The sequence below is a fragment of the Pseudochaenichthys georgianus genome, chromosome 6 (assembly GCF_902827115.2).
Source record: "Pseudochaenichthys georgianus chromosome 6, fPseGeo1.2, whole genome shotgun sequence".
In the NCBI taxonomy this organism is placed as follows: Eukaryota; Metazoa; Chordata; class Actinopteri; order Perciformes; family Channichthyidae; genus Pseudochaenichthys; species Pseudochaenichthys georgianus.
This window is the reverse complement of record NC_047508.1, coordinates 12604492-12669344: the sequence shown is the minus strand read 5'-3', so window position 1 is coordinate 12669344 and position 64853 is coordinate 12604492. Positions and strand designations below refer to the sequence as shown.

Sequence of the window (64853 nt, the reverse complement as noted above, 5' to 3'; positions counted from 1 at the left end):
TTCACTCAGAGGTCAAGGGATAGACGATAGGGTTAGAACTTAGGAGCTGATTTTTAAACTATCCGACTGCAGCCCAGGGGTAGGGTGTAGGGGGCGGTTTGGGAATGGGCCATAAACAAACAACAAATAGCGTGTGCGTTCCATTTCCCTCTCGTCCATCGAAAACATGTTTCGTGCGGCACTGGAGCTATCAGCTATAAGAGGGGTTAGCGATAAGAAACAATAACAATGTGCCTGTGTGTGTTTATATATGTTTATAAATGAATACATGTGTGTATATATATATATATATAAAATAGTATCATTAAATACATATATATATAAAATAGTATTATTAAATAATGCTGTCAGATAAATGAAGTACACAGTAATAGTCAAGGTTATATTCAATATGCTGCACTTACACCAGCTGATAAGATATTTAAAACGTCTTTTGTTTGTCCTGAAAACGACATTTGAGAATACACACAGGCTATTTATAGATGATAAAACACCAGTAATACAATCTCAGGACTCTTCGATATGGCTTTGATTACAGGATCGTTTACTTTCAGTCAACAAATCCTTTGGAAAGACAAAAAACAACTATTCAATATCCTGCTTTACCGCGACCGCTATAACTGCCGAAGATGAAGTCTATGACGCTATCGCGTAGAGCTCTTTATATATACGGGCCCTTTCTCATTTCATCAAATCCCCCTCCTCGACTCCTCAACGCCTCTGTCCTCCGGTAGTGACCCGGAAATGAATTTTAGCGCGCCATGTTGAAGGACATCTCATTTCTCTAAATGCACGTCGAGGACCGAGCATCGAGCATCGAGGAGCCTCTCTGAAGGAGCTATAACCGAGGATACACTGATGGGTCCTCCACGGTCCTCCACGGCTCCTTCGCGGATGCATTTCCGGGAACAGAGATGTTTCAAAGAGTCGTGACGCACGGCCGGACTTACAATGACAGCTCTGCATGCATCCCCTGGATATTATTTTAGAAAATGCTTTCATCGCGACGCGATGTTTACAGAGAGAACAGCTGTGAGGTCCGTGCAGAAAGCAGAGCAGTGTGTAAAATATATATCACTCAGTATAACAGGCCTACACTACTCTCTTTATTTGCTTTAGTTTAGTAGATATCTACAAACAAAGAGTCGATATTTTTCTAAAACCATTCAGTGCTTCACATAATAAAATACACAACAGCTGTAGCCTGATTATGTGTGTGCGTGTGTGTGGTACAGTGTGTGTGTAGATGCAGCGGACAGACAGGTCTCAGTTGGTTTGGTGTCCTCTGCTTACTTGTAATACTTGTAAATAAAACTTTTGGCCCGTAATTTATTATCCTCATTGCAGCGACCAGAGAGGGGGGGGGGGATATATCCAGTCTCTGATAGTGTTACGTTATTATGAATGCTCTGTTTGATTCTGAAATTGTATATATTTATATAAATATATACATATATATGTGTGTGTCCGCATCTGTAGCCATTATTGTCTCATTATACCGCACTGTGAATGAATCAAAGTAAATATATAAGTCATCATGAACACATCTGTCCATCAGACAGAGAGCTGCTGTGCCTCCTGTCATCATTAACGGACATCTCTTTAAAATGACCGCTCAGAGGAGAGGAGTTCTCATTTCTCTAACCGCCTGCTGCTTCCCCTCCTCTCTCCTCGGTTCCCCTCCTCGGCTCCTCCGCTCGCATCTCCTGTGGGCGGGACTAAGTCTCGAGGATAGGAGTCGAGGAGGGGAGTTAGAGAAATGAGAAAGGGCCACAGTCTATGGTAGAGCTACGTTCTTGCGTAATGCGGAAGTGGGCGTGGTTAAATCTAAACTGGGTTGGAAAAACGATAGACGCCACCTGGCACACGCAATACCTGTTCAGTGTCTTTTCTTTGTATATTTACTGCAGTTTTTCATGTATACCACTCTGATACAATATTTACAGTTTGAAAGGGTGTTAAATGAAATGTGGTGATGATTAATGTTTTTTGTGTTAATGTAATAGCAGTTAAAACAGGACCGGTCAAATTTGACCACGAACACCAAAGTAAGGGGGGGGAAACGAAGGAGGGTTAATCATTGAATTCAGGTGTGTCGTTCAGTCCCATTGCTGTATACAATCAAGCCCCTAGCTATGCAGTCTGCCTTTACAAACATGTGTGAAAGAATGGGTCGTTCTAAAGAGCTCACTGAATTCGAACATGGTACTGTAATAGGATGCCACTGTTGCAACAAGTCAGTTCGTGGAATGTCTTCTCTCCTAGATATTCCACGGTAAACTGTAAGTGGTATTACTGAAAAGTGGAAACGTTTAGGAGCTGACAGACAACGTAAAGTTACAGAGCGGGGGGGGGGGGGGGGGGGGGGGGAGCATAGTGCGTAAAGCTCTGCTGACTCAATAACTGCAGAGTTCCAGCTCTGGCATTAATATCAGCACCAAAACTGAGCTTCAGGGCATTTTGGAAAATTCTATGCTTCCAACTTCCAAGGCCCTTTTCTGTTCCAGCATGACTGAGCCCCACAAAGCAAGGTCCATCAAGGCCTGGTTGGGTGAGTTTGGTGTGGAAGAACTTGACCGCAACCTCATTGAATACCTTTGGGATGAACTAGAATGGAGAGCGAGGCCCTCTCGTCCAACATTAGTGTCTGACCTCACACATGCTCTTCTGGATGAATGGGCAAAGATTCCCACAGACAGACTCCAAAATCTTGTAGAAAGCCTTCCCAGAAGAGTGGAAGCTGTTATAGCTGCAAAGGGGGACCAACTTCCTATTAATGCCTAAGAATTTGGATGTCATAAAAGCTCCTGTATAGGTGTAATGTGTCGGTGGCCCAATACTTTTGTCAATATAGTGAATGAAGAGGCGCATGGAGGGCATGCCCCACCTCAAAAATCACATTACAAGGGCAATGGAAAGATGTGGGCTAAAAAGACCAAACACACACACCACCAGTGTAAACAGCATTCCACTAATAATGTGTTGTGATGAAAAACAAGATATTTAATGAATACTTGGAATATTAAATGGTTACATTTAGGGATGTCCCGATCACCTTTTTTTGCTCCCGATCCGATTCCGATCATTTGATTTTGACAATCTGCCGATACCCATTTTTCCCGATCCGATCTTTATGCAATGAGAAAAAAAAGGTAACAGATAACGGCTGGTCATCCAACGCGATGAATTCAGCTATCTTGGCTGTTGTTTTTTTGGCCTTTTCACTGTTCTGGGGCAGTTTCTCTTTCCTTTTAAAAGTCTCTGAAAGTGTTGGTTGTGTCAGTGCCGTTCCCTGAGTGGCCGCTGTGTACTCGTCGTGTTGTTGTTGGTGTTTGTTTCTCAGGCGGCGTATTAGATTGGTCGTGTTGAACGTAGCTCTGTTCTTTCCACCACGCGGAACCTCTGCCTTGCAAACATTGCATCTGGCTGTTACACTGCCTTCGCTTTAAATTTTATAATACTTCCAAACTCCTGACATTTTCTCTGTCCCGACTCCCGAGTCACCAGCTGAACGTAGCCTCTCGTTAGCTTACTGCTACTATTAGACACTGCGCCCACTCTGTTGCCAGATTTGAGAGAAATAAGCAACCAGGTCTGAAAACAAGCCCAAAGAAAGCAACACATACATGATGTTGTGTCATTTTAAACCAAAACTAAGTCCTCAGGATGACTTTAAGACGTGAACATGGTCATTTTAGTTTCGTAACATTACATTTAAAAAAAAAATCCCGATCCCCGATTTTTGGAAAGTCACGTGATCGGCTCCGATCCCCGATCACGTGATCGGGACATCTCTAGTTAAATTAATTAATTTCCAAAAATATAGCTAAGAAACACTCAGCCATGCATCAAATAACATTGTAGGTCAATACGGGTAATTTTACCATGTTGTCCCTTAGAAGGGCAGTGATACAAAAAAGATTTTTAATCAAAAAGTAAGAAAGGAAAAATGAAAGTAAGAATTTGTGATGATCAAAAACAAGTTAATTGAGGAATACCTGGAATTCTGAATTATTAAAGTCATTTGTTGCAAAGATATTTACAATTAAAACTCACTCGGGTCACTTTTGACCCATGTTGTGTATCAAAGGGTTAAGATGATTAAACCCACATTTTTAAACAGATAATATATTTTACTCACCGCCGATTTTATTTTATGCATAAGGGATTTATTTAAGTGAAGCTTAGCTTTATGTCTCAGTTATAGCGGTCAGAGGATAACGTGATTCCCTACTGTGATTAGTTGGACTTGTTAGCAAAGTGTGAAATAAATTATATTCAAACTTTTATGACACATTTTATTGAATGTGTAAAACAGTTTTTGCCAAGAGACTCTATAGGCTTGTAAAATATTTTTGATGTAATAATTATACATCTCGTTTTTAATATAGGCCTAGTACATTATCCAAATATTATTCATCAAAGATAAATTGTAGCCCCTCTTTTTTTATCTCCGATCCTTCTCGAATAATTTTGGTACAGTCCCTTACCTTAAGAATGTGGGACAGAGATCACCGTTTCACTTTTAACAGAAATATGGCTCAACATTTCCCTAATCATTTTATGTAAAAAGATTATGCTTTGATGGATAAACGTTCACTGTGCTCCAAGACGCTGTATTTCTGACCTTTCACTTCTGGGGCTGATACATTTACTTTTAAATAATATATATTAATCTGTCAGGAATTTTTATAAATCAAAAATGGTTTGGCTTCAATTTAGTTTATCACAAAGAAAGATAGGCTTGAATTAAGAGTCCTTTTTGAAATGTATTTCTCCTTATAAAATGAAGTTGTTTTTTTTCCTATCAATGGAACTAATCTTTTCAGCTGTAATCAATTCAAAATCAAACAGTGTTGAGGTGTTTATCTGACCTAGGTAAAAAAGTGTGTGGTTCAAAAGGAACAGCCTTGAAATATGGACACACACACACGGGAAAGAAAAAAAACATTGCTTTGGATTAATCCTGTCATGTAGGTCCCACTCGCTGAAATGTGCCATCTCCCTAAAGTGTATTATTGTATTGTGCATTATCTTAACCTTTCACAGACTTCTATACAATCCTCTTACATAGTCCAAAGTAGGGACATGTAGGTGTCATAGCAGCAACACACATTTACAGGAACTTCTGCATGGCCTTAACTTTTCAGAACTGGAGTTTGTTGCATAGAATTGTATTTTTTTTATTTAACCTAGATTTTTTTTTCTTGTTACCTTAACCAGCCGTAGAATGTGAACCGCTATACGACAAAAAAAAAAATGCAGCCATACATATGAACTGAGGCCTGCGATAAAAAGAAAATAAAGAAAGGCACCAGGTATGAAAAAGATAGATTTATTTAATGACAAATTAAAACAGAAAAAAGTCAGGGAGTTGATGGGGAGCAGCGACATTACTGAGACTCCACATGAGGAGAAAGGGAGATGATTGGCTTGACTTCCCTCCCTCAGACATAACAAGAAGAAAAAGAAAAGACTTACCACACAAACAAGAGGACGGAGAGACAAATAGATGAGGAAAAACAATCCAACTCTGAGGCGGGGGTGTGGTGGGGGGGGGGGGGGCACAAACCGTCAGAAGAACGACACAACTTGCGTTTTAACTACAAACACTGAAGTTTAGCCACAAGTTTTACAACTGCCTTTTAATTTTTCTTTTTAAAAGTCGTTACAAAAAATGATAATAATGATCATCCCCACTTAATAATAACAATAGCAACATTGTAACGGTAGAAACTGTCCCTCGTTCCTGGTTGGGTGTTCAGTCATCAGTGGTTGAGGCAGAGGAGAAATGAAAGAGCGAGAAGGGAGAGTGAACACACACACACACACACACACACACACACACACACACACACACACACACACACACACACCACACACACACACACACACACACACACACACACACACACACACACACACACACACACACACACACACACACACACACACACACACACACACACACACACACACACACACACACACACACACACACACACACACACACACACACACACACACACACACACACACACACACACACACACACACACACACACACACACACACACACACACACACCTTCTCTCCTCTTTTACAAAAAAAAGACAACTAAAATAATTAAAAAGAAACAGAAAACAAAAAGAAACCCCAAAAGAAAACTGACTCAACTGAAATGTTTTTCTTTCCTTGTTCTGAAAAAAAAGGACCCCTCCAATCCTCGGTCAAAATGCTCCAACACGCGATCAACTCATCCACAGCAGCCTGTAATGCAGGGTGTGTTTTCCTCTTTTACCCGTCCGCTCCCATGGAAGTATTATTCTCTTTTATAATCCAGGGCCGGTGTAGCTGCGGGGCTTTCCTAAATCCATACCATGTGAGAGCGGGAGGAATAACTAGTAACGACGACGGTCTACTATTTAAAGAGCGTCACAATCTTCAGCCTCGGGTGGAGCGGGTGACAGATGATCTGTGGAGCGTCTGCAGTCCGGCACATAACTGGGTGGCTATGGGTGCTACAGCCGTCCAATCACAGGTGGAGATAAACATCCCAAATCTGCGATATCCCGGGCGCTAATAGATGAAGACACGGGTGTGGAGCGTTAAATCCAAGAGGGAGTTTGAATACAAACAGCAGGGAATGGGGGGGGGGGGGTGTTAGACCGTACTGACCGGGAGTCCGTGTTGTGATATAGCTTGAGCCTTCCTCAGTGTGAATCCGCCATGGCACGTTCCGGAACGTCTCTGAGAGAAGGGCGGGGCTGTAGTGTGTAAAATGTCAGAGGATAACGGAGGGGAAGTAGACGGCGACTAACGCGGTGTTTGACTGAACAGCTCGTCAGTTTGTGTGAGGTGACCGAGGGCGGGACCTGCATGTGCGTGCATGCGTCTCACATATATATGTTTAGAAGTCCATCACTACACAGTTTTTTTTCCTCCATCCATTCATCCATCCCCACCCCTTGGCTGCCCGATCAGACAGTCCAGTTCCACGTCTCAAGGGGTGAGAGAGAGAAAGGGGGTGGGAGGAGACGCTGTGAAGTCACAACGAATTTGACCCCCCTTAAAAAAATGCCCCCCGGACAATCTGTAACTTTTTGACCCTCTTTTTTCTTCAAAGTTTTTCTTAGCACATGGAGATGGTGACGTTGATCCCCAGGTTGCCGTTCTCTGCGAACAGCTGTGCGATGGATGTGTCGAACACTAGGCAGTCGCTGTTCATGATGGCCGTGGCGATGCCCTCGTGGATGGAGCGCGGCGTGGCCTCCCAGGTGAGGCGGCGCCGGTGCCCGTTGAGCTCCAGCCGGTAGGCGAAGTTCTCCGCCTGCTTGCGCGTCCCGATGAGCTGCACGATGGCGAAGAACTGCTGGTGGCCGTCATACTTCTCCTGCTTCTCCAGCACCAGCATGAAGTGGAAGCCGAAGCAGGACTGCATCATCACCCAGTCCACGGCGCCCGGCAGGTTGATGTCTGTGGCCAGGAACACTATGTCCTCCCCCTGAAGGACACACGCAAAAACAGGGTTCAGTCATGGTGTCCCAACGTTACAATACTGTCTCTAAACCTCAGAGCTGTTTGAGAAGAACGCTCTGTAAACCATTGTTAGGAAAAGTGCTGTATGAAAAAGTGTATCATCCTCATCTACTTTCACATGGGAACCAACAATGCTTATTTTTTACATTAGACTGATTATTTTCCGGAAGTCATTGGAACAATATTAAATAAGAGGAGACATTAAAGTAGTTCTTTACCACACTTTTCATGTATTATCCCAGTGTGCTGGTAGATTTAGTGATGTCATAGGGGTGAGTGTGATGGAAAAGGCCAACTGGTTTGGTGTCTTTTATTTAAAAAAGGGGAACAAATTAATGACGTGTTTGAAACACATTGCGAAATAAAAAAGAGGTCAACATCAAAGCAGCAGGGGGGAGTCACTCCGTGTGAGATCCTACATTTCTAACAATGCTCTAGCTTGGAGGAATACCAAAGGAGGGATGACATCATCAGTCATTTTCTCTCCAGACCGAGAGAAGACTGTCAACTAAACTGACTTTGATATCAATTACGAGCAGTGTTGTGCTAGTTACTGAAAACCAGTAACTAGTTACCATTACTAGTTACTTCATTTCAAAAGTAACTCAGTTACTTTGCTGATTACTTACACCAAAAAGTAATGCGTTACTGTGAAAAGTAACGTTTTAGTTACTTAAAAAAGGGCTCCCATTATATTAATGCCCTGGCTTATAGCCTTCATTTCAGTACTGTTATTGCATTGGAGAATAATACAATCTGTTGATCAACTTGACATGCATTATATGCAATCTGGATAGCATCGATATTAGCTGGCTTTACATTGTTGTATATTCTTTCTCCAGGTAGTTGGAAAAAGTTTTCCGTCCCATATGCCGTGTGCCGCCCGGACATGCTATCATGCTAACTAGCTCCCTGAAAGCGGATGACTCCACTGTAGCAATAGCCTGCATGAGTTCTACAACATACCGTGCAATGGCTTTATCGACTTTTCCGTGGCTAGCAGTCCCTTGGTTAAAATCCAGCCGCTGTTGCTGAGGTGCAGGTGGAGGTGGAGTGAGTTACTGAATTTAAAAAGTAATGCGTGAGAGTACTAGTTACTGCCAAAAATAACGGCGTTACAGTAACGCGTTACTTGTAACGCGTTAGTCCCAACACTGATTAAGAGTGCCCTTTTAATTTGAAATTAAATTCACACTGATGCTTCCTCATTTTTGGAAGTCGGTGCCAGATTGAAATAAAGGAACAGACTGAGCTCTTACAACTAAGAAATTGCAAACAATATTAGAAGATTTTTGTAGAGCCAGAGTTTGGCTAGTGATAAAAGCTAGAAATGATAGCTATAATGATCAAATCCTCCACAGTTTCATTTGGACACCTGTATTGCTGATTGACATTTACTAAGGAGTATCCTCGAACAAGTCACCCTTCCATTGTGTTGTGAAGCAAATATCCCCTTTGACTCATTTGTTAAAGTTGTCACCTTTGCTTTGACAAACCTCACTGTGCACCTTCATGACTCAGTGAGTAAAGGAAGCTGAATGAGATGTCTGACCTGCAGCGTGGTGATGGACTTGTGCTGGTGCATCAGGTGGGGCATGACGGCGTCCAGGGAGCCCTGCCACTTGCAGGAGGCCCCGGGGCAGGGGCAGGAGTACGGCCGGAACTCGCAGAGCTCTTCGTGCTCCGTCTTGTCCGTGTGGGGCAGGGTGACCTCGCAGCCCGACGAGGCGTACTTGCAGGGGAAGAGGACCGAGTTGGCCACCTTCTCCATGGCCAGGTTCCTGATGGAGCCCAGGGGCCCCCGGCAGGTGGGGCAGCAGGTGAGCTTGGGCCGGCAGTTCGAGCATACCTGGGAAGCAAAACGTAAATCAAGTCAGCTTCTTCAGCCACAAGTTAGGAGTGGAGTGTAAAATGTCAAGCAGCCAAGATTTGTTTGCATAGTCTCGCTCATTTTTTATGTACTCGGGCTGGCTAAATATACAATTCTTAATTTGCTATACCTTTTGAAGTACTGACCTTTAAGCCTGTGTCATAGAACACGTTCTTTTAAATGACACTCGAGGTGAAGAGTCTGGGAAGTCTGCTGAATCAATCCACACATTTGGCAGCCATGATGAACTGTTAATATTCACAGCCAGATTTCAAGCCTCTTTAAGGATGACTATTTGTATTCTATTTTGAGATTTGGAACTGCTTCCTCTACTCGTGTTCAAAAGTGATTCAATATGTGATGCCATCAACTATAAAGCATGAGACTGCTGCAACATGATTGCAGCGTCCAGGCAGCTCCCGTTCGACACACACACACACACACACACACACACACACACACACACACACACACACACACACACACACACACACACACACACACACACACACACACACACACACACACACACACACACACACACACACACACACCACACACACACACACACACACACACACACACACACACACACACACACACACACACACACACACACACACACACACACACACACACACACACACACACACACACACACACACACACACACACACACACACACACACACACACACACACACACACACACACACACACACACACACACACACACACACACACACACACACACACACACACACACACACACCACACACACACACACACCACACACACACACACACACACACACACACACACACACACACACACACACACACACACACACACACACACACACACACACACACAAATGATAATAAACATTAGCATAAAGCATATTTGTCCACTCATATGTTGATAAGAGTATTACAAACTTGAAAAATATTCCTCTAAGGTACATTTAGAACCGATCAAAAATGTGCGATTAAACGCGATTAACTATGGACAATCGTGCGATTAATCGCAATTAAATATTTTAATCGACTGACAGCCCTAATATATATATTTAAAAAGTAAAACATGTAGGAATTCTTTATTTAGATAGAGGTTGCATAACACACGTGTCATCCAGTTGCACAATTTTAATCTTTGAAAAAAGGTGTTATTAATAAGAGCTATTTGTGTCTCAAATAATGAATTATCTTATTTTAACATTATAGCCTTCCACTTTGTATATTACTATTGGATATTTTATATTCCTTTTAACTTTTATCGTTCGAACAATTTAATAAAATAATTTGTATTGCCCTTTCAATCCATCCAACCAAATCCATTTCAAGAATTTTTTTTATCATGTATGCATTTATGAATACATTCAGTAAGTTGTTATTTAACTCCAATGGGACAGACTTCTACTGGCTTTGGTCCTGCTGTATAACTGAACCCCAGATCTTATCAAAATGTTAATTGTCGCAATTAATGGGCATAGCACAAACACACAGGTAGCTGTAGTAAAAGCAGTAGCAAGTTCTCAATGACTTTAAATGCAGTCAACAAATGTAGTCCTAAAAAACCATGGTGACCTATAATGTGATTATGGCCATTAAATGAGCACAAATAAAGCCTCACTTGTTTGACAGTGAAAAGCAATACAACGACTCAATCCATGAGGACATTTTGTTTCGTTAACACATTTAACTTTATGCAGTAGTTCTACTAAACCCACACACCCATGGGTACCTTTCTAAAATGTGGTGCATAGAACAAGAAGCTCATTTATTGGCTATTGTCTTTTGTCCATGTCTGAGCTCCTTAAAAAATACAATTGGTAAAGTTCATCCACTGCGATCCAAACTGTAGAACACACTACCCAGAAAACTGAGAGGCAAACTCAGTGGACATTCTTAAACAAAAGCTGAAAACATACTTGAGTACAATGCTTTTAATTAGCAACATCCCTCTTCTACTGATTTTTATTTTTGAATTCATTTGTGTATGTATTTATTTATTATTGGCATCTTATTTCTGTCTTTTTTACTATTGGATTTAGTGTTGCACTTGTATGTATCACGTAAACATGCTGCATGTGTGCTAAGAGGTTTAACATTTTACTTGAATTGAACGCTTGAAGCTGCATCCTGTGTATGAAAAGTGTTGTGAAAATACAGCTTTACTAATTATTTGTATAAGTAGCAGTACATACCAGGTGTCCGGACTGGCACTGCAGGATGGGGGGGAGCACATAGTCGAAGCAGACGGGGCACTCGAACAGGCTGGCCAGGTCGCTGTTGGAGGCCGTGGTGCCTGACAGGGTGGGGACGCGCTGGGAGGGGGGGCACTTGGAGGTTCCAGTGGGCAGCGCGGTGGCAGTCTGGCGACTCATTTCTGAAGCAGGGAGAGAGAGAGAGGGTCTGATGAGGATTTGAGCAGATTATGAAGCACTATATCAGAGGTACAAAACTCTGTGTCGTTACTTACTGCACATCTGTGAGTTCTGACCTCTAAGTCCCTGGCTGTTTACCTCAGACACATCTACATCAAAACTGATGGAATCGGCTAAAAAGGAGAGAGTGTTAAAGAGAAGGATGGGAGGCGGGAGGACCACATGGTGAACTTCAACATTGCTTTTATCTTGATGGAAGTATAAATACAATTTGTTGTTCTGTTTTTCATTGATAAATAATACTGTAATGTAGATCTCTCACCCAAGATATTGCAGTTATTACTTTTTTGTAGAACTCTGTAAGCAAGACTGTTTCAAATCTAAGACTTCAAAAGTTATCATCCTCATCATTTCAGGTGAAAGTATACAGTTTAGGGGTGTAACGGTTCACAGAAGTCACGGTTCGGTTCGTACCTCGGTTTGGGGGTCACGGTTCGGTACGGGTTCGGTACAACAAGAAAAAGCAAAAAAAAGTCCCAAATGCATAATTCCAGGTTTGTTGTTATTTATGTTTGAACAGTAGTGCAAGTTTCAGTATAAAAATAAGGAACTCTAACATTTTGAATAATTAACTGTATTAAACAGTTAAAAACAAACCATACACACTACAGTACACTCAGATGGCCAGATTATCTATAATGGCTGATGTCAAACAAAAAGGTTTCATCAAACTGTAAAACTAAAAAGAATATCTTGAAAATATTACATCATAAATAATAAGAAATTGTTTCAAGAGTGCAAAGTCGTTGAAAAAAATATGCCAAAAGCTTCCGTTATTTATTTTGGTCTCTCGGCTCTCATGTCTATTGGCTTCTTAAAAACAGCGGGGATCAGCTGTTGAACTGCTGTTGTCTTTTGCCGGGCTCTGGTGATTGGCAAATCTGGGTGATGCCTTCTGATATGATTTAGCATGTTTGGCGTGTGTTACCATTAGCATACCGCACCGCTGTCTAACAACGCTGACACACCGTCCTCATCCGATCCACCACTCGCGCACTTCATCGTTATTGTAGTCCACAGGGAACCCGAAATGTTCCCACACAGCTGATTTAAAAGAAGCAGATGGGTTCTAGCTCCTGTGTGTTATCTGAACTCGCAAAACTAACTTTTCTTCTTCTGGTATTTTGTTCGTTTTGTTGTCGTTTCTTCTTGTTCTTCATTTATTGTTTAAGGGCGGCTGGCAAACAGCTTTTAGGCGCAATGCCGCCCCCTGGATTATAAATAGTGTAGTGGATAGTGCCCTGAATGACAGACTTTTTTCCCACTCGTAAAAAAAAAAAAGGCGTATTCGTCGTGTGACTGCATGCACCGAACCGGGACGAATACCGTTACACCCCTAGTACAGTTTCAATGTGGCCACCAAAAGAGCGGTGACTGAATGAGTCTTACAATCCTGAAATGAGTTAGCATTTGACCATATCCTCTTAGCTTCAACATGTTTTTGATAAGATATCTTAAATAAATCACGTTTTATTCAACAACATCAAATATTTCAATTAATGTCCCACTCCTGAATGTCCGAAGTTTCTATGTGTGATAAACAGCGGTTGGTAACAAGTGACTACTACTAAAAGTGGTGTTAATAACAAATCAAAGGGAAACATCCCATTGCTTCTGTAAAGGGACCCTTAAAATGTAAAACTGTATTTCCCCCCCCCCGGTACGTATGCAAAGACGTAACCAGCAGTGGGATTTCCTCACTCTCTCACAGTCAGTCATTGACAGACTTTATAAGGATGGCTGAATGGCTGGCTCCCACAATGCTGCAGTTCTTCAAACCAATGTGAATGCTTCCTGTGCAGGTTTAGACACAGGTAACTGAAGGCTTTTGGAATTTATTTGGAGCATCTGGACTCTTTAGGGCAGGGGTGGGGAACATTTTTCCTCTCAAGGGCCATTTCAATTTTTTCAACATCCTCCGAGGGCCGTACAAATGATTGAGCTCTGCTTAAAAATACTAAAATCACAACCCATTAATTTGGCCTTTTCTTTCATGCTGTGCAAAGAAAAAGCAACCTCTTAATCCAGATATCTCACCATGACTCGCACATGCATGCACGTGCACGGTTGTGGCATGACCACCAAAACAGAAAGATATGGACACAAGATGTGAGCAAATGTATTTAGTTTCCTACCCATTTTTTTTAAATGTTGAAGTTGAAAGCATCAATCTGGTGCACTTTGAGAGCAACATTAGGAGATCTATGGATACATCTCTCAACACATATGAAACAGAAGTGTAAGCAGATTTATTTTTCTTTATGGATATTTTACAAATCACTCCCCTTTCAAACTGTATTCTTGTTTATTAATAACAACTTTTTTTACTGTCATATAGAATGTTATACCAGTTTACTTTATTCTCTTGTTTTTTTATAACTATAATGATCATAAAGATGTGCCTTTACCTAGAGATGTCCCGATCCCCGGATCGGCCCCCGATCCCCGGATCGGATCGGCCCCCGATACTGGGTTTTAAGGTGGATCGGGATCGGCAGATACAATTAAATGTCATGGCCGATCCATATTAAATATTTCCCATGATTTAATTGTTACGTTGTTTGTCGTTGTTGTTCTATTGGATCAGCCGCCATTATCGAGTTGGAAAAGTGGAACGGACACATATCGTTAGCTAGTTAAAATGTCTGCAGTTTGGCATCATTTTAAAATTACTACAAGTGAGTCGCCGACTGCGACATGCAAAGTCTGTGGTGTGGAAGTCTCACGAGGTGGTGCTAACAGGGTCTCCTACAACACCACAAACCTAATAAAACATCTTAAAAAGCACCACCCCGACGAACACGCCGCCTACTGTAAAGCGACAGCGTCTGCGACTGATGGACTCCATCAACAAACACTGCGGGACAGCTTGAAACGAAAGGAATTACTTCCTCGAGACTCCGAGAGATTTCGCAAGATTACTGAGCTGATTGTGGAGTGCATAGCAGGGGACGACCAGCCAATTTCACTTGTGGAAAACTCCGGTTTTTGTCGTCTAATAAATTATTTGGAGCCGCGCTATGGGATGCCATCCCACCATTACATTGTTGAAAAAGGCATCCCAGCCCTGCACACCAAGGTGCGTGAACAAGTGCAGCGGCACCTAAAGGAGGCTACCTCAATCGCCCTCACCACAGACCTGTGGAGTTCAGGTGTAGCCCCGATGTCGCTCCTCAGTCTTGACCGCCCACTGGATAGACTCCAGTTTTACTTTGCACAACGTGGTGCTACATGCAAGTGAGCTGCGTGGCTCTCACACTTCAATGCGTATCCGGAATGCTATTGAAGAGATGCTCGCCAAGTGGGACATTGATAATGACAAGGTGCATGTTGTTATGAGGGACAACGCCGCCAACATGAAGAAGGTAAGCCTTCTTGTTATTGACCACTGATGTTTAGCTACGCATTACCCACGTCAGTAAAGTTCATGCTAATTCCGTCAACAGCATCTTTTAATGAATGGTCATGGGGTAAACTTCCATTTGATGCTTTTGACATGATATACTGGATGTATATTAAATGTTCCCTATTCCCAATTATAATTATGTGTGCCCTGGATTTATTTAAAATGATGTCCAGATAACGTGTCTTTTAGACGGCAACCACGTCAACAGGCTAGCAGAAAAGTTAGCCTAGCTTGTTGTCAGCTAACTCACGTCAGCTTAGCCACTAGCACTAGTTGTTATTGCGACAGCAAAGAATTAAAACGAAACATTAATATCCTGTTTTATGTCTTATCTAAGACTACAGGCTTTCAATACGTTTGTTAGACTTGGAAGTAGCCTACCATTTTAATGACAAAACAGCTAGTTTTGAGAGGCTACCTATCAACAGGAAAAATATTCAGTGCAACTTTTGAGATGTTAAAATCTCAAAAGTCTCATCGGATCATAATGGTTTGGAGGTATCATGCAGATGGTGGACCATAGTGTATAAATTACTCACAAATGTTATGGAAATGTCCCGAGGTTTGTTTAATAAGTTAAGGAAAGTCCAGAAATGTATGTAAGTCAATGAGAGGTAAAGACGTTACCTCTCATTGACTTACATACACTGCTATCAGTTTTGAAACCAGCAGGTGGCTGCGCTCTATTTGATACTATTGTGACATCGACTGCTTATTTTCCTCACTGACCAGTATCAATAGGCTATTGATATTCATCTATCTATCTCTCGCCATCATCCTCTCTCCCAATCTCTCGACTGTAGGCATTTGCAGACATGGGGGTGCAGAGCCTGGGCTGTTTCGCACACACACTCCAACTCGTGGTCATCCAAGGCCTTCTCGCCCAGCGAAGCATCATCGATGCTGTCGCCAACGCACGGAAGCTTGTGGGTCATTTTAAGCATTCCCCAAAAGCCTACTCCATCCTCGAAGACATTCAGGTGGTTATCATTTTATTATTATTAGTAGTAGTAGTAGTATGTTATCTTTTTAGTAATTGCACTTTCCCCCCTCCCTGTCATGTCATTGTAAAGCAATCCATCATTAGGCTACACTAGTGTTGAAAGGATGTTAGCCAACAAATAATTAACCTAAATATAGAAGCATTTTGAGTGGCCTACTAGAAAAGCGATACACACAGCTGATTTATTTTAATTATTATCATTATTATTACTTTACAGAAAGACCTGCACATGCCAACACAACGACTCCAGCAGGACGTGTCAGTCAGATGGAACAGTACTCAGTACATGATGCTGGTAGGCTATATGGATGGATGGAAGGAATGAATGCAAAGAATTAATAGATTTGTTTACATGTGAATCAGCCTAAATAAATACATTTAGATGTGAGGTATATAGTTCTACTTGTATTTTACACATGAATGTTAAACTAACATTTATTTACTTATTTTGCAGAGCCTTCTTCAGCAAAAGAGGCCGCTCAGTGTCTATGCAGCGGACCACGACCTTCCATGCATGCCCTCTGCCAACCAATGGGCGCTTATGGAGAAGGCAGTTGTGGTCTTGAGTCCATTTGAAGAGCTGACAAGGGCAGTGAGTGCTGCGACTGCGAGTGCCGCGGATGTGATCCCTGCAATAACTGTCCTCAAGCGTCATCTTTCCCGTGAAGAGAGCACAGATGCTGGAATCAAGACTATGAAGAGAACACTTCTTGAGGCTGTCACTGAGCGCTTCGACTACGCTGAGACTGAACCAATCTACTCCGTTGCTACATTGGTTGACCCAAGATACAAAGATAGGCAAGTCCTGTTTGATTCAAAACTTCTTTTGCGATATATAATTGCTCAGGCCTAATCAATTCACCACTTGATTATTAATTATCAAATAACATCAAAATAAATGTTCCAAATGTTGTTCTGACATTGACAACAATAACTTTGATATGCTAAGGGAACGACAAAATATGTTAGGAAACAAATAATCATTTTTAACTAAATGAAATTCTATCCATTTTCAGATTCTTCACAAGTCCAGACCACCAGGAGCTTGCCAAGGAGGCTCTCATTAGAGAGGTGGAGATCATGGAGAGGAAGGCTGGCAGTGAGGTGTCTGCAGAAGAGCCTCCAAGAAAGTCACCACGTCGAGGCGGTGTAGGCTGTGCAGCTGCAAACAGCAGCTTTGTCAGTCTCTATGACGAGATCTTGGAGGGGAATGTGGTGGAGTCGAGGCCTGTGAGTACGTCAGCAGTCGTCACTCAGGTGGAGGCCTACCTGGCTGAACAAACCATCCCAAGGTCAGAGAATCCTCTACACTACTGGCGGGCACATGCTACACAGCGACCCGCACTGGCTGATACAGCCATGAAGTTTCTTTGTGCACCTTGTACATCGGTGGACAGTGAGAGACTGTTTAGTGCAGTGTCAAATGTCCTTGATGAAAAAAGGAACCGGTTGACAGCCGATAAGGTGCAGGTGTTGGTTTTCATTAAAAACAACCTGCACTACACTTTGAAGAAGTCAGTGCAGTAGATTAAGATGGAGGAAATAAGGAGCTCTATTACACTGTAAAAATGTTTATGTTTAAGTTTAGTGATTAGATGTCTCTGAGATCCCTTAATTACCCACACTGTGAAAAATAATAAGTTCAGTTTACTTGAAAAAAAAGGGTGGAAACTCGTTGTCTCAAATAAGTAACCACAACTTTGTGTATGTTATGTTTACTTTATGTGTACAATTAATGCAAATATTTTTAAGTTATGGTTACTTACTTCCAAGAAGTAAAGTTTAGTGAAGCTTACTTGTATTTACTGCTGTTAAATGAGTAACCTTTTGAGTTGTAAAGGGTACTTTATATTGGATAGGAAAGTTGTTTTTTTATTATTATTGCAAAATAAATGCTCTTGAGAATAAAAGCTATTGAGCACAGCTACAACTGGGTGCCTGTCTATTTCTTAATGTATACGAAATTAAATGCTGTTTGCCAACACAAAATGTGATATCGGAAATCGGTATCGGAAAACAGGTATCGGGAAATATCGGGATCGGATCCTATATGAAAATATCGGAATCGGATCGGAAGCTAAAAAACGAGATCGGGACATCCCTACCTTTACCTCACTGGTTGGAGAAAAAGCTTCTTATATTCGTTAGCATAGCTAGCTAACCAGATGCTAATAACAACAAAGTTATTGACTGTATGATCATTACATTGCATTACATTGCATTTAGCTGACGCTTTTATCCAAAGCGACTTACAATAAGTACATTCGACCAGGAAGACACAACCTTGAAGAAAACAGAATCATAAAGTACATCAGGTTTCAAAGAGCCAATCGTTTCAAGTGCTACTCAACTAGCTTTAGATAAGCCAGTCCTTTATTAGTATATAAGTGCTCTGTTAGCAGTTCTTTGTTAGTCATTCTATCGCTCGAAGTGGAGTCGAAAGAGATGAGTTTTCAGTCTGCGCCGGAAGGTGTGTAAGCTTTCTGCGGTCCTGATGTCAATGGGGAGCTCATTCCACCATTTTGGAGCCAGGATAGCAAACCCACGTGTTTTTGCTGATGGGAACTTGGGTCCCCCTCGCAGAGAGGGTGCAGCGAGTCGTTTGGCTGATGCAGAGCGAAGTGCACGTGCTGGGGTGTACGGTTTAACCATGTCCTGGATGTAGGAAGGGCCAGATCCATTCGCGGCATGGTACGCAAGTACCAGGGTCTTGAAGTGAATTCTAGCAGTTACCGGAAGCCAGTGGAGGGAGCGGAGGAGCGGCGTGGTGTGGGAAAATTTAGGAAGGTTGAAGACCAGACGAGCAGCTGCATTCTGAATGAGCTGCAGAGGTCGGATGGCACATGCAGGTAGACCAGCCAGGAGGGAGTTGCAGTAGTCTAGGCGTGAGGTGATCAGTATGACCAGGGCTCGACATTAAGGATGGCCCGATGGCCCCGGGCCATCTAGCATTTAGCTCGGGCAATGAAGCCTCACCTGCTGGTTGCCCGATCGGGCAATCTATTATGCCAGTATCATGCAGCTCGCGGATCCAGTAATGAGTCACCCGACAGTAAAACTAAACACATCTATAACTAGTTTAGGTAGTTTGAGAAGTAATTCAAATAGCTACGTGTGATATTCTAACCTGAAGTGTGTGTTTTGTCCGCTCACCGCTGCATGTGATTATGCAGAGCTGCGTGTCGACTCGTCAGCAGCAGCAGCAGCAGCAGGTGATCTCTCTCTCCCGTCAGATTAGACTTCACTCGCGTTTATGTCCATATCGATCAGATCCAGCTAGTTCTAGCTAATGATATGACTAGCTGCTTATTAAAAGACACCTAAACAATAAGCGTCGCTATGCAACTGGGTGAGGCCACAAAGTATAGCGCAGCATTATGCATTTGTTTACATGCCCACCGGAACCCTGAGGCATTACCAACAGATCAACGCACAATCAACCCATACAGGACATCTTCTCTTTCTCCACATTAAGTGTTAGACATTAGAGTTGACTATTCTTGTCTGTCACATAAGTGGCGCAACTGAATACTACCTGGACAATGAATCGAATGCAACCACATTTTCGCGGGAATTTCAGTTTGTTATGGATTCTGATGCTGAATACATAATGATCAAAAAAAAAAGTCAGAGTGTATTACAATGTTTCTTAGTCCACCAAAGCAAGGTGAACAACCTGGAAAGAAGAGAAAGACTGAGCTGCAGCCCCCCCCCCCCCGAAAAAAGAGAATCAAAGTCATAGGTATGTGCCCAATAATATTTTCTTCAAAGTAAATATTCAATATTTTTTCTTCAAAAGTACATTTTTTCTTCATAAGTAAATATGGGCATAACATGTTTTAATAGATACTTTTTGTATGGTGGTCCAGAGACAGGAATATAATTTCACATTTGTTATGATATAAATGATTTCTTATGGTGGTCCAGAGACAGGGATTATAATTTGACATTTTGTATGTGTTTGCAGATGTGCTCATCAAGCACCTGGAGAAAAGATTCCAAGATCTCCAGAAAGGGAGTGTCCCTTCAAAATGTTCCATCTTCAACCCCAGTCAGTGGCCCTCTGACAGACAGAGGGCCATTGAGTCGTTGAATCAGCAAACACAAACAAGAAGAAGTGAAATTAAGAATAAAATTGAAATTGTACAATATAATATCGTGGTGGTTCATCTTATAATTCTAGAGAATGCACCAGACAGCATCTAAGACCTGCAGGTCCCCCAAACCTTTCGTGAGTCATTTCGTCCGCGCGCATTTTTCAGGGCCATCTCCCAAAATCCTTAATGTCATGCCCTGATGACAGATGAACAGATCGCCACTGGGCTTTCAACTAAAGACACAGCCACGCAAAAACTGCGGCATGTGTACGGCTCCTTATGGGTACTGCAATTTTTGGAAGTGCCGGAGCCGTGTTCTAGTGCTCTCCGTCAGCACTATAGCCCAGCGGCGTAGCTGTGGGTGGGCCCCGTCTGTGTGCGAGGGGGCGGAGCAGTTTACACACACGCAGCTGCTACATGCAGCAACACACACACACTGAGGAGATGGCGGAGAGAACGCGCTCCGAGGTGTGGTTAAACTATAGCCGTGTCGATGTGGACAATACTCGTTACCAAAAGTGGAATAATAGTTTAGCATGTAAGGGCGGTAACACGAGCAATTTGTCTAAACATTTAGCAAAAGTGCTCCACATTCAGACGGAGGAATGCACCGGGTTCGACTGTCTTTCTAGTAGCTCTGTAGCCCCATCCACGAGTAACGTTTCTACGTCAGTTGTTATGTATGCTAGCAGCAACACACCGAGTTAACTACATTATACAAACATGGGTTAATGATTAGAGGTAACCGAGTTATTTATTTTGTTAAAGTTTCAGCTATTGTCATCACATTATTTAATAGGATTTGTTAAAACATTGTGGTTTCTTTTGATGTGAAATATTATGTATTTAATTTGTTCACAATTTGTTTAGTTAGTTGACCTTATTTTTCTCTCCAAAAGAACCGATAAAAGTAATGTTAAAGGACCGGATCGATAAGACATAGACATACTTTATTGTCATTTCAACAAGACACAGAGTGTACTATTAAAACGACATGTCATTGTACTGGCTTACAGGAACAGGACAATATAAAAACTTTCTAAAATTGTACATATAAATAAATAATAGTGACGTGGTGCTGATAAAATTAAAGATAACGTGTGCGTTTAAAATATAAAGACTTACTATACATATAAATAAAATAGACATACTATATAACAAATATGTGCTCTTTACACAGCGTATGTAATCTTTATGTTACTGGTCTACTTGCTGTTCAGCAGTCTGATGGCTTGGGGGAAAAAGCTATTGCAGAATCTGGCTGTTTTGCTCTTAATGGTCTTGCCCGGAGGGCAGCAGGGAGAACAGAGCATGGTGAGGATGAGTGGGGTCTTTAAAAATGTTCTGGGCTTTTGTCAGGCAGTGTTTCTGAGCGGTGTCTCTGATGGGAGGGAGAGAAACTCAGATGATCTTCTCTGCTGTCCTGACCACTCTCTGCAGAGACTTCCAGTCTTTGGCGTTGCAGTCTCTCGACCAGATGGAGATGCCGCTGGTCAACACGCTCTCTATGGTTCCTCTGTAGAACGTGGTGAGGATGGGAGGGGGGAGCTGTGCTCTTCTCAACCTGCGCAGGAAGTGTAGGCGCTGCTGTGCCTTCTTAGTGATGTAGTGTGAGTGGACCAGGTCAGACTGCTTGTGATATTCACCCCAGGAACTTGGTGCTGTCTGTAGTCTTCACTGCTGTGCCGTTGATGTGGAGTGGTGGGTGACAGTGCTTATTTTTCCTGAAGTCGACAATAATCTCTTTTGTTTTATCGACATTCAGGATCAGGTTGTTGGTGTTACACCAGTCTGTCAGATGTTTCACCTCCTCCCTGTAGGCCTGTTCGTTGTTGTCCCTGATGAGTCCCACCACTGTTGTATCGTCCGCGTACTTTATGATGTGGTTGATACTGAACCTGGAGCATAAGCATATGCGCCATCGATAAAAGTAGTAGTACCGTTAAAGCCTTAACGATACCCATCCCTATGTGGATGTCAGTTTTACACACATTCTGAGGCCGCCGTGCCTATGTTTTTTGTTTTCACTGCTAATTTATGCTTATGTTCTATTAGTGCATTAAAAAATCATTAAAATCATTAATGAAGTTTCAGCTCAGACCCCACGCCTAATATGTCTCCCCCTGGCCCACCTACATTTCTCCAGGCCCACCCACACAATAATTCCTGGCTACGCCACTGCTATAGCCCTGTCAGACGAGACATATACCACGTGATGACACGTTAGGATAATGTTGTGTTCAAGGACCCTGCCCTTGGCAAGGAAAAACAGGCACTCGCTAGTTTAATTATTTTGCGGTCTAGATTTCTTTAATTTTTTTCTTTTTTGCGTAAATTACCTCAAGGTAATACATTACCGTAACAAATGGTCTCGCGGGCCGTATGCGGCACGGGGCCGGAGGTTCCCCACCCTTGCTTTAGGGGTTAAAACTATCTTTACTGCTAAGAAAAAAGAACCACCAGACACTAAAGTGAGCTCAGATGTGGTGTGCTTGCTGCCGTTTCCTATCGTGCTGAGCAGTTGCCCTGGTAACCAGTGGCGTTTCTATATGTACAAAAGTGGTGGGACACAAAACACTTAGATGTCTATATATAAGCTTCTGCAGTGAGGTTCATGGCTGGCTGGTTATTTTCCAAAGCTTTTTTTGTCTGATGCTTCAATTAATTTTAAACAGACAGTTCAACAGAAGGATACCCAAAACATGTAATTGTATCATTTAAATATTGAATTGTTCTCTCTTAGTAAGATCCCATTTTCAATACAATTGCAGTCTTACCTTGACATGAAGATGAAGTCCATTTGCCTATCCCTCTGGACAAAAATCGCTATTACTTTTTTGTAAAAGTCCTCCTTATGTTCTTGTAGTTTCAAAAGTCTATCATAAATCTAATATAATCAATAGATTTATGATTCGATAATGATAAAAGTAGGGTAGACATGTGAATATTAACCGGCTGAACAAAACGTGCATTTATCTAACCAGTTTGTTTCCCACAGATCTTATTTTGAGCTATTTTCTAAAATCCTATGGAGAAATCTCATTGCTTTTAGGTCGAGGGAAGCCATGCGCAGTTTACTTCCGAGTTTTAGGACGCCTCACTGCAGCTCTCTCGTCTCCTCTTCACACACCACACTTTTCGCGGCACACGTACTTACAGCCAATCAGCTCTGAATTATGTGAGATGACGTATGGTGGGGATGGCAGCTCTATGCCCCTCTGGTAGGGGTGTAACGGTTCACTGAAGTCACGGTTCGGTTCGTACCTCGGTTTGGAGGTCACGGTTCGGTACAACAAGAAAAAGCAAAAAAAGTCCCAAATGCATAATTCCAGGTTTGTTTTTATTTATGTTTGAACAGTAGTGCAAGTTTCAGTTTAAAAATAAAGAACTCTGACATTTTGAATAATTAACTGTATTAAACAGTTAAAAACAAACCATACACACTACAGTACACTCAGATGGCCATATTATACTGATGTCAAACTAGAAGGTTTCATCAAGCTGTAAAACTAAAAAGAATGTCTTGAAAATATGACATCATAAATAATAAGAAAGTGTTTCAAGAGTGCAAAGTCGTTGAAAAAAATATGCCAAAAGCTTCCGTCATTTATTTTTGGTCTCTCGGCTCTCATGTCTATTGGCTTCTTAAAAACAGCGGGGATCAGCTGTTGAACTGCTGTTGCCGGGCTCCGGTGATTGGCAAATCTGGGTGATGCCTTCTGATATGATTTAGCATGTTTGGCGTGTGTTTCATTAGCATACCGCACTGCTATCTAACAACGCCGACACACCATCCTCGTCCGATCCACCACTCGCACACCTCATCGTTATTGTAGTCCACAGGGAACCCGAAATGTTCCCACACAGCTGATTTAAAAGAAGCAGGTGGGTTCTAGCTCCTGTGTGTTATCTGAAATCACCATACTAACTTTTCTTCTTCTTGTATTTTGTTCGTTTTGTTGTTGCGTTTCTTCTTGTTCTTCATTTGTTGTTTAAGGGCAGCTGGCAAACAGCTTTTAGGCAAAATACCGCCCCCTGGATTATAAATAGTGTAGTGGATACTGCCCTGAATTACTTTTTTCCCACTCGTAAAAAAAAAGGCGTATTCGTCGTGTGACTGCATGTGCCGAACCGTGACGTCCGAACCGTGACTGTACGGGACGAATACGGATACCGTTACACCCCTACCCTCTGGTCATTATTTTTTTGCCACACACATTAAATAGGACAATACTCTGAGCATGCGCAGTGTAGTTTTTACAGTCACCATTGACTTAAACAGGGAGAGGGAGGGGCAGGATCGGGTTTTGTCCCACATGGCTCTAAACCAGGGGTGGGGAACCTCCGGCCTCCGGGCCGTATACGGCCCGCAAGACAATTTGGTACGGCCCTCGAGGTAATTTATAAACACACGCAAAAAAGAAAAAAAATTAAGAAATCTCGACCGTAAAAAAAAATTAAACAAGCGAGTACCTGTTTTTCCTGGCGAAGGTCAGGGTCCTTGAACACAACACGAGCCGAACGTGTGTCATCACGTGGTATATGTCTCGACTGACTGGTGCAGTTCTGACGGAGTGCACCAGAACGCCACTTGAGCATTCACAAATTGCAGTACCCATAAGGAGCCGTACACATGCCGCAGTTCCTGCGTGTCTGTGTCTTTAGCTGAAAGCCCAGTGGCGATCTGCTCATCTGTCATACAGTCAATAGCTTTGTTGTTATTAGCATCTGGTTAGCTAGCTATGCTAACGAATATAAGAAGCTTTTTTTTCTAAAACCAGTGAGGTAAAGGCACATCTTTATATGATCATTATAGTTATACAAAAATAAGAGAATAAAGTAAACAGGTATAAAATACTATATGACAGTAAAAAAAAGTTGTTATTAATAAAGAAGAACACAGTTTGAAAGGAGAGCGATTTGTAAAATATTCATAAAGAAAAATAAATCTGATTCCAGTTCTGTTTCATATGAGTGTTGAGAGATGTATCCATAGATCTCCTAATTTTGCTCTCAAAGTGCACCAGATTGATGCTTCCCCCCCCCCCCACTTAAATCATGTTCACATGGCTAAGAAACTAAATACATTTTGTACACATGTTGTGTCCATATCTTTCTGTTTTGGTGGTCACGCCACACCGTGCATGTGCCTGCATACGCAAGTCATGGTGAGATATCTGGATTAAGAGGTTGCTTTTTCTTTGCACATAATTAAATGAATGGGCTGTGATTTTAGTTTTTTTAAGCAGAGGTCAATAACTTGTACGGCCCTCTGAGGATATTGTAAAAATTGAAATGGCCCTTGAGAGGAAAACGGTTCCCCACCCCTGCTCTAAACAGCTCAATAGGCACACACTGTAGACACTAATTAGAAGAACACATACTAAAACAGCAATGTACAGACGAATCAGATGATTAAACATGATCTTAAAATATATTTTATATATTTCTTTATTTATTTTTTCATTTTTTTGTAATCATTATTTTTAATACTTTCTGCTGACACTAGGTGGGGCTGTGCCTGCCCCTAATGACCAGTCGCTACTGCTGGTAACAGGTTTGTGGTTAAGTATGGGATGGCCTGTGGAGCAGAGAAAAGGAGAGGGGTAGATAGGAGCGGAGTCAAAATGATGGGCAGGACAATAGGTGTGTGCTAAGGAAGAGGGGCAGCAGGAGAGAGGGAATGAGTCTGCGTAGTGTAAACCAATGCAGGGTAAGTGGTAGGGGTGTAACCGAAATTATTCGGTACGGGCCCTTCGGTTCGGTACACGTGTGTACCGAACGAATATAACGTTAAACGTAAAAAATTGAGAACGTGAACAACTTCTTGGAAGTAATCTCAGGTGCTGCGTCGCAGCATTCAGAGTAATTTGCTCACATTGGGTTGAACGCATAGAGCGATCAAGTCAATTCATTGGACGAGCTGGTCAGAGGGATGCGTTCAAATGTAGTCGGTAATTTGAGGAACTGTCGAAATGGCGAACGCAGATAAAGTTGAGCTCAAAAATCCTCCAGCATCATTGAAGTCTCCGGTTTGGGAACATTTTGGTTTCGCAGTTACGTACAAGGATGACGGACAAAGACAGGTGGACCGAACCAAAGCTGTTTGTCGGCATTGTTCAACTAACATTGGTTACGCGGCTGGCAATACATCAAACTTGCACACTCATTTGAAAAGGCATCACCCGAACGTGAATATCACCGGTACCAAAAGACTGAAGTGCAAACCCAACTCCCGCTAGCATTTTAGCCTCCACCACTCGCAAAAACTTCAGACCGAGCCAAAGCTATTACAAACGGCAAATATCCTTATGTTGCCATGTTAGCAAAGCGCTACCTGGCTGTATCTGCTACCTCTGTCCCTAGCGAGAGGGTGTTCTCCACAGCAGGAGACATTGTTAGTGCCAGCTGATCTGCCCTTTCGGCGAGCAATGTGGACAAGTTCATCTTTCTTTAAAACAACAAACAAAATACAATGACAAGCAAGTCATAATGTCAAGCTGGCTGCTTAGGTGCTAGTACAGTACAGTTAAAATACAGATTATTTCAGTTCATCGAAAAGCTGCACCTTAATGTTTATTTTATTATATATCTTTTTGAGTGAATATTCATAGTTTAATAATAATTAAAAACCCAAAACTAATAGTTTATGTTTTGAGAGTACTAGAACAGTAAAGTTCAAATACAGATTACTTCAGTTCATCGAAATGCTGCACCTTAATGTTTATTTTATTATATTTTGTATTTATTTGAGTGAATACATTATTCAGTTTAATAATAATTAAAAAAAAAAAAAGTTGTGTTTTGTGATAATTTTTCCTGCTGTACCGAAAACGTACCGTGACTTAAAAACCGAGGTACGTACCGAACCGAAATGTTTATGAACCGTTACACCCCTAGTAAGTGGCGAAGATGTGGACAGTAACAACGAAAACTTAATAGGAACATGTAAAAATGAGTTAAGAGTACAATGGAGGATGTGAGGAAAGGGAACAAATAGGCAAAGAGTGGCAGTGAGGAGATAAAAAGGGAGGAAAGGGCAGGATGATTGAAGGGGTGTCACATGACATTTCTTCTCTTGGCAGTAAAGGGTGTAGGTGGTATGACTGTGCACGCCTGTGTCCCCAAATACTCCGCTATCTGGCCTAGCTCATCCTTTTTTTAGCCCTACCCAAAGACAGATGCAGCACAGGGAGATCCAGAACACAGAGGGGAGAGGATAGTATGTGTGGGAGGCGAAGACAAAAGACAATCAGAGGGTGAGACAACGCAGCAATATGTACACAGACAGTACTGGGGAATGTACACCCTCAATGTTGCCAAAGCTTTAGTGATGGCTGGACTATTAGCAGCCCATTTAACATTAACAGTGTTAATAAAAGATGTTGCTGATATAAGGAACATTGAAAGTTGTTTTTGCATGAGTGTTAGGGATTATGTTGTTTATGCAGCACTTTAGTCCTACTTTTTTCCTTTGACCTATTTTTGACAATTTGATGATGATGATAATAAACATCTGACCATTTTAGTAAATCTATGCAAAGCTGAGTTTTGTTTCCCACTTGTTTCATAAATTAAATCATCCTACAGCTCTTCCTTATATGGGTCACTTCTGTATGCTACATAACCACAGTCAAGGCTCAAAATGATCTGGAGGTGTTACTTCCTAAACTCTGTGTGCTCAGCATGTTACATTGTGGCCAAATGATTATTACAGGAATAATCCGCAGTAGTGCCTTTAATGTAAAATATTTATATTCTGCCATTTTCCGCACTGGTGCAAGCAATATTTGTTTTTAGTGTATGAAAGTAGCTTATCACATCACTGAGTTAAGCTATGTTTAGGACTGAGAATACTGATTTACTTCATATTCTAAATAATATACAAAATATTCTCCCACAGGGTTTCAGGTTGGCCCAAAAACAATTAATGTGAAATGAAATTTGCTGCTTTTAAATGACGTGTTCACGACCTGAATACGCTTCCCTTTTACATCCGGCTTGGTAGTTGGCAGACCACCTCTGTCAGTGCATCTGTCGGGGTAAAGTCTCTGCGCACGCACACATGCAAACTGCAGAGGTTAAAAACTGGACATAATGAGGGACAGTGTTGGCTAGATGCAACTGTGTCTGCCGGCTTGTAAACACATCTGCTGTGGTGGAGATAATGCCTTATCGGCTATAAATAGCACTTCTTAGCCGGCTAGCATGCTAGCAGCAGCAGAACTAAGAGCAGTGGGACCAAATTAGCTCAGGACATTCAGCCAGGCCAAGGCCATGGTCACAGTCGGCTAGCACGCCAGATAATAATAAATTAAACTGAGCTTTGGTACAGGCGGTCACTCACTTGAGACAATGCTATCATCCAAAATGGTGGCAAAGAGTCATTTACTGTAGATGGGTGGCTTATGAGGCATGTATGTATTGGTATGTGGACATACAGTCCAGTTCCAGGTCTCAAGGGGTGAGGCATGGTATTCATGTCAAAGTTTACAACAACGGGAGTTAATATTTAACTGTTAACCAAAAATCAGATCTTTTTTATTAAACAACTGTGAAACTCAATGAGTCTTGTCACTTAAATGAGAATAGCTGATCCACCTCAGCGGTCAGTCCACCTTAATTAAGTTTGAGCTTTTTGCTAACATTGGGGCTAAACCCCTTCTCTTTAAATCGTTACAGGTAGTGCGTTAGAGACTTAGAAATGACTGGGAGAGTGGCTGCATGTCTTCACAGCCTTGCACCAGAGTCCTGCACGGGTCTGATTTTCAAGATCCCCTCCCGCCCCGCACCAGCGACGTGCAATACCGAAACCGCCCGGTACCCGCACATATTGCCAATTAGTTCCGCAACCCGACCCGTCGGCACAAGATCCGCAACCCGACCCGAACCCACATAGCCTATGAGCAGTGAAAACGTGCGATTATTAACACATGCAGTTGCATATTTGTCTCAAAAAGCGTGGGATGTTGGTTATTTTCTCCATCTAGGATGACACCAAAAGCCTCCCAGACGTTGGATTTCGCTCTTGAGGAAGTGTTATTGAAAATGCTGTATTCTAACAGCTAAGGATTGGATACCTAGGGTTGGATATCGGTAGGAATTTTTCCCATTTAGCTTCTCTATTTTATAAAAAGTCAGTTATTAAGAAGGAGAACATGTTAAACTATGTTAAACAAGCCTTGATGGGGACTCCACTATTCTGTCACAACTGCCAGCTGTGTGTGCGCGTGTGAAACACTGCAGGGCCATGTTGTGTCAGGCGTGACGTCAGAGAGATGTGTGTCCGGCTGGAAGCATGATAATAGTTATTTTTAACAAAAATCTGATTAATTCTCTGTCTTAATCAGGCAAAAGTACAGTTGATACAAATGACTGTGCTGGACAACAGAATTACTGTCAGGCTAAAAATTCCCTACTGAAACACACTGGACCTCAACCAGGAGGCCATAAAAGGGGGGCAAGTTTTGTAGTCTCACGGTTGAGAAACGTTTAAAGGAATGGTCCACTCATTAGATAATTAATCAAAACTTCAGTATTTAGTGAAACATTATGTTTAAACCATACCCTGAAGAAATCAGCGATATTCCCCGGTAAATAATGATTTTATAGCTCTTTTTTATCAAAACCTTTATATTCCGTCTGGCCGCCGCCATTTTTGCCATTTTCAGTAGTCACGTGATGGTCGTGACGTCATCCATGCGTTCACTTTGTCAACACACGGAAACATAGCTGAATATTTGAGTTCGGACTCGTCAGCAGAGGAAGAAGTTTTGATGTTTTATCAGTATGACAATACGACACCCTCTGTCCGTAGACCCTCACATCGTACAAGGAACAACTTCCGAAGAAAACCCACAGTTTAAAGGGAACATGGGAGAAACCTCAGGGAGAGCAACAGAGGAGGGATCCCTCTCCCAGGACGGACAGACGTGCAATAGATGCCGTGTGTAAATTGAAGAGATAATACATTTGCAACATAGGTATTCCAGATGTTTGGAAATGCATGTGTGTATAATAGGAAGATGATATAAGATACTATATGTATGCATGTAGTACCACCCTTGCTAGCGATTCCCTCCCTTAGCATACTCAGCTTCGTTGTCCCTGGCCATAGAATCACGATTTTATGGGGCCGGAAAAAACTGGGGGAAAATACACACTAGCCGGTACTACGCTATATGGAAAGGCCACCAAAAACTGTCCTGGCCTGGACGTTAAAACGGGGCTAGCCGCTGCAATGGAAATGCGCTATAACATACCTTATTCTTACTCCGAGCACTACTTCTGCTCCTCCGTCGCTTCACACTTGCAGAGGGCGATTTCTCTACTGGCCGAACTGGTGTCCTGGTCGGTGATGACACCAGAAAGACCGATGGTACTGCATCTCCATTAAGTAATGGTTGTTCCATAAATCCCATGTTATGTTTTATCATACTCTCAGAGTAGTCGTCCGGAAATTTGAAATGTTCGCTGCATACATGAGCCTGTGAATCTTTCGGTTCGGGCCGGCCACATTTCGCTAGCCACTGCCTCTGAATGTACTTCTTACGCTTACCTTTTGGCAACAGATGGAACTAAGCATTCCGTGGATTGTTCCTATCAGAATTGTGGCAATATTTCGCGATACAGTGAGGCATATTTGAATAGAGAAACTACAGTAAATAACATGGAGATCAACGTGTCTTCGAAAACCAAACGCATGGATTACGTCACGTCCGGAAAATGGCGGCGCCCACTGTGTTGATGTTATTTCGGTATATAATCAGTTTAAAATCACTGATAATGTCATCGGATTAAAAAAAAAAAAAGAAAGACTGGCAGAGACTGGTCTGTTTTATCGGATCATAATTATTTGAAAATGAGTGTCGTGAGCATACCATTCCTTTAAACCGACACACACAATTTTAATTCAACCATGAGGTGTTTCATCTGTTCGAAGCTGATATTACAACATATGATAGGAATTCTGAAGCGAGCTTACCATTCACACATTCTCACTGGTGCCAGAAAATGCCAGCTCAGTTGTGATTGATGTGATTAACACATTGCTTCTGATTGGCTCAACTACACGCACACACACTTTGGGTCTCTGGGCACGCAAACGCCTCCAAATGAAGAACTTGTGATGGTGTAATGGCAAGAACATTAAAACATATTTCATCCACTTTGAAAAGGACATGATGGATTGTTTTCTTAGTTAACTAAGAAAGTTCATTTAGATACAAATCTCGCCCATCTGTGTTAGCTAACAGCACGTAAGGCTACAACAAATAGCAACAAGCCCAGCTAAAGAGAGCCAGTAGGGGGGATAAACATTGGGGGTAGGAAGTGACACTGCCAAGATAAAGACAAAAAAAAAAGTACATACAAGCAAGCCTCACCGCCGTTTTGTTGTAAGCAGGTGGCTTGGAAAGGCTTTTACAGGCTGGATTTACAGTTACGAGAACCAGCAGCTCATTAGGGATAATACCTCTCCAGAGAGCCTTTGTAACAACATTACACATTCAAGAAAAAAGGTACAACAAAAAGGTGTGTGAGCTCATGTTTTCACCCCCCCTATTCTCTCAGAGGAGACAGAAAGAGTGAGTCAGCGCAGACAGCACACTGCTTTGTGTCGAGGGGGAAGAAGGAAGGAGGATGACAGAAAGAAGAGCAGACGCAAACAATGACTGGGCACAAAGTCCTGTGTTCAGAGTGCAACATCATGGTAAAAAGGGAAAGTAACAACTATTTTGGGTTTAAAAGTGTGTTAATACAGCATTTCTTTACATAGAGGCAAACTTGCACTATTTGATCTGTTTTATTGTGTTGCACCGTTGGAGGAGCCTATGACCTAAGATGTTCATCGACATAACTACACTGTAGCTATGTACGAATGACAATAAAAGCCTTGAAACTAAAAAGGTATTAGAAGAGATAAACATCTCTATGTGTTAGAAAAAGTAAATGGTGCTTTATCTTGGTCGAAAGGAACAAACTTGAAATCTGGTTTAAAAAAAAAACCAGACTGTAATAAAACCAGGTTACAGCTTTAGGCAGACTTTTGAAAGAATGATTGATCACATTTTTGATCACAATACCAAGTAAGGCCAACATTTTTGAATGATTGATGAAAAATGCCTTTTTAGACTTTTGGGGGATACTCGGAAAGCTTCTTGTGTAGGACAAAGAGACATAATGAAAAATCCCAAACAGAAACAAATACCAACCTTCGTCCATAAGATTTCCAAATAAGGCGGTCGTCTTCTCTTGAAATTTGGGGACCTCTGAAAAGAGAGAGGAGGGAGAAACAGAGGGTAAACAAACATGATTTAGAGGATAAAAGTTAAAAAATACTGTCTGGAAATTATGCCAAACAATTACTCCACCACTATACGTTTACAACAAGCATGAGGTCACAGATGTTTACCACAGACTGAAGGCCTGGCTCTGTCATTTCTGACAGCGTATCACATGAAGCAGATCTTATTTACACCATGACAGTCTCATGTTTATGGGTTCCATCTTTGCTGTGCCATCAGGCTATCGGAGGAGGAAAGGCACTGCCTGTATTCTGCACTTCTCAGCAACTCTCCTTCCAGCCATTTAAGCCACTTACAGTGCTGCATTTCTAATGCAATGTACATTAGACTAGACTACTGAAAATCATTGATTCCTACTTTGCCGTATGTTTGCTCCACACTGGTTTATTAATATTTTATAAAGTAGATAAGCTTAATACAGAAGTTAAAAGTGTGGCCCCTAATTAGGGGTGGGCGATATGACTATATATATATCGTCGAGACGATATTAGGTCTCCACGATATGCCTTTTCAAGGCAAGGCAATTTATATAGCACTTTTCAACACAAGGCAATTCAAAGTGCTTTACAAACAATTTCAGAGATAGATATATAGATATCATATCTATCGTGATAGTGCACCAGGGTAGGATTTTCACGGCGGCCATGCCGTCATTGCCCCTCGGTCTGGCCGTGAAGCCCCGAAAAATAATTGATTTTCAAACGTGAAGTTCGAGCCACCAAACGAGTTGCTTCAGCTGCCGAGAGAGAGGTAAATATTGCAGCACTACCAGATTACTAGCTCACACATGTATTTACTGACACAATGTGACCTTATTAATTAACGCAATCGCGTCCAAACTAAATGGTAGCTATTATTATGACGCACAATAGAGAATTGGGGGTGTTCTATAGCTCAACTAATTAAACTGGCATACACACGCTCATCTGTCAAAAACAGCCCTAAAAAGGCTAGTAGCCTATTGCTATTGATGGATGGTATTGCAGGACCCAGAGCGCACGGAGCACAGAGCGGACAGATAACGGAATTGCAGTTGTATTGCTTATAGATTATCAGAACATTTCAAAGGGGACACAGCCCCATTGGATATTAACCTATGGATTAACTACATCGTTTTTATCGTTGTAATGCCATTGAAGACCAGTTTAGACCAGACAATGAGGAAGGTAAGCCGTTAGCCTGGCGTATGTTAGTACCTAGCGCCACTTGTTTTGATGTACGTTTTTGTGGATAACCTCGCGAGTTTGTATCTTTCAGTGTTGAGGTGGGCACCGTTAGATTCTGTGTCTCCTTGCGATCATAAACGATGTGTTGGATGTGCGGCTAGGATAAGTAATAAGGGAGCTAGGAGTGATTTTCGGTGCAGTAATAGGTTAGCATTTTCGCTCGGGGCTAATTCAGAGGCTCACTGTTAGCATTGTGTTTTTTTAATTTTTTTATTCCGGATCGTATGCCACTCTATTCGACCGAATCGGTTCATAAGCATAGGCCATGGGATGCCTGGTAACTGTAGATGCTTCCACATCAATGTCATCTCCCGACGAATAGTCAAATTCATCGTTCAAAACGTCGATCTCATTGCAAAATTCCTCCATCGCTGCCATATCTGCTACGTTGTGTTGACTTCCGGTGGAGCGAAAATACAGCCAGTGACGTCACCATTTGGGACTCCCCTAATGGCGGCGGCCTGGTCCCGGAATTCCCCACCCGGCCGGCGGATAATTAATTTTCTTTTGGCGAGTAATATCATATACAATAAATATTACGATCAATATCCATTGTAAAATGAATAAACTACCGGAATATTATAACTGTAATTGGTGTTTCCTTTCCCCTTTAACGTTTGTTGTGTAGGGTGTAGGCCTACCTACTTGAACACTGAGGAAGCCATATCAAAATTCCTGTTGAATTGTTCATTCAGGGATTCATTGCAGAATTAAAACCAGCTTGAAATGGTATTTTGGTCTGTTACTCCTTGTTATTTTAGTTTGTGTTACCTTGTAGGTGCTTGTACTGTTAAGTAACTTGAAAAATAATTAGGGATGCTCCGATCGATCGGTCACCGATCAAGATCGGCCGATACTCACTCTCTACCGATCGATTGGTGCTCTCTAAACATGCCGATCGCGAGAGCCGATCGCATGACGTAAAATACATGACACTTTTCTCTGTGTGCGGCAAAACTAGCTCGCCAAAATGGCTTCACCGGTCTGGCATTATTTTAAGATGTCCGAAAAAGACAGTAAAATAGCGGTATGCAACGTGTGTGAAGCAGAAATCCTGCAGCTCCGCCCGCCGGACCGGTGAGCGGAACGAAACACACAAGAGTTAGACCTAACCAGTGTTGGGACTAACGCGTTACAAAGTAACGCGTTACAAAGTAACGCGTTACAAAGTAACGCGTTACAAAGTAACGCGTTACAAAGTAACGCGTTACAAAGTAACGCGTTACAAAGTAACGCGTTACAAAGTAACGCGTTACAAAGTAACGCGTTAGTCCCAACACTGTAACGCCGTTATTTTTGGCAGTAACTAGTATTCTAACGCATTACTTTTTAAATTCAGTAACTCAGTTACCGTTACTACATGGTGCGTTACTGCGTTAGTTTTTTTATATAGTCAACAGCCAGGTGAACAGAGATGAGAACTGTAGTTAAGTACAGTACTTGAGTAAATGTACTTAAATACTTCCTGTGTCACATGCGGAGATGGGCAGTGGGCGTGTTTGTGTTGTTTACGAACAAGACTATCATGGCGGCGGCGGAGCTCAAGTCTAGTTTCTCCACCTGGAGATATTCTCACTATTTCACTTTTGTCGAGCACAAAGAAAAGAACGTTTTAGTTAAATGTAAGTTGTGTCCTGGCGGGTCAAAGAGCCTATCTACTGCCCAAACCAGTCATTCAAATCTCTTAAAACATCTGCAAAAACAACATGCTGGGACAAAGCTAGTAGCTAAGACCACAGAGACTCAGCCGACACCACTCCACCTCCACCTGCACCTAAGCAACAGCGGCTGGATTTTAACCAAGGGACTGCTAGCCAGGGAAAAGTCCATAAAGCTATTGCACGGTATGTTGTAGAACACATGCAGGCTATTGCTACAGTGGAGTCATCCGCTTTCAGGGAGCTAGTTAGCATGATACCATGTCCGGGCGGCACACGGCATATGAAACGGAAAACTTTTTCCAACTACCTGGAGAAAGAATATACAAAAATGTAAAGCCAGCTAATATCGATGCTTTCCAGATTGCATATAATGCATGTCAAGTTCATCAACAGATTGTATTATTCTCCAATGCAATAACAGTACTGAAATGAAGGCTATAAGGGCATTAATATAATGGGAGCCCTTTTTTTAAGTAACTAAAACGTTACTGTGAAAAGTAACGCATTACTTTTTGGTGTAAGTAATCAGTAAAGTAACGTAATGGTAACTAGTTACTGGTTTTCAGTAACTAGCACAACACTGGACCTAACACACTTAGCTATTTTATCTACCTCTGGAACAAGCTAAACTAGTTATTATAAATATATTTATTCTTCACTGTCGGGTCACTCATTACTGGATCAGTGAGCTGCATGAGATACTGACAGGCTGTCAGGAGAGAGAGAGGGAGAGAGAGAGGAAAAGAGAGCGCTTCCGCTAATTTCTCCTGTGTTATTCTCCAAAGTGAATGTAAACTTGAATAATGTACATCATTTGAATGTAATAATTAAGTTGATTGTTGATTGTGGAAGCTCCAGTGAATGAGCCCCATTAACTGGATTTAAACATCACTTTAAATGGAAGATTTAACGTGATGTTTAAATCTTCCATTTAGGCCCCGCCCACTCGATCGGATCGGCGATGGTATCGGCCAATACTGATACCAGCGATCGGCCCCGAAATTGGCGATCGGAGAATCCCTAAAAATAACCATAATAACCGACATGAAAAAATATCGTGATAAATATCGTCTATCGTGATACTGCTTGAAAAATATCGTGATATTATATTTTTCAATATCGCCCACCCCTAATTATGGACTTATGATCATAATATGCTGATGCATTGCTTTCCAGATGTGAGTGAACAGCTGCTGGACTCTTTTTACTAATACATTTAGTTTCAAACTGTCCCTTTTTAACACATAGCTGCCATTACACCAAGCAGATATTGTCATGAGACAGTATTATGTGCATTTGGCTGCACCGCCACCATTTATATATAGGGGAAACTCTGCGTGCTAGCAGAAATTCAATTGAATGCTATTTGAGAGTTAATCATTAGGGATGCTCCGACAACAATACTGTAGAATAACAAAATGAATGCCGTGAATTTTGGGGGCGATCGCTGGAATCAGTATCGGCCAATCCGATCCGATCGCGTGGGTGGGGATCTTCCATTTAAAGTGATGTTTAAAACTCAGTTAATGGGGCTCATTCACTGGTGCTTCCACAAACAACAACCAACATAATTATTACATTCAAATTAAGTACATTATTCAAGTTTACATTAACTTTGGATAATCGTAGAAATCTGCAGCGAACCGCTTCAACACGTGTATTTCGGTTTATTCACGGCATTCATTTTGTTATTCTACAGTATTGTTGTTTCATAGTTATTTGTTACTGTATACAACCCAATTTGTGTTCTTTGAAATTGAAAAGGATATTGCATTGCGTTTGTTACTTTCATTGCAGTTGTATATGTCTTAAGTGTAATTTGGCTTGGCTTCCTATTTTTTATGGACGTGCTTTTATTTTGAAGGAGAGTTAGCGCTGTTGACAGGAAGTTGTTGTTGCTATGGAAACAATGTGACGGAGATTAACGGAGAACACATAAAGACGGAGAAAGTAAACGATAAAGTGTATGGTTAAGTGTTAGCACCTCCCGAAGAGGCACAAGCTCTTACATTGATATTGGAGATTTCAATAAATCAATTTGAAGAAAAAAAAAACGGGGAAAAAAACAAAACAAAACGAATAACGAAATTGAAACCCGAATAGCACTCCAACGAACTAATATTCGGATACAGCCCTAATATATACGGTACTTTTTTTGGTTACTATACTCCACTGCAGCTCAACAGACAAACACTGTCAAGGAAAATACAGATGTGCTATTACAAAAGGTTTCCACTGAGCATCAGATAAACTCTTGAATACATTCGTCATGTTAATGCGAATGCATTGTGTAAACCCACATAAACATCGTAATTTCAAAATCAGACTATGAAGTGCATGTAAACAGAGCCGGGCTAATGGATCAGAACACATTAAAGCATCCTTCCGGAGGCTTTTAATGCATCTACATTTCCGCTTATGAAACATTAACAAAGATCCTTCTTTCCACAAAGCTTCACTATTTCAGAAGAGGGAATCTCACTTATTTCAATGCGCAAAGTGTTTGTGGTTTTCTCTTTCACAGCAGAGACAGACCCCCAGGGAGAGTGTAGGGCAAGGTCTGACTCTACTTAATCTAAACAAAGCACTAATCCAAAATGCTTTAAGGTTTACTTTAAGTCAATCGGCAGCGAGCGCCAACTTGCCCGAGACAAAAAACATAAACATTCACATGCTATAAAAAGACTGCTACCAGCACAACAGACAGATGAAAAATGGAAGAGGCAAATATTCAGAGATACTAAGACTGCTGACTTGACAAAGAAGCCGAGAAAGGTGAGAATATAATAGAAAGGAAAATAAACAAGGAAGGATGGATTCTGGGGGGGGGGGGGGATAAAGCTACAGTTAAGAGGACATGGAAGAAGATGAGATATTGAGACAGGAGGCAGATAAACAGAGCACGAGCAGAGGGGGAGGCAGAAAACAAGCCAGGCTTCAACACAAACATGCCTTTCTCTGTTCTCAACTCAAAACCCCCTCTTTTCTCCCTCTCACACTCTCACACACACACACACACACACACACACACACACACACACACACACACACACACACACACACACATTGTACAGTGTTCATACACACCACTAAATATAATTTACCATGAACACAAATGGCAGACTCATTCAAAACTCTTCTGTACTCTTCTGTACGCAATGTTGCATACATTCTTTCAAAACTGCTGCCTGAAGACACCGTGTCAATATATGGACCTGACAAAGCCGGGCTGAGCAAAGGAATTTATGGACGTTTTACAACACTTAGGCTCCAGCTTCGAGGCTACAAGGACAGCTACATGTAACACATTGGGCTAATGAGGAGAAAAGGTGCAAATGTTTCCAAAAGCGAGTTGGCCTTTCATGTGATTATCTTTTGAAAAGCTCATTCACCTTTAGTCCTGTGCACGCTCCTTGTGGCTACACATGAGAAGAGTCTGAACAAGGAATTCCAGGGCGGAGCTTGCAGGGCTACGCTAGCTGGCTTTGATTTCACTTGGACCAGAGACATAGGGGTAGAGCGCTCACGCAGCCCCTCGACTCCATATTTCTCTGGCCTTTTCCATGGAAACAGCACTGTTGCCGTAGCATCCCAAAACACACCACAACACAGAGGATCACATTTCTTCCTTCTAGTCCAACGTTTAGGAAGCATGCGCTCATGAGGGTCCAGGGAGAGCTGTGATGAAAGAACAAGGGCTGTGTCCAGACAAGGGCAAATGGTGAACCTGAATACCTAGAGAGAAAAAAACAGGAATCCACTAGACCGGCTTTTCAGGACAAACTGGGAGCCAAATTAAGAAGGAAAAGCTAAAGTGGGTTTCTCGTAGCTTTTGCTGCAGACTCACTGATTTGCTTCCTGTTAAACTGAAACCTTGTAAATTGAGTCAACAGTCCGTCAGTGCTCCTCCCAATCCGCCACTAGGAACTAAAGGAAACATGAGAGTTTAGCCAAAACACCGTAGAGCGTCTCCAACACTGGATAATTATCCTTTCACAAAGTTCCACCTTTGTTGCTCTTCAGGGACTGTTTTGCGTTGCACCCCCGCAGCTCTTAACAAGACCTGTCCTCTTCCAAAACCATTTTCCAAAAGCACAATTCCCACGGAGAAGGAAGGCTTGGTTTCTGTGAAAAACCAATATTTGATGTTGTAAAAGGAGCTGCTGGAAGAATAATCCTTTTGAGAGGAAAAACAAACCCTGCTCTCTCTTGCTTTCCCGGTGGAAGAGGGATGTAGCTTACGAGAGAAGAAAAGGAGGGAAAGTCCCAAACAAAGTAACTCTCCCTCTGACTTTTTTCTGCCGTGTTCTTTTATTCAGACCATGTTCTTTCTGTCCCCTGGAGTGTGGTAGGTGTCACTGCTGCTGGGTGTGTTTCTGTGCAAGACAGAGAGCAGCTAAGCCGGCATCCAATGTCAGTCCAAACAGAGCATGCTCACACACCCCCCCCTTTCCTTTCTCTTGGCGGCTTCCTAACCTAACACATAACTTCTTCTTGTCCACGACACATCATTTCTCTTTCAACCAGACTTTCAATCGATTTTTTACAAATTGTTTCTGCCCCGCTACACTTTATCTTACATGTCAGTAACTCTCCATTTTCCTCTCTGCCCCTAGTCTCTCTCGCTTTGCCTAGAGCCTGCATATTTTGCCTTCTTTCTCCCTGTCGGACATTCTCTCCCTTTCTCCCACTTGTGTTCTTTTCTCTCTGCCCCCTCCCTCCCTCCTTCCTTCCCTCCGCTCGATGCTGTGGTTCTGCAAGTCTCATATTTCAGCCTCGTCTGGCTGGAGGCTGCACCAGCAGCTGCCCTCGTTGACACCATACCTGACTTTCTCCCTGCCTTTTCTTTGCATTCCATCCTGTGAGTGTGTTTTACAACCAAGTTCAGGCTTTTGCAAAATTATACATTTGCACGTGACACACACACACACACACACACACACACACACACACACACACACACACACACACACACACACACACACACACACACACACACACACACACACACACACACACACACACACACACACACACACACACACACACACACACACACACACACACACACACACACACACACACACACACACACACACACACACACACACACACACACACACACACACACACACACACACACACACACACACACACACACACACACACACACACACACACACACACACACACACACACACACACACACACACACACACACACACACACACACACACACACACACACACACACACACACACACACACACACACACACACACACACACACACACACACACACACACACACACACACACACACACACACACACACACACACACACACACACACACACACACACACACACACACACACACACACACACACACACAGAGCCTGTAATAACTGCTCAGAGGGGTTGAGTATATGGACTGTTTCGTACTTAAGGCGAAACACCGCAGGTGAATAGGGTAATTTTTTTAACTTAAAGGTATCAGCTAGAAATCCAGTTAAATACTTACAATAAGGCAATTGTTTTTTGTAATACAAGTTTTCTGAAATAGCATGTTTAAATATGCAAATTAACTATTATCTCATTAAATATGCACATATTTTAACACATTTCAGGAATCGAAATCTGAACTTTGGATACAGCCAGGTTCAAAATTCTTGTTTCATTTTGTAGTCATATTAGTATCTAAGGCTTTTACAGAAGGGATATTGGATATCTCTTTTTATCACTCCATAAATCAGAAAATACTGTCAACAGCCCTAAAATATCCATTTTCGCCATGTTTTTAGGTATACAATGTTGTATACTTCAGGCTATGAATGATATATGAACAAACACTTCTGTAAAAGCCTTCATAATATTGATAGGAATATAACTGGAAGGTTTGGTGTATCCACGTGCTTCTGAAGTTGACATTTCGAACTTAGAGTAGGAGAAAAAACTCATTTTGAGAAAACGACCTTTAAAGATTGCTGTGAGGCGCTAGCTAAACCCTCCTGTTCTTTGGATGATAACTTGCGCATCGACGCACTCCGTGAAGGTATTTCATGTTCGGGGTCATTTGTTTTTTGTATAACCTTGCTTCGTGCAAGTGACAATTGTTGTCTTCTTCTCTGTGAACGTTCTTTTGCCATTTTCAGTTTCCATTTCAATGTCTAGCGGAAAGCTAACCAGGAAGTGTTTTAGCACACCACGTGACGCATCTGAACGAATCACGTTGTCAGAAATTGACACCAGCCAATGAGATTTCGTTTCTTGGTTTAAGACCCCTTTGTACTTTCACGATTGGTTGCTGATACAAAGGAAATGACCATATTTGGATCTGATGAGATTGTGCAGGAGAGACTCAGCTTTCCAACGATATCTCTGTTGACATGGTGCACACAGCGGTCGCGGTACTTTATGTTACGTTAGAATGCTAACTTTTGGTGACTTTAGGAGAAATCGACGCAAATAGACAAACTATAGTAAAATAAACACTTAAAATGTGTATTTTGTACGTTTTCCTTCCAAAAGCCTGAAAGAAAACATGTTATAGAATCAAAATTGCACAAAATCTCAAAATTGACCAGTACTTGAAAAACGATGTTTTTGCCTGCCGTGTCTCGCCTTAATGTCAAAAATAATGAGTCAAGTTGCTAGAACAGACAATAACAACAAACAGTTACCAAGGTGCTAAGAAAAGGAGAAGAACACAGGGATGACCTCACATATAGCTTGGAGCGAGGGTTCAGGAAGAGTTAGACATTGAATTTGTATGTTTAGGGACAAATTAAATGTAATAATTAAGTTGATTGTTGTTTGTGGAAACTCCTGTGAATGAGCCCCATTAACTGGATTTAAACATCACTTTAAATCGAAGATTTAACATGATGTTTAAATCCACTGGATCGGATCTGCGATCGGTATCGGCCGATACTGATTCCAGCGATCGGCCCCGAAATTGGCGATCGGAGAATCCCTAAAAATAACCATAATAACCGACATGGAAAAATATCGTAAAACGACAGTGAAGAATAAACATATTTATAACTAGTTTAGCTTACTCCAGAGATAGATAAAATAGCTAAGTGTGTTAGGGCTAGGGTTGCAAAGGGGCGGAACATTTCCGGTACATTTCCATGGGAGGTTAAGCTGGGGAATTTTGGAAATATTCCATATTTGAAATAAATAAATTTAAGTTTTCCGCACTCTCGCGGGAATATCTCCGCAAGCGAGCTTAAGTTTCACTTTCAATTGTATGATATAGCCCAGCGCAACACCTTCGTCACACATGTTGACACTTGTTTGTCCCATTTTCAGCCGATTTGTAATCTGTTCTAGAAAAACGGTGTGTTTTTGGATATTTGAAAAATTAAATAAATATATTATCCCATAATATCATCAAAACGTCACTTTGTGTAGTCCACAGGCTCAAATGTGTGGCTTTATTTGTCTTGTCCTTTGGGCTCAAAAGTGTGATCCAGTCTTCTAGAAATCATCTGTAAATGTGATGGAGGAATGCACAGTGCCTGTAGGGGGTGTGTTCTCAATAGCCATGCAGTAAGCAGTGTGCTATGTGCATGTGATTGAGGAATGGCATGGATATTCAAATATACTTGAATAGCATCCGTTTGTTTTAGTCAGGATTATGCTAAAATATACTTTCCCCAACTATATTTAAGTTCCCTATGAAGAGCCAACCTTCAATTTAGAAAATTCCCAGTTTATTCCCATAAATTCCCATGGAAAATGTCCATCTTTGAAAATTCCCGGAATTTTGCAACCCTAGTTAGGTCTAACTCTTAGTGTGTGTTTTGCTCCGCTCACCTGTCCGTCACAGCGGGTGGAGCTTAGGGCTGTACCCGAATATTCGTTCGTTGGAGTACTATTCGGGTTTCAATTTCGTTATTCGGATATTTGTTTTGTTTTTTTTGGCCAAATTGAATTTATTGAAAACTCCAATATCAACATAAGAGCTTGTGCCTCTTCGGGGGGGTGCCACCACTTAACCATACACGTTATAGTTTACTTTCTCCGTCTTTATATGTAGATATAACTATTTCTCCGTTAATCTCCGTCACGTTGTTTCCATAGCAACAACAACTTCCTGTCAACAGCACTAACTCTCCTTCAAAAATAAAAGCATGTCCATTAGGGGTGTAACGGTACACGTACCGAAATTATTCGGTACGGGCCCTTCGGTTCGGTACAGGTGTGTACCTAAGTGTACCGAACGAATATAACGTTAAACGTAAAAAATTGAGAACGTGAACAACTTTTTGGAAGTAATCTCAGGTGCTGCGTCGCAGCATTCAGAGTCATTTGCTCACATTGGGTTCAACGCGTCAGAGGGAGCAAGTCATTTCATTGGATGAGAGGCATTCTATGAGAGCTGGTCAGAGGGATGCGCTCAAATGTAGTCAGTAATTTGAGGAACTGTAGAAAATTAATGGCGAACGCAGATAAAGTTGAGCTCGAAAATCCTCCAGCATCATTGAAATCTCCGGTTTGGGAACATTTTGGTTTTGCAGTTACGTACAAGGATGACGGACAAAGACAGGTGGACCGAACCAAAGCTGTTTGTCGGCATTGTTCAACTAACATTGGTTACGCGGCTGGCAATACATCAAACTTGCACACTCTTGAAAAGGCAACACCCGAACGTGAATATCACCGGTACCAAAAGAAAAAAAAATTGTTTTTTGTTTATATTAACTATGGATGGCATTAATTTGGCCTCCAGTGAGACTATAAAGAATCTTGGTGTTATATTTGATCAGGATTTATCCTTTAACGCCCACATAAAATCAATTTCAAGGACCGCCTACTTCCATCTACGTAACATTGCAAAAATCAGGCATATCTTGCCTCAAAACGATGCAGAGAAACTAGTCCATGCATTTGTTACTTCTAGGCTGGATTATTGTTAACTCTTTATTATCAGGCAGTACCAAGAAGTCAGTCAAGTCGCTTCAGCTGATTCAAAATGCTGCGGCTTGTGTACTAACCAGAGTTAGGAAAAGGGACCACATTACTCCTGTTCTGGCTGCCTTACACTGGCTCCCTATAGAACACAGGATAGAATTTAAAATTCTTCTTCTCGCCTACAAAGCCCTTAATGGGCAGGCGCCATCTTACCTTAAATAACTCATTATACCCTACTGTCCTACTAGGGCATTGTGTTCCAAGAATGCAGGGTTGTTGGTTGTTCCTAGAATCTCTAAATGTACAATGGGAGCCAGAGCCTTTTCTTATCAAGCTCCACATTTGTGGAATCAGCTTCCAGTTTGTGTTCGGGCGGCAGACACCCTATCCGTTTTTAAGAGTGCGCTTAAGACCTTCCTTTTTGATAAAGCTTATAGTTAGGGCTGATTAGATTCAGCCCCTAGTTTTGCTGATATAGGCTTAGTTTGTCGGGGGACATCTTACTTCTTCCTTCTCTCTGTCTATACCTGTGTACTCTCATGTTCCGATTAACCCAGCTTCCCCAAATGTCTTTCTTTTTGGTGTCTATTAGGGGTGTAACGGTTCACAAACATTTCGGTTCGGTACGTACCTCGGTTTTTAGGTCACGGTTCGGTTCAGCAGAAAAAAAATCACAAAACATAACATATTTTTTTTAAATTATTATTAAACTGTGAATAATGTATTCACTCAAATAAATACAAAATATAATAAAATAAACATTAAGGTGCAGCATTTCGATGAACTGAAATAATCTGTATTTGAACTTTACTGTACTAGTACTCACAAAACATAAACTATTAGTTTTGGGTTTTTAATTATTATTAAACTATGAATATTCACTCAAATAAATATAAAATAAAATGAACATTTAAGGTGCAGCTTTTCGATGAACTGAAATAATCTGTATTTGAACTGTACTGTACCTAAGCAGCCAGTTTGACATTAGGACTTGCTTGTCATTGTATTTTCAATGTACTTGTCCACATTGCTTGCCGAAAGGGCAGATCTGCTGGCACTAGCAATGTCTCCTGCTGTGGAGAACACCCTCTCGCTAGGGACAGAGGTAGTAGCAGATACAGCCAGGTAGCGCTTTGCTAACATGGCAACATAAGGATATTTGCCGTTTGTAATAGCTTTGTCTCGGTCTGAACTCTCTGCGAGTGGTGGAGGCTAAAATGCTAGCGGGAGTTGGGTTTGCACTTCAGTCTTTTGGTACCGGTGATATTCACGTTCGGGTGATGCCTTTTCAAATGAGTGTGCAAGTTTGATGTATTGCCAGCCGCGTAACCAATGTTAGTTGAACAATGCCGACAAACAGCTTTGGTTCGGTCCACCTGTCTTTGTCCGTCATCCTTGTGTAACTGCAAAACCAAAATGTTCCCAAACCGGAGACTTCAATGATGCTGGAGGATTTTCGAGCTCAACTTTATCTGCGTTCGCCATTTTGACAGTTCCTCAAATTACTGACTACACTTGAACGCATCCCTCTGACCAGCTCGTCCAATGAAATGACTTTCTCGCTCTATGACGCGTTGAACACAATGGGAGCAAATTACTCTGAATGCTGCGACGCAGCACCTGAGATTACTTCCAAGAAGTTGTTCACGTTCTCAATTTTTTACGTTTAACGTTATATTCGTTCGGTACACACGTGTACCGAACCGAAGGGCCCGTACCGAATAATTTCGGTACGGGTACGTGTACCGTTACACCCCTAGTGTCTATATACGCTGTGATCCGGAGTCATGGATGATCCTGCGGTCCTGTGTCCTGGATCGCGAGCGCTGGATCTTGAGCCGTGGCTGTGGTCCTGGATGGATATCCTCGTGGATTCATCTTCCTATTATACACACATGCATTTCCAAACATTTGGACTACCTATGTTGCAAATGTATTATCTTTTCAATTTACACACGGCATCTATTGCACGTCTGTCCGTCCTGGGAGAGGGATCCCTCCTCTGTTGCTCTCCCTGAGGTTTCTCCCATTTTTCCCTTTAAACTGGGTTTTCTTGGAAGTTTTTCCTTGTACGATGTGAGGGTCTTAGGACAGAGGGTGTCGTATTGTCATACTGATATTCTGTACACACTGTGAAGACCACTGAGACAAATGTAACATTTGTGATATTGGGCTATATAAATAAACATTGATTGATTGATTGATTGATTGAAAAAAGACTGAAGTGCAAAACCAACTCCCACTAGCATTTAAGCCTCCACCACTCGCAAAAAGTTCAGACCAAGCCAAAGCTATTACAAACGCCAAATATCCTTATGTTGCCATGTTAGCAAAGCGCTACCTGGCTGTATCTGCTACCTCTGTCCCTAGCGTGAGGGTGTTCTCCACAGCAGGAGACATTGTTCGTGTCAGCAGATCTGCCCTTTCGGCGAGCAATGTGGACAAGTTCATCTTTCTTTAAGAAAACATGAAAATACAATGACAAGCAAGTCGTAATGTCAAACTGGCTGCTTAGGTGCTAGTACAGTTCAAATACAGATTATTTCAGTTAATCGAAATGCTGCACCTTAATGTTCAATTTATTATATTTTGTATTTATTTTAGTGAATATTCATAGTTTAATAATAATTAAAAACCCAAAACTAATAGTTTATGTTTTGTGAGTACTAGTACAGTAAAGTTCAAATACAGATTATTTCAATTCATCGAAATGCTGCACCTTAATGTTTATTTTAGGGATGCACGATATTGGGTTTTTGAAACCGCTACCGATAACTTCCTGCTTCTCAAGACCGATAATAAAAAAAGATTTACGCCACTAATTATTTTAACGCGATTAACGCATGTGTATTTTTTTTCCTTGGCCGCCCAGTAGTTTCAGAGCGCATCGAGTTTAAAATACCATCTACAAGCTGATGCTGACACTTCCACGCTCACCGGCAGGCACCGACTGGCCATCGGGAGGACCGGGAAGGTGTGTGTATGTGTGTCCCGAGCGAGCGAGAGAGAGACCTTACGTGCATTGTTGTTGTTAGCATCTGGTGCTAGCTAGCTGCGCTAACGGATATAAGGAGCTATTTAAATGAAAACAGAGGAGCGACATTTCGCCACAACTGCGCCGAGCACTTGACTTTATGCAGGAAGCCAGACAGTGGGACATTGTACGAAAAGTCAGCACACTCAGCACGGATAGTGCACAACATGATTGCAAAGGAAGCCACATTACACTTAAGACATATACAACTGTAAAGTAACAAACAATGCAATATCCTTTTCAATTTCAAAGAACACAAATTGGGTTACATACATTAACAAATAACTATAAAAAAATACTGTAGAATAACTAAATGAATGCCGTGAATAAACCGAAATACACGGGTTGAAGCGGTTCGCTGCTTATTACTACCGAATATCCGAAGCCCGACAAATGGTTTTCGGGCCAACCCTAGTGGAGCTGCAGGATTCTGCTTCACACACACGTTGCATACCGCTATTTTATTGTCATTTTCGGGTACCTTAAAATACTGCCAGACTGGTGAAGCCATTTTGGCGAGCTTGTTTTGCCGCGCACAGAGAAAAGTCTCATGTATTTTAAGTCATATGATCGGCTCTCGCGATCGCCATTTTTAGAGAGCACCGACCGATCAGCAGAGAGTGAGTATCGGCCGCCGATCGGAGCATCCCTATTTTATTGTAATGTTTATTTTCTGTGATGTATATTGTGATGTTAGGGAAATAAAGGAGAGTTCCCCCTAAAGGTTGTGGGCTACATTTCTAAAGTAAAATGAATCTATCTGGTGCAATGTCAAGACTAGGCTTGATGAACAATGGTGTGTTCTATAACTAAATGAATTAACTAATTGTTCAATTACTGTGCAAAGGCGCTCAAACAACTAGTCAAATATTATTTTGCTATATCTATGCTTTTCATCTAATTCCCAAAAATGGAAACAATAGCTTATTATGTTCATGTCTTCTTACAGAGGAACCAGATTTTTGTTGTGGAATGCGATATGCATTCAAACTCGATGAACCCAATCTGAATGAGATACCTCTTTAATTTAGGACAAACTACTAGTGTAAAAGCTTCTTTAGACGTGTGCAGCTTTAAAAGAAGACGGGAGGCGAACTGCTGCTCCCCCTCTGCTGTATTCTCTTCCCCATCGTTATACTACATCTGTTCACATTATCACCACACACACACACACACACACACACACACACACAGTTATTAAAGGGGCAGGGCAGCAGATACAATGAGCCATCTGGACCAAGCAACAGTTCATCACCTACAGCCAGGGGTTAACAAAGAGAAAGAAGAGTAGGAGCGGGAAGAGATGGAGAGATTACTTACATTTTAAGCTTGACATTTGTCATGCCAATAAAGCCTTACTGAACTGAAAATACAGAAGAAAACAAGATATGCGAGTTCTAGATGTAAAGAAAAGTTGCCTTGGCAGGGATGTTGTAAAAGTCGAGCCCACATTTCCATATGAAATGACTGCTGCCGTTACCCTCAAAAGAAGTCTGGTTTGTACTCATTTGATGTGATCTGAAGCAGAAACAGTTCCTTTACTGTAGTATGTTAATTAGTACATGCTCAGATTACATTAAGTCTTCAATGGCAATTAGAGAAATATCACATGACCTGCCCAACATGCACCATTTAACAATGCTTTGAAAGATCTCATTATCACACTTGATGAGATGTCATTGGTTCATCAGTGCCGAGTACATCTTGCAGCTGACTGAGGTGAATGTAGCATTAGCATACAGAATGACCCATGGGTTAGGTCAATGGGGGAGGACAATGTGAAGTCCATTCAAAATCTTTGCCCCCGTTACATTTGGATGTAAGATAAACACATCAAGGCATGAAGAAAATGTGTTATTTTCACAGGTCTCCAATTTCTTAAAATAACTAGATTGTTAATATTACTGTTTAATACGCATGTGAAAGAGACAATGGACGTTTTGCATGCAACAGTTAGGAGCCTGTTCACTTTTAATGAGGTAGTCCCTCTGTCTGGTTCAGAGCTAGATAAGGTTACAGAGGAAACCACTCAGAAGACAGTGCATCGGGAAGTGGAAAGTGTTGCCCACGCTTTCTTGGCTTCAGGCTTGTTTAGGCTTAGGTGTAGTTGCAATGCATTTGCAATGGGGTCTTACAGTTTGTTTAGAAAGTGTTCTTGTGTTAAGCTAAGAAAAGATTAGATACATTAAAAAGATCAGACTTGTTTTTGACTGAAGCCCTTTTTGCACTTAGTCAGAGAACCACACCATGTATTCAAACCAAGGAAATTTTGTTAGCCATGAGTGCTGGAGTAGTATTTTTTGTATGTGTCGAGCATAAACCAGTACTGTCTCCAAATGCATCCCTGAATGAAACACAGCATATCCTCAAGTTAGAGGGTAATGTTGTACCTTCTTTTTTGCCTTGGCAGTCACAAGTTTTCCACAGTGTGTTTTCCAGTGAGTAACAGCGAAGCTTAGCAGCTTGTTACCATGGAGAAGCCACACAGAGCTGGGATATCAAGGGCAGGGGCAACATTCAGATCCACAAACACAACACAGTTTGTTTAAACAAGCAGACAAAGATGTGCATAATGCGTGAGAGAAATACGGTGAGCAGTTAAGCAAGCAGGGACTCCCTTTGGCATTAGTAACAGATCTAGAATTACCTCAATGTTACAGAGCCAATGAGTCACTCTTTCTCTCTGTCTGTCACACACCATCAGGCTGGCAGGAACAGCTGTCACTTATGAGGAAGAGATGAGAATTATTCGCTGGACATGTGCTGCCGAAAACCAAATGTCTGCTGACGAGCTAGGTCATAGACACATGCACATTACATGCCCCCCCCCCTCACTTCCTTTAAAGATTCATTTTTGCCTGAGAGCACCAATAGCGTTGTGAAGTGGCCCCAGGGCACCCCTGTTTCTGGAACTCTCATTCATCTTTCCCACAGACAAGGTTACATGACTCACAGTTGGAGCTCTTCTATGGCTTGGATGGGGATTAAACTCGGCTGCTTAAATCATCAATACAAAAAAGTTGCATTTTAAGATATTCTTTACCCATCGAATCCTTGTTCGTCTGTGGGTTAAATCCACTACAACTACTTCTGTTTCTCTACATCAGGGGTCTCCAACCTTTCTCCACCTGAGAGCTACTTTGAAAAAATTAAAGTGGCCAAGAGCTACTTGCATCGCATCGCTTACATTTATTCACATAGCACTCATCAGTTGAATTAAGCTACTTTTGTGTGAAATTGAAATACCTAAAGCTTATCTAAAATCTTAACTTCACATCAAGGTCCAAGAAAACAACAATTTCTCACATATTAAATACATTGCCTTAATCACCACCTTGCAAGCATCTTATGGCACGTGTAAAATAAGTGCATTCACTCTTTTTTACAGTTAGTGAGATAACTGGCGCTGCATGGAGTCTACCATAGAGGTGTATGCTGGACCCACTCAGGTGCACTCTAATAGAGTCATTTACATGTTCATCAGTCGGTCTTGTTCTGTATTTAGATTTCATGACATGCAGAAAAAGCTGCTTCACAAAGGGATGTATACAGAACCAAATAAAGCAGACATGTTCAGTGCTGCTTGGTGAATGTTCTTATAGTTTTCTGAGTCTACAAGGCTCCAGAAATGTTGAGAGTTTTGCTGAGACTTCAGCTGAACATTATGTTGGAGATTTATAACCTCCAACTCCACAGGATTGACACTGCAGTGCGGCCATCTTTTCTTCTTCTTCGTGTTGACATGAAATTATAAACCATGATTAATCAATTGTATAGGTCTAGCCTCCCTATATCTGTGTGTGACATTTTTCCATCCTCAAAAACAAAAAACTAATACTTCTGCAGTCTAGCTGCAGCTTCAAGCAACGGTCTTCTGTTAAAAAAAGGACACTGAATGTCTTGAATGAGGCATCACACACAGGACTTAAGTCTGAACACAGCAGACAACAGGAGTATTTACAACAGCATTATAAAACAAAAATAGTGCATGTGGGTGCACACTTACATTCTCTGTCTTACTGTTACATGAATCCCATGAATGTATGAGATTAAGTTAGCTTCATCATCTCAATCAGTGATTAAGTGAATAATAAAGTTTCTATCAGGTCACTATCAGCCTGTCACTCTTATTAGTAGTTATTTTTCAGGGGGGGGGCGGGGCTTGGAGGAACGGAGAGGAGACGGTGATTGCGGAAGCTTTCCTCCTGCCTTCACAAACTTTACACGCGTATTTATCAACTGAAAATAGCAAGAGGACATTCATACTCTGCAATCCAAGACTTGATTAAATCCACCAAAAACCTGACATTACGATAACGAGTGTTTTTCAAAAAACACAAATCCCTCCCTGTGTGTCTGAGCCGCAGCGACGCGGACTGATTCAGAGCGGGTCATTCTGCCGCTGGTTTGACTGGTGCTGCTGGATAAAGCAGACTGGTCCGTGTGTGGTGTCGCGGTGTCGCTGTCTCGCTGTCACATCTGCTACTTGATTTCTGCGTCACCGACCAATTTTATATTTGTGTGACAGAAACAATTCTAAAATAAAAACACTTTATTGTCCGGCCGCGGCCGAAAATCAAGCAGCAACGTTACTACGCTATAATCGATAATCGAGCGGCGAGCTACTGAAAAGCTGCCCGCGAGCTACCGGTAGCTCGCGATCGACGTGTTGGAGACCCCTGCTCTACATCATATCTATAAATCTACTCATTTGTATTTAAACATTATCAAAATCATTACCCACAGAGGTATGAGAGTATATTTTCTATATTTGATTTACCAAACTCAACGTCAACAAAACAATAAGTTACCCATGTTTCCCACATCATTTGATTGGCTTTTCTTCCCGGGAAGAAAAGCCAATGGCCCCTTAACCTATTCGGGTGGCCCACGCATTCACCCATCAAATAAGAAAATACATTACATTGCATTTAGCTGACGCTTTTATCCAAAGCGATTTACAATAAGTACATTCGACTAGGAAGACACAACCTTGAAGAAAACAGAATCATAAAGTACATCAGGTTTCATAGAGCCAAGTATTTCAAGTGCTACTCAACTGGCTTTAGATAAGCCAGTCCTTTATTAGTATACAAGTGCTCTGTTAGCAGTTCTTTGTTAGTAATTCTATCGCTCGAGGTGGAGTCGAAAGAGATGAGTTTTCAGTCTGCGCCGGAAGGTGTGTAAGCTATCTGCTGTCCTGATGTCAATGGGGAGCTCATTCCACCATCTTGGAGCCAGGATAGCAAACCCACGTGTTTTTGCTGATGGGAACTTGGGTCCCCCTCGCAGCGAGGGTGCAGCGAGCCGTTTGGCTGATGCAGAGCGTAGAGCACGCGCTGGGGTGTACAGTTTAACCATGTCCTGGATGTAGGAAGGGCCAGATCCATTCGCAGCATGGTACGCAAGTACCAGTGTCTTGAAGTGAATTCTAGCAGTTACCGGAAGCCAGTGGAGGGAGCGGAGGAGCGGAGTGGGAAAATTTAGGAAGGTTGAAGACCAGACGAGCCGCTGCATTCTGGATGAGCTGCAGAGGTCGGATGGCACATGCAGGTAGACCAGCCAGGAGGGAGTTGCAGTAGTCTAGGCGTGAGGTGACGAAAGTCTGGACCAGAAGCTGGGTCGCTTTCTGGGTCAGCTGGGGACGTATCTTCCTGATGTTGTAGAGCGTGTATCTGCAGCAACGGGTTGTAGCAGCGATGTTTGCAGTGAAGGACAGGTTGTTATCTAGGATCACATAAATACATGCGAGTTCATGGCGACTGTAGACAACGTTCTTGTTGCTCTGTGTTGCGTTGTTAATTAGTGAGACACACCGGAGTTGAGGATCTGTGGAGTTTATTCTCCCAAAAATATAATTTACAATTCAGGCATTTAGCAGACGCCTCATTGCAAAGTGACTTACAATGACCAATTACAGGGACATTCTCCCTGGAGTAACTGAGGGCTAAGTGCCTTACTCAAGGGCATACTAGTGGTGGTGTTCCAGGCGGGATTTGAACTCGCAACCTTCCGATCATCAGCCCACCTCACGATCTATTAGACCACAACAACAAAAAGAGGTCTATTTGTGGCGGACGATATTTAATTGTGGTGGCCAGCCACAAATGAATCAATGTATGGGAAACACTGGTTACACGTAGACCTAATTAAATATTGAGATAACCCCTTGATATCATGAAAAGGCTTAGAACAAAGATTTTACATAACACGCGGTCTGTATAGACAATCCCCTCGGTTATGTGACACTGAGTATGCACTAGGGAGGCCAGCGATTATTCGAATATTCGTTACAGTCTCCATAATCGAATATTATTTTTAAAAATCGATTTTATTTATATATATTTTTTTTATTATTTAAATTTTTTTTGTTATTATTTATGTTTTTTTTTTTTTTTTTCTGGCTTAGTTTCAACCAAAATATATATATAAATATATATATGCTAATAATAGTAATAGTATTAATAATTGTAAATGGCCATTGGTCACACCACCAGTTTGTTTTACTGTAAACTTGGAGGAAGCCTGCGCAGAGCAGACTGCTGCTGCAGCAGCTACACACCGACCCCACCCCCGCCCCCCCTCTCCCTCTCTCGTGCGACTAAAGATGAACAAAGCGGCAGGTAAAAAGAGTTCCTCCTCGTGGAACTACTTCGAACTTACAAATCGATTATTATTCGCCAGGGCTGCCGAATAATCGATTTTGATCATGGTCAGTTTCTGGCAACCCTAGTATGCACACACTTTAGGATTCAATGCAAAGAACAAGAAGAGGAAAAAACATTTATAGAAAAACCTGGCATGCTGAAGAATACAAATCATGATATCCATTCAAGTCAAAATCGAGATGCCCTGTGCTAAAGGACCCATGTTCAAAACAAGGTACATGGGAAGAAATGAGCAAGTCCCATTGTTGTCGTTTCTCTTTAAATGAACACTGTTATGAAGAACATTTGAAGCATACACCAAGTTAATCAGCTAGTTAGTCATCACATAACCAGCCTCAATTCTTCTCTATGGCACTGAGATAAAAGGACACCAAGGCAAGTACTGTTAACACTAGGGATGCACGATATTGGGTTTTTGAAACCGATAACTTCCTGCTTCTCAAGACCGATAATAAAAAAAGATTTACGCCACTAATTATTTTAACGCGATTAACGCATGTGTATTTTTTTTCCTCGGCCGCCCCGTAGTTTCAGAGCGCATCGAGTTTAAAATACCATCTACAAGCTGCTGCCGCCAGCCCCGCTGCTGCCGCCAGCCCCGCTGCTGCCGCCAGCCCCGCTGCTGCCGCCAGCCCCGCTGCTGCCGCCAGCCCGCTGATGCCGCCAGCCCCGCTGCTGCCGCCAGCCCCGCTGATGCCGCCCGCTTGTGGCAGACCACACTTCCACGCTCACCGGCAGGCACCGACTGGCCATCGGGAGGACCGGGAGGGTGTGTGTATGTGTGGTCGAGCGAGCGAGAGAGAGACCTTACGTGCATTGTTGTTGTTAGCATCTGGTGCTAGCTAGCTGCGCTAACGGATATAAGGAGCCGTTTAAATGAAAACAGAGGAGCGACATTTCGCCACAACTGCGCCGAGCACTTGACTTTATGCAGGAAGCCAGACAGTGGGACATTGTACGAAAAGTTAGCACGGATAGTGCACAACATGATTGCAGCGTCCAGGCAGCTCCGGTTCGAGCATATGCCTTGAGTTGCACATAGCTCCAACGCGCACACACACTTTGTATTGTATTATTGTCTTCGTACGCTTTTAACACACCATCGTAGCGATGGTGATGTTTCAGGTGACTGATCAGGTTCGAAGTATTAGGGAGCGCTGGATTTGTGAAGAACTCCCCTCTTCCTAAACCACTAATACCACAGTACTGGCCAAACGGGAGGAGCCGAGTGAAAAACAAGCGCCCCTCATCCCAATCCACAGTATTTTTTTCTTTTTTTTTTACCCAAAAAATATATTGTATATTATCGGGGATATTAATACTGGTATCGGGTTTATCGGGATGACGTCATAATTCCTAATATCGGACCGATGCATCCCTAGTTAACACCCTGGGTTCATTCAGTGTGCCATTAGTTCTACTGCAACCTCAACTGTCTGCACACTTGGCGATTGCATCATCCTTCCAGCAAAACTCCTAATGTAAATTAAATCAGCCACACAGAGGTAAACACTTCAACACAGCTTGGAAAACGGTTTGAACTCCATGTTTCACAGAAAGGCCAAATACCAACAAAATCATGTGAGAATTGCTCTATTGTGCGCACATCATAGGATATGTGAAATAATTTTATAACAAGCCAACAAATGCATGTGAATACAGACGAGGTGATTTAATCACATCAGTTGTATTACTCATTAGGTATACTCATATGAAGAATTAGCTTAGGTATACATTGTGCATACAAAGACTAGAAAGAACAATAAGTAGCAAAAATGTGTACTATTATGAAAGCTATTTTTAAAAACAATTTTAAGACTATAGTACAATAAAAAATAAATACAATATTTACACAAAATATAATTAGGTGAGAGACTAGGTGCAGTACAATATGTGCTACTTTATTCAACAACCCTGTCTCCTAAAAATTACGTTCCCACAGAACTAAACTGCATTCTCAATTACGTTTAGCAAGAAACGTATTTTCTCCCACGTTACGTTTGTTATGAACGTATCTCAAATACGTTTATTTTCTACATATCTTCTTGAAGCATATTTTCTCCCACGTTACGTTTGTTATGAACGTATCTTAAATACGTTTATTTTCTACATATCTTTGCCATTTATTGTCTTGCTTATAATAATGATATAAGTCATTTATAAATATCATTTTAGAGCACACATTTGAAATCAGTAGGCGAGGCTGTAATTTCGCCAGCCGTTACTCTCATGAGCGAGGCAGAAAATAATAGTTTTTAACATGCCAAAAAGCTGCTGCGTTTTTTATTGCACCTCAAACATTAAAACAAAATCCAGAGTTACGTGTTTCTGTACTTCCACTATGAAGAAAGGACAGTAACAGAAGATCTGTGGCTTCAGGCTTGATCGCCGTTCAAATGACAGCGTTGGTTTCCCCAAAAGTGGGCGAGGCTGTAAAGTGGCGTACATTTTACTCTCATCTATTATTCAAAACCATTCTATTTATTCTAACGTAAATTACATGCCAGTGTTTTATGTTTTTATTTTAAATCGTATAATGTCTGACTTTTTTTCCCGTCTGTGAGGAAAAGAAATGGGGCTTAGAGCCTCAAAATACTGAAATCTGTATTTTTGAAAATCTTTTTTTCCTTATTTACCCAACAATAACACACAATTATTATCCTTGTTTTTATTTATTCGTTTAATTCTATAATCTTGGGCTTTTTAGCCGTAAATAAAGTCACCGGAAACAGACGTAGGCCTATAAGGGACATTTTGAGGATACACACAAACCCACTGAACAGATTACCCAAGATCCTCAGCTTGAAGCTTGTTGATTGGATGTTTAGCCACAATGCATGTTGGGATATGATGTTAATGCGATATGATATCCGAAAAAAATATATAAAAAAATACTTTATTCCGAGTGTTCTTGCTTTTCTCTTTGGAAGTCATCACATAACGGCATTGTAATACACAGTTCGGCTGCATTACATATTACACATCTGCTGTAGTTCTTTATTTATAGAGCCCTGATGAGAAGACTTCTGGACAAACGAGAGAACTGCCGCCAAAACTGAATATGTGACGTGAATCATAAATATATCAACAATTAAACAACACCTTGCATTTCTTTTCACAAAATACGTCTCCTTGCAGTATCAACACTAATTCGGCTGTCTTTTATATTTGATCCAATTGGTAGATAGGTTACATTTACACCATAACGGTGCACAACTGATAGAAAAGGACTGATTTTCTTTGAATATCACAATGTAAATACTGAGTTGAGAGAATAGTCAGGGAATTTGGGTGATGGGAGACACATCTATGGAATCACAATTTCAATAGCTTACCATTAAATGACGGAAATGCCTTTCTGTCTGTGATGTTTTACAAATCAGATATTAATGTGTAGAAGTAAAGCATGAGAAATAGTATAGCAATATCCTGTAAAATTATGTAAAAACATGAATAAAACTACACATCTTCAGATGTTATACATACATAAGTGTCCTAATACAAAGTTATTATTAGTATGCTGTGTGTACCTTGTGTGCACCGCCTAGCGGTTAAGACACGTTATTGAATTATTTTTGTTGAATAATGTTATTTTTGTTGAATAATGTTATTTTTGTTGAATAATGTTATTTGATGAAAAAAATATTAAGAGTACATACTTTCATAGGGGGAAAGTAGAAGGTCTGTGATAGAAATATAGAATATAAAAAATCAAGAAGATACTGTAAGTGATCTCTACAATAAAACAGTTTAGTGCACGATGTACAAAGATATTAATAGGAGGATGTACAAAACAGACAAACTAATTAACCTCTATTTAAACATTAAATAATAATTTAGGTTACGGTCTTCTTTCAAATAAGAAAAAAGCTTTGGGGGTATCTATCTACAGATAAATATTAAGCCTGAGAAAGTACTTAACGTCTAATGTATTGCTTTCCTGCCATGTTAACTATGTTGAAGCACTTATTTTAACTGATATTATACACATTAATTATACTCTTATGTATGTAGATAGTATAATAAATGTGCAGAATTTGACAGTTTAATGGTGGAGGTACACACATATTGATAGATGTCTTGTAATTAATTATTAGTAGAGAATAACGAGTAATTAATATAGGCTACTTTATAGAGATCTGCAGATAAATGTTTAGTCTTCTCAAGCACCAACTATCAAATATCTCGCCTGATTGTTGGCACTTGACAATCACCTTTCCCTGAATTTTACTCAGGTGTAACTAAAGTCTGCTTTAAAGGTTGTTTATATTTCACATCATTAATCAGAATCTGCAGAGTTACTAAAGTAAATGTAGTGGAGTAAAAATAACAGGTTAACCTCTGAATTGTAGTGGAGTAGAATATATATTAATGCTGCCCATTATGGATACAAGCGATTTTCACCCATGTAGTAATTACATGTTTTAAATGTGTACACACCAATGTGTTTCCTATCGCCTAAACCTCCAGGGCTGTACACAGTTTAATACTGTCAACTTCTAATTTTTGGAAAAACGAAAACGTCTTTTAAAACTACAATTCCCAGTAGAGACGTGCCATAGAGAACATGTTGCGAAACACAATAGCCAGCATGTGTAGTTCTGGGGGGGCGTTCGAGTCCAGTTTTGAATAGTCTGCCGTGGTTTCGTTCTATTTCAAAGAGCTTGACGCTCAGCGTAACCTTGGCGCACTGCCACTCCAACATCCAATCACAGAGCTTGAAGATTAATCACGGGGTTTGTCAACGGGACTGTAGTCCCAAACGATAGCTGGGGATTATGGGTAGTGTAGTGTCTTCGGCCATCCTAAACTGAAATGTTTTTCGGATATCATATCGCATTAACAACACCACATCTGGCGCCACAGAGATCTTCTGTTACTGTCCTTTCTTCTTAGAGGAAGTACAAAAACACGTAACTGGATTTGTTTTAATGTTTGAGGTGCAATAAACGACAGAGCAGCTTTTTGGCATGTTAAAAACTATTATTTTCTGCCTCGCTCATGAGAGTAACAGCTGGCAAAATTACAGCCTCGCCTACTGATTTCAAATGTGTGCTCCAAAATTATATTTATAAATGACTATTATCATTATTATAAGCAAGACAATAAATAGCAAAGATATGTAGAAAATAAACGTATTTAAGATACGTTCATAACAAACGTAACGTGGGAGAAAATATGTTTATAGAAGATATGTAGAAAATAAACGTATTTTAGATACGTTCATAACGAACGTAACGTGGGAGAAAATACGTTTCTTGCTAAACGTAATTGAGAATGCAGTTTAGTTCTGTGGGAACGTAATTTTTAGGAGACAGGGTTGTTATTCAAGTGTAGAGCTGTGCAGATTTAAAAAGAGGTAGCATGAGGGAGAAATGTGTAACATGTTGTGTAGGATTTACAATATAACAAGAAACACAAAGGGATTGGCATATATTGCTAGATGTGAACAGTTTTGCAATTCAACAGTCAAAGTATTATTCAAACCGGATACTTCAATGATGCTGGAGGATTTTCAAGCTCAACTTTATCTGCGTTCACCATTTCGACAGTTTCTCAAATTACTGACTAAATTTGAACGCATCCCTCTGACCAGCTTTCATGGTATGCCTCTCGTCCAATGAAATGACTTGCCCGCTCTATGATGCGTTGAACCCAATGTGAGCAAATGACTGAATGCTGAGACACAGCACCTGAGATTACTTCCAAGAAGTTGTTCACGTTCTCAATTTTTTACGTTTAACGTTATATTCGTTCGGTACACACGTGTACCGAACCGAAGGGCCCGTACCGAATAATTTCGGTACGTATACCGTTACACCCCTAGTGTAAATGCATCCTATGTACTGAACCTACTGGACACGGAGCCTTGCACATAGACATTATTTTTTTTTTTTATATATATATATATATATATATATATATATTATAGGGGTCGACCGATTATCGGCCAGGCCGATTATCGGGGCCGATAATCGGGGCCGATATTCATCATTTGACCGATTATCGGTATCGGCCTTTTTTTATAAAATTGCCGATAACACTTTGGCTCTGATGCGGCCGTTTCTCTGTCTGCAGTCACCACTCTCTGTACACGAGCAATGTCCCGCCCACAGCGCTATCTGATAGGCTATTACTGAAGTGTCAATCAACACTGAAGATTTTCCGGGCGGGAGCCAGCCATAGAGGCGGGATCTTCTCAGATTACAGGCAGGTGCGAAGAACGCAGACACAGACAGAGGCAAGCAGCAGCGCTGAGCGGCAGAGCCATACATGTGTTTTGAAGGTAAATCAGTTGAAAGCCGAAGTTCAATAAACATCCCAATCCCCTATGCTGAAGTTGCAAAAACAGCACGATCTATTGATCCAATTCTATCAGCTTCCCAGTTACACAGGGACGCGGGAAGTCAGTCAGCGTGCAGCGTCTCACAGCGGAACTGTGGTGCGGACTGCGGAGGGGGGGCTGCGAGTGAAGCCTCGCAGTTTTTCAGGTTGATATGTGAAGCTCATTAGCTAATCAAGATGTATTTAGCAAATGTTTAGCAAAATATTAGAAGTGAGGCTACTAGTCTAACGTTAGGTCTACTGTAATAGCCTCACTTTTAATAGTTTGCAAAACATTAGCTAGCACTAGTGTTTTGCAGTTGCTAGCAGCTTATTGGGATGTTATGCTAGACAGACAGGCATTGGTTTGATATAATAAATTAAGCATTATTGTTAGTTAAGCATGTCAGCCTGCAGCCCCACTTCTTGTCTCTCTCTAACTCATAGCAGATGGCTGCACTAAAGAAAAGGGCACAGATAGGAAACCAGTTGTAAGATGTTTAAAAGTTCATTAAACATATGCTTAAATGCATTTCAAAGAAGTTGTGTTGGAGTTTGTGTTATTCTACATTTTGACACCAAGATTTTCTGATTTTACTGCAAATGTATATCGGTTCCAAATATCGGTTATCGGTCTCCTTGATTACTAATAATCGGTATCGGCCTTGAAAAAGCCATATCGGTCGATCCCTAATATATTATATTGATAATTATTTACATCTGAATAAATGTGCTTAACTGTGATGTTGTTAATTTCATTTATACCGTTACATTCCTCCATTTCTTATTATGAATGTGTGTACTCTTTCCTGCCCTATCCTTTGATGTTTCTGCTATGACACCTGAATTCCCCTGTGAGGATTAATACAGATTTATCTTATATGTGCATATGATCTCGTCTAATATTGATTGCAGGGCTGAACTTGTGATTTGTAGCCCTACTTTGACAGTATAGTATAGGGATTTGGTCAGGATGCGTCTTTCCTATCATGACATCAATCCCTGTCATCTTGGCATCCGTCAACATCATCCATATGAAAACCTCCCCAGTGGTTACATTACCAAACAACTAAGCCTCTCTAAAAGCCACGGGATACCCTCGGGTCAGAACAAGTTCATCTCGCCTGCTGCATTAAAGACATCCAACACACAACACGAGCATTCTCAGCAAAAAACAAGAATCTATTATTTTTTCCTCAGGAGTGTATGCAGGTCTTTTGAAATAATTAGACCTTATATCAAGACTGCAATAGCAAACTGATTGATTCACACCGACTTGAACCTAAGCAGAGGCCTGGCGGGTCATAATAATGAAACAAATGGTGTAAGGGTCTACAAGATATTCAATCGGAAAAGTTTCACTAGTATTTTGTTGTCAATCTTTAGGCAGGTTTTCATTTGGGTCTGGGGATAAGGCTTTTACCTGGATGTATTCCCACAATTCCATCTGGTTCTTGGGTGTAAATGTTTCTGGATCCTGAATACTCTTAATTGCAGTTGCAATGTAGATCCAGAGAATAACACACTCAATCAGGGATGATTTCTCCACTGGGATAAATGTAAGAAATTGAAAATACCACCTTGCAGCGCCAGATATAGTCAAATGGATATACAAATCCTTACAAGCTGTGGACAGATGTGTTGGAACAAATGGGACCATCCCTCTCCACATCAATGCCATCCAGCTCCCAGGCCAGCCTTGAGCTTAAATGGATGAAAACTGAATCTATATTTGGTGTAACTCATCCAAAGGACGGGACACCCTGCTGCTGAGCAGACTGATGGTCGCTAATCCTCACTGTTGAATCAAACAGAGTCAAACCCAGGCTTAATGTTCACATATTTTTAAAAATTACATACAGCATTTCTTTCAATATTTGTTATATTTTTGTTTTGCATTGGCTAACAATCTTCCTTTCCCCATAAAGTTAACTTAAATAAGTAAATATGTGTTGCAATTAATAGTTTCAATGCAACCATCAACAAAGGAATGACATCAAGCCTTTTCTTGAAACGCTTAACTAGATAGTCATATATGTAATGATTCAACAGTATTTGAAGTAATGTCTTCAACAGGAAATTGGTTAGCTGAAAGTACCACTGCTTGTGTATAATGTGCTATGAACTAAGTGTTGAGTATTTCTCATTAATGTGATGTAGACACACTATATTGTGGATAAGGCTTCAGTCTACACCTTTTCAGTCAGTTTACGTTTGCTTTGGATTCTCACCATTTAAAAAGTAATGATTATCATGTGCAAGTACACCTAAACTAAAATAGTTGTTCTTGCTTAGAAGCCTACCTGCGCCAATGAATATCAAATAGTGTATCTCTCTTGCAATTAAAACAGTACCAATGTGCTCCATCTATCTACCAGCATGTGCCATGACTACTTTCTCACATTAAAGTATTGCATTGCATGCAAACGTCTTTTTGCAAGAGTACTAGACTGTGTAAAACGTTTGATAGCATTGGAAATGTATTTTACTTCTATATACCAAACTGTGAAAATGTAATTTCCAGCATACATCCATTCAACCTTAACCTCAGCAGGTTAGCCAAAACGACAACAAACAAAAAGGGATCATTAATTACACTCCCTTACTTGACTTGTAAGTTAAACATAAGGTCATACTGAGATACAGTTTAGTTTCTGACAGAATAGTTCATAACACATCTACAGGTGTCCACGCTAACAACAAAATTTAGACCTGCTGCACTTGCAATGGGCACAGTGGGAACATGTATAAAAGCAGATCAATCTAAGGAACAAGAACAACTACAAACTGACATTCACTCGTCCTCCCCTTTGGGCCAGGTCACAGACATAGTGGATCTCTGACAGCAGCCGTAGTCGTTACTGAGAGTAAACACTAGTCATCACTTCCTCTACAGCAGTCACTAAACCAGGTTATGTCAGTAACGTTGCTACACAAAACAAAGCCATGTTGAGTTTCTGTTGACCTCAACTAACCTGCTTTGAAACCAAAAAGGCCTTGTCTGGCAAGGCAGACAACGGCATAGCCTAGCTGGCATCAACTGTTACAGACATACAAGGCCTTGTCTTGCCGTAAAGCAGTACCCCATAGCATACAAGCTAGCTGAATCGGTGACTTGTTAGCTTAGCAGGTATGTGGACAAGCTATGAAAGCGATACCTTAACGTTTTTCCTGCACAGCTCAGTGGGTGTTGACAACCACATTTGCTTGCCAGGCATACAAATCCACTGCATACAACGGACAAATGTACGTTTTTAACGCCATGACAAAAACAAGCTAGCCACACGGCTAACCATCTTTTTGCCAAGCACAGCTAGCCAACACTAGCAGCGCGCTAATGAAGGAAGCTAACGTCTGCTACGGCAGGGCTGTTGTTTTCCCCCAACAGATACTACTCTCGAAAACCCGATGTTTCCCTCACCACGGCACACCCGCTTACCTCGGACGAAATATCCTTCAGTTCACTGCAGATAAATAGGTGACTGTATGGCGAGGAGATAGACCCAGGGTCCCTCTTTATCGTATTTCATTCGTTAGCTCGGTGTACACATTCGCTCCTGTAGCAGAGACGAGACGCCAGGCGTTAAGTACCAGCCGCCAGAGCGCGCACAGTTGTTGAAGTTTATCGCGGGAGCGCGCTCTGCACGAATCATACAGTCACTGGCCACTTTATTGGGTACACCTGTTCAACTGCTCGTTAACGCAAATATATTATCAGCAACTCACATGGAAACAACTCAATACATTCAGGCATTTAGACATCAAATTCAAACATTCAAACAGAGCATCAGAAAGGGGTAGAAAGGTGGTTTAAATGACTTTGAACGTGGCATTTGTTCTTGGTGCCAGACGGGCTGGTCTGAGTATTTCAGAAACTGCTGATCTGCTGGAATTTTCACGCACAACCATCTCTAGGGTTTACAGAGAATGGTCCAAAAATGGGAAAATATCCAATGAGCGGCAGTTCTCTGGGCAAAAATGCCTTGTTGATGCCAGAGGTCAGAGGACAATGGCCAGACTGGTTATCGATGATAGAAGACAACAGTAACTCAAATAACCACTAGTTATAACCTTTCAGAATAGTATTCAGAAGACCATAAACGCACAACACGTCACCACAGCGGGTGCCACTCCTGTAAACTAGGAACAGGAAACTGAGGCTACAATTTGCACTGGCTCACCAAAATTGGACAATAGAAGATTGGAAAAAAAATTCCTGGTCTGATCAGTCAAGATTGCTGCTGTGAAATTCAGACGGTAGGCGTAAAACATGAAAGCATGGATCCATCCTGCCTTGTATCAACGGTTCAGGCTGGTGATATGATGTTTGGGGATATTTTCTTGGCATACTTTAGG

General features: G+C 41.4%; 2 protein-coding genes across 5 annotated transcripts; one reads left to right on the top strand and one right to left on the bottom strand.

Annotated features, from left to right (window-relative positions):
• Nucleotides 1-6026: 6026 nt before the first annotated feature.
• Nucleotides 6027-64108, bottom strand: siah1 (siah E3 ubiquitin protein ligase 1). Of its 4 annotated transcripts, none has more exons than XM_034085889.2 (6): nucleotides 63937-64108; nucleotides 32573-32629; nucleotides 11890-11967; nucleotides 11615-11796; nucleotides 9092-9388; nucleotides 6027-7504 (listed from the first exon to the last, which is right to left on the bottom strand). In XM_034085889.2, the coding sequence occupies exons 2-6, from the start codon at nucleotides 32580-32582 to the stop codon at nucleotides 7133-7135; spliced, it is 939 nt and encodes a 312-aa protein (XP_033941780.1). In that variant the 5' UTR covers nucleotides 32583-32629; nucleotides 63937-64108; the 3' UTR covers nucleotides 6027-7132. The 4 variants fall into 4 exon arrangements, with proteins under 4 accessions (XP_033941780.1, XP_033941777.1, XP_033941781.1 ...); XM_034085886.2 differs by lacking the exon at nucleotides 63937-64108 and adding an exon at nucleotides 38945-40215; XM_034085890.2 differs by lacking the exon at nucleotides 11890-11967.
• On the top strand, nucleotides 16053-17790 carry LOC139433932 (zinc finger BED domain-containing protein 4-like). Its single transcript, XM_071203356.1, has 4 exons — nucleotides 16053-16240; nucleotides 16481-16558; nucleotides 16718-17061; nucleotides 17280-17790. The coding sequence occupies exons 1-4, from the start codon at nucleotides 16076-16078 to the stop codon at nucleotides 17788-17790; spliced, it is 1098 nt and encodes a 365-aa protein (XP_071059457.1). The 5' UTR covers nucleotides 16053-16075.
• Nucleotides 64109-64853: the final 745 nt, after the last annotated feature.

Coding starts and splice junctions, on each gene's coding strand:
- LOC139433932 (XM_071203356.1), top strand. CDS start 16,076: ATGGGGGTGCAGAGCCTGGGCTGTTTCGCACACACACTCCAACTCGTG. Junction 16,241..16,480: donor CCATCCTCGAAGACATTCAG/GTGGTTATCATT, acceptor ATTACTTTACAG/AAAGACCTGCACATGCCAAC. Junction 17,062..17,279: donor GACCCAAGATACAAAGATAG/GCAAGTCCTGTT, acceptor ATCCATTTTCAG/ATTCTTCACAAGTCCAGACC.
- siah1 (XM_034085886.2), bottom strand. CDS start 39,206: ATGCTTCCTAAACGTTGGACTAGAAGGAAGAAATGTGATCCTCTGTGT. Junction 9,389..11,614: donor AGTGCCAGTCCGGACACCTG/GTATGTACTGCT, acceptor TTTGCTTCCCAG/GTATGCTCGAACTGCCGGCC. Junction 7,505..9,091: donor AGTCCATCACCACGCTGCAG/GTCAGACATCTC, acceptor TGTGTCCTTCAG/GGGGAGGACATAGTGTTCCT.